General features: G+C 41.6%; 3 protein-coding genes across 3 annotated transcripts; 2 read left to right on the top strand and 1 right to left on the bottom strand.

Annotated features, from left to right (window-relative positions):
- Nucleotides 1-13628: 13628 nt before the first annotated feature.
- On the bottom strand, nucleotides 13629-19382 carry polr1g (RNA polymerase I subunit G). The gene is made up of 3 exons (XM_029518292.1): nucleotides 18067-19382; nucleotides 17605-17749; nucleotides 13629-17092 (listed from the first exon to the last, which is right to left on the bottom strand). Exons 1-3 carry the CDS (start codon nucleotides 18140-18142, stop codon nucleotides 16327-16329), a joined length of 987 nt encoding a protein of 328 aa, XP_029374152.1. The 5' UTR covers nucleotides 18143-19382; the 3' UTR covers nucleotides 13629-16326.
- On the top strand, nucleotides 18375-23488 carry irf2bp1 (interferon regulatory factor 2 binding protein 1). The gene is made up of 3 exons (XM_029518291.1): nucleotides 18375-19683; nucleotides 20027-20368; nucleotides 20711-23488. Exons 1-2 carry the CDS (start codon nucleotides 18671-18673, stop codon nucleotides 20331-20333), a joined length of 1320 nt encoding a protein of 439 aa, XP_029374151.1. The 5' UTR covers nucleotides 18375-18670; the 3' UTR covers nucleotides 20334-20368; nucleotides 20711-23488.
- A 3644-nt stretch (nucleotides 23489-27132) lies between these two features.
- On the top strand, nucleotides 27133-31115 carry foxa3 (forkhead box A3). Its single transcript, XM_029517414.1, has 2 exons — nucleotides 27133-27610; nucleotides 28838-31115. Exons 1-2 carry the CDS (start codon nucleotides 27536-27538, stop codon nucleotides 30164-30166), a joined length of 1404 nt encoding a protein of 467 aa, XP_029373274.1. The 5' UTR covers nucleotides 27133-27535; the 3' UTR covers nucleotides 30167-31115.
- The last annotated feature ends 29833 nt before the right edge of the window (nucleotides 31116-60948 follow it).

The raw sequence follows: 60948 nt of genomic DNA, 5'->3' as shown, positions 1-60948 counted from the left end.
TAACTGCTTCCAAGTACACTTCTCCCCTGATGGACTGCACCTAAATGAAAATCAGATTTTATTCCCATTTATATTTATAACTGTAAGCTATGATTTCTTACGGTTAAATGTAAAATCAAATGAAGAGTACATCCAAACTCGGGTAGTAATTTCTTCTCATGCTGTTTCTCCTTCGCTGCTGCAGTGGGGTTACATTTACAATGAAACATGTGCTCATCCTCTCCATAGGCCTGCATTAAGACCTCCAACTCCATTGGGTTGAACTAATTGGACCTTTTCCTTTTTTTTTTTTTTTTTTTTTCAGTTGTCATGGGGTGACTCGTGGTATCAAGGCTTGATTGATGATGGCTTTTTATAGGGGTTGTGCACACGCGCAACTCAAGGTGAACATACTCAGAGTTGATTGAACCAACTCCTAACAGCTACGCAGAGTTTCCCCATCTCAGAGTAAGTCAAATCAGAGTTCAGGGATAGACTCAGAGTGTGTTGAACCTCCTACCTGGGATACCCCCCTGGTGTTGCAGCTGGAGCTCTATCCTGGTGCCTCTAGATGATTGAAATGAATGAAATGACAGTTGCTTTCAGATGGCTGCTGAGCTGATGGTGATGGATTGTCTTGGATAAACTTCCTAAATCAGTAAATCCATCTCTTAAAGTGAAATTAGAACTGGTTACTTTTTGAATGATATTTTTGACTATTTTAGGCCGTCTCTGAAGGTCTAGAGAGTCCCGACACTTCCCTCTGAACAGGACAACTTCATTCAGCCACATTCAGCCTCAGCTTCACACAAATCACCTTACAGGTGTTCCCATCTATAACCCTTCCAATTGTTCTCAAGCTGGGGTCCATGCCCTCGGACAGGAAGGGGTTGATAGATAGAAACCTACTGATTCTGTGTTTCTTTTGTTGTTGGTGTAGTTTTTTTTTTTTTTGTGGTGTGATTGGAATTATATTTGTGCATGTTAAATAAACAATAATATTAATAGCTTCAAATGGATAATCAAAAGTTAGTTTGAATCCATATTATATTAAAAAAAATCATTATGTCTGCTAACTAATGCCAGATGAATCAGACATTATTTTATTTATGTATTCTTATCATGCTTCATTTATATTGAAAGTTTGTTTGTTTGGTTTGTTGTGTTTTTTTTTTTTTTTTTGATAATTTTGGATTTTTTCTAATGTCTAAAAGGCCATAATATTTCTCTGTAATTTATAGTTGCTCTAAAGAGAAGGTAATGGCTTGATCCAACCTTCAGGAGGAGAACGTGTTATTAATCCAGTCTGCCTGCCATCACAGTTTCCAAAGAACAATTATATTTTGCCAGACTCCAAGTCTTGAGGACTTGGGGCAGTGAGGCTGCTCTGCCTCTACCCACAGGCAGATGGTTGCCCAGCAGGACTTCAGGGTAAATGACTGCCCACCCCTGACAGCCAATTCGTCTCTCTGACAGCAACCTGAACTCTGACCCAAGTCTAAATGAGGGCTCACACATAGAACACACTCAGGGATGGCAGTCCTACAAGCCATCAGGAAATTGGCGAGGGAGTGCCTGAAAAACACACACTGTAACACACACTTCCATAAAAACCCACCTCCCTCTATTTCACAGGGACTTGGGCTCTGCTCAGGTTTTGCCAATATTGGACAATTCTGCAAAACTGAATTGGGGTACAAGCCATTTGACTTTCTTTCTTTTCCACAATGTCGGCATAACACCTCCTGTATAATTGCTACTGGACATGCATTATCTACCACTGCAATGCTGTAATTCTGTATCCACCACCGTGACATCCACATCCTCACTTTCCAGTGCCAATTTGGAGGCTGCAACACAAAACCATTTAGCATTGGACCCAATTAAAAATAGCCCCCTTCTTATTATGTCAAACGGCTGTGCGCACTGTGAAAGGGCTTTTGCGTGGCAACCTTGCTAACTAGCTGCTGTGTATGACCAGCAGAGCAAAACACACACCAAAAAAACCCAAATGGCTCCCTCTGACACAATGTGTCCATATTACCAGTCTGCATGGCAATTAGCACCTCACCGTAATTCAAAATGGTTTTATTTTCTGACGGAGTACCGGAGGAAGTGGCGAGGGACAGGGAGGTCAAGGCAGCCCTGTGGTCAAAGTGGGCCCAACACTGGAGACAGAAACAAACAACATCAAAATCTAATCTAATCTAATTTATTTATATAGCGCTGAATCACGACAAAGTTACCTAATGGCATTTTACACATGGAACTGGTCTAGACCAAACTCTTTATGGAGTTGTTGAGACCCAACATATCCCTCCAAGAGCACGAACTGGGTGACAGTGACAAAGAAAAACCTCCTTTAACTAACGGATGGATGGATGATGCCATACAAATGTTAATACTAACACACGAGTACGATTTGATGCAACAGACCCAGTTATTAGCTGAGTACAACACATCAGCTGCGCATGGAGAAATGTTTCATTTTCTACCGGCAGAAATCTCTAAATATAGGGGAAGAAATACTCCTGATATTCAAGGAGTAATGAGTGAACATGTCCTTGAACCAAAAAGCGATTCTTTTTTCACAAAATTGTTTCCTTCCCTGTACCAATCACAGCAGCATGCTTATTCTTAGTCTTATTTCTAAGAAATTATTTGACCTGGGAAATAACGCATTGCCAAAATATCAGTGTCTTTTTCCTCAGATGGTTCCTTCAGGTGGAAATCAAGCTTTGAATCTTGTCAACACATCAAATAGACATTTTTATTTAACACAAGACACATCCCGGGCCAGGGCCAGGTTCTGGTCCCCCACATCAGCGTGCACAACTCGCATTGCATTGAAAACACTACTCTCATGGTTTACGTTGATATTGTTGTTGCTGTTGTTGTCGTTTCTGTGTGCTCCAGTCTTCCCCATGTTAATAGTGTTGCTGTTGTTGTTGTTGTTGTTGCTTTTGTACCCCCACTCACCTCCTAGTAGTAAAAAAAAAATAATAATAATAAAAAATGACACAAGATACATCGTGAGCATCAAAGCCATAGGTGTATATTTCCACTGTATACTTCCACTGCCATTTCCACAAACAGATAAAACTCTGCTAACTGTTCTAATGCATCTGTTAGTCCGTGATTCAGAGAGCAACATACTCCTGAGTCTGTCAGTGTCCTCTAAATATCCTGACACTCTCTGTTCTTTCAGCCGTCAACCTAGAATGCGTTGGTGGTGGTGAACACAGCATAAGACTTGATCCTCCTTTTCTTAATGAGTAATTAAGAGGGGATGAAGCCCCAATTGTTATTATTATTTTTTTTTTGTTTTTATGTGGGTAAATCCGTGTTATTTAAAACTTTTGCCCATAGCAGAGTATTTTCACCAAAAAAAAAAAAAACATGTCTAGAAAAACTTGATTTAACCAACAGCAATACGACAAGAATAGTGTATATGGTATTTAGAAAAAAAGTAAAATTATTTATTTCTAAATATATGTCTTAAAATAAGTTTTTTATATCTCAAAATTCTTAAATCCTTTCCGTATATCCAATGCTAGCGTTTTCATTATTTTACTGTCATTCACATCGCAGGATCGAATTGGTGGATTTTATCATAGCTCTAATAGAAATGCTGTGTGTATGAAACCTCGTAGAGTAACCTGTCTGTATGTTCACACCACAAAAAAATTTGCAGGCCACACATGGCTAAATGTTTTCTATTTGAAATGTCAAGTCAGGAGCGAAAATGGACGATTATGGTATCACGTGTCATTTCCAAAGAGGATAAAGGTGTAAGTATTTACAGAAAAAAAAAAAAAAAAAAGATTTACCATTATATGATTTTTCCATCTCCATGAGATCCATCTCTGTTTTCCATGCGCTTTGGTAGAGCAGAACAGACTCAGTTCACAGCTGCGTCTGCTGTGAATGTCAGCTGAAGGTCATCTTGTCATCACCTCTGACTGTGGCTGAGCGTGCCCACATTCATGCGCAAACACACATACTCACATGCATCTTTGAGTGTGTTCACATATACAGCCGCAAATTCAGATGCCTTTATACATTTATCAAGTTGTGTATTTGCAGACACGCACAAACACACACATTAAATTATACATATATTTCAACAAAAATGTACACTTAAATATGAATATATGTGCACACTAACAAACTGTAGAGTGGCTCTTACAGTCTTTAATAAAACAGGACTCTGAGAAAGCTATTGGGATATCGAGAGGTCCAAACAATGTGGGGAAATGGCATTGGGGTTTCCATGGAAACTGCTGCAAGCTGCTAAGAGGGCTGCTTTGAAAACATATGTCAGACTTGACTGGTCTGTTCAGAGTGAGCCTAGCAACAGCTTCTCAGTGCAGCCTATCACACTGCCTTGCATTGCACTCACTCCTCTAACATTTGACTTGCTGTCAGCAAAATATGTTTGTGTGATCAAATCATTTAGTGAAAAGATCACGATTTCCTTATTTTCCAGGTTGTCTTTTTAAAATTTGTCATTGTTTTGGCTATAGTCCTATTATTTCTTGTGTGTCTCCCTCTCTTTAACCTCCTTTGTGTTTCTTGGATGTCTCTCTCTCTCTGCGGCTGTGCTGGTGTCTCTTCCTTGCCACTGCTGGAGGAATTTACCTGCCTACCTGTTGGACATCAGGTCCTCCCTCCACTCACAGTAGATCGCTCTATCAGTACACTTTGATATGCTCTGGCCTCCTAGTGTTTTTTCACAGTTGAATCTTCATACTGCATGTTTTAACTACTCTTAGGTAATCCAGATAAGCCCTGACTTTTTTTCCTCCTGCCTGCCCGCCTCCCTAGTCACAGTGTCGGACTACATTGCAGAGCAATGTTTCTTTCTGTTGAACCCTGCTTCTGCCCTCGTTGGCATATTTCAATTTCTTTTTAATAAAGAAACCATTTTTATACCTTAGCCTTGAGTCTGTATTGTGCCTTTAGGTCCTTGAGTTCACCTACGATTATAAAAAAGCTTTTATTCCAACAAAGAGATGGAAAGGAAGCGCAACAGACCTGCAAATCCTTGAATCGACAACAGCTAATCTCTGTCAAAGAAAAGCAAACATACAACAATCACTGAGCACCAAACACCATCTCTAACTTACCTTTTTAGAGTCGTAAGCATCTTACTTTAATCATGGTAAGATGATCCATCTCTCCCTTATCTCACAAATACAGAGGATTTAAAGGACGCAGAGATGATTAGTTGATTCACTGATCAGCACCTGTTTTAATAACTAATGAATCTTTAATTGCTTTTCTATGGAGTTACATTTGTTTGTCTATGAATCAATAAATAGAATAGGTTTATAACAAAAAAAAGAAATTTGATTGAAAAAGAGAATTGCTTGCAGATCTGGGAGATCTGGGTTAGGGATCACTCACTAGACAAGATTTCAGCAGCTTGGCCATTTGCATCAGAGTCAGGGTCAGTGTCAACGTCCATACATTCACACAGAGAAGTCTAACATAGCTTAGTTTTTGCAATAGTCTCAGTTTTATTGACCTTTGACCTTTCAGTCAAAGGTCAATAAAAACAGTCCTTTTTGGGACCACAGCTGACTTGGACACACTGCTAGCAGAAGGTAAGATAAATTTCACTTTTTAACATGTTTAAATTTAAATACCTTTGTATAAATAATATTTGTGATGTCCATGAATAAGTGAAAAAGCATATTTGGTTGAGTAAAGACACTTTCTGTCTTCATTTATATCCTAAAATGGCAGTTTTTCATTCGTTGCCTCAGGGCAACATTGTGCAGTTAGACCACTTTGGTGTGAACTATAACATGCTCATGGATGGAGATGTGTAGGGATGTATAGTTATCAACATAATCAATTTTGCTGTACTATCTACTATTACTAACAGGAAATGGATGCACGATAATTTTATGGGTGTAAGGAACAGGCTCATTCCTTCCGACAGTGAGGACAGTGAGCTTGAGGAGAGTGACAGTGAGGAAGAGTGGACTCCAGAATCAGGTTTGAGGGAGAGCTAGGAGATCAGGGTTCAGTCAGTAGAGTAACATACTGTATGGAATGAACATGTGTGTGCGTGTTTGTGTATGTGTGTGTGTCCGCGCGTGTGCGTGCTTGCATCAGTGGGTGAAAAGAAGTATATATGACCTATTCTAATTTTATGCTTACTGGTTTCTTTTGAAAACAGATGACCTGCCTGATGTAAATGAGTCTGTGGATGAAGAGGAAAATGAAGATGATGAAGTATCAGAGGAAGATGTTCCACGCTTATCCCGTTGGAGAACACCCCACAGTGCCAACATCACTGATTACCCAGAATGGCAGGCCAGCCTTCCAAAATCAGACAATATCAAGTCCCCCTACAAATACTTCAAGATGTTTTTTTCTGAAGACATTCTGGAAGTAGTTGTAGAGCAGTCAAATTTATATGCCATTCAGCGTGACACCAACAACCCCCTTAACCTCACTGCTAAAGAACTGGAGCAATTCATGGGTACAGCACATGGGTACCAGTCACCCGAGTGTTCCAGGTAGCTGACACCATGGCACTAAACAGATGGGAGTTCATCAAAAAATCCCTGCACTTCAACAACAATGAAGTGAGACAAGGAGAAAATGTTTATCCACTCCACAAAATCCGACCACTGGTCACTCATCTTACCTCAAAGCTGCAGACGATCCCAATGGGTCCCAAAGTTGGCTGTAGACAAACAGATGGTCCCTTTCAAGGGAAGAAATAGACTCAAGCAGTACCTGCCATCAAAACCAAAGAAATGTGGCTACAAGATACTTGTCTTGGCTGGCTCTGATGGTGTCCTGCACAATTTTGAGATTTACACAGGGAGAGTTGTGCAAACCCCTGAGCTGCCAGATGTAGGAGCAAGTGGCAATGTTGTCCTCCGACTGGCCCAGCCAATACCCAAACAGCAGAACTACAAGGTGTTCACGGACAACTGCTTCACGAGTGTCCCTCTCATACTCACACTTGCTCAGCAGGGAATTCACTGTACTGGTACTGTTCGTAGCAACAGACTACCAGGTGTCAACTTGATGTGTGATGCTGAGTTGAAGAGAACTGGACGTGGATCTTTTGAACAGAAGACGGCCATGGTTGCAGAAACCACTTTGCATGCTGTGAAGTGGTATGATAAGCGTTCAGTCAGTCTTGTCAGTAATTACATTGGAGCACACCCAGTCACCGACGTTGATAGGTGGGATGGCAAGCGAAAAAAAATCATCAAAGTTCCCTGTCCTGCTGTGGTGAGAGAGTACAATAAGGATATGGGTGGAGTGGATCTGCTGGACTCTCTCATTGCACTGTGCCGCAAACAAAATCAGGTCAAAGAAGTGGTACCACCGGCTGATGTTCCACTTTATCGACATGACCATCGTGACTGCCTGGCTGCTCTACAAGAGAGACTGCAGCAGCACTGGGATGAAAACAGAGGAACAGGTGAGGCTTTATACGTTCAAGTCGTATGTTGCAGAAAGCTTGTGCAAAAGTGGCAAGAATCTGGAGCGTAAGAGAGGTCGTACCAGTTCCGCAATTGCTGGGGAGTATGAAGAAAAGAGGAGAAGAGGACCCACTACATTTATTCCGGTCCCTGATGTGCATCTGGATGCCACAGCCCACTGGATGGTCACGGGTGAAAAGCAAGGGAGATGCAAGGTACCAGGACGCAAAGGTACACCTAAAACCAAGTGCCAAAAATGTGACGCCCACCTCTGTTTCACATCCACCAGCAACTGCTTCATGAGGTTCCATACAGAATAATACAGACTGTGAGACACATTTTCTGATTGATATATTATAAGGTACTCCCCAAGCTCCCAAAACTAGGGTGAAATATTTTTTTCCTCATAAAATAAAAATTCATGCCATATTCATGCTTAGATATGGAGCAGTGTTTTGGACCTGTTTTGAGGTAAATCGTTGTTGGGTCCCTTCAAAGGCCCTATATGAACAATAGTTACAAATCAATTTCCCATCTGAGAGTGTCATTGTTAAAAGCAGCAAAAAATTTTAGATTTTTTTTTTCCCTCCCCCATTTGTGGCACCCCGTATAGAAGATGGCACCCTTTGCATTCGCCTAGTCTGTACTGCAGGTCTGTGCTGCTCAGGCCACATTTGAGACCACATGGGCCCCATGTGGCCACATTCTTTTAACAGCGTGAAACCAAATGTGTTCTTAACGACATTAAATGAAGTCTGCTCTGCTGGCATTCCCTAGTAGTCTGTTTAACAGTTTAATCATGAACTGAAAATACTCTTAAATCCGGACTCACTCAAGTCTTCAGTGATCATCAGTGATGATAGATTATTTTTGACATGTTAGAACATTTGCGTCCTGACCTGAGTACAGATTTAGTTTCATGTGCGAACATGCAAATGACAATATCAATGTTGAACCTTGAACTTGAGCCTTGCAGTGCACAGCTGTGTTTGACTTTACTGACTGCTTGGAGGATGAACCGAGATTTACTGACCTTCTGTCAATGATTCAATACAGCCAGAGACTCTTCTTGGTGTCAGGAAGATGTCATATTCAGTTGACTTTCAGCTTTGGAGGCAACAGGTGGCCCACGTTGAATGCAGAAAAAAGCTCAAACTCCTCTGGTAGTTAAGTCTCCAAGGTGGGTTCAAATAGTATCATTCTTCCCAGTGGCCAGGACCTGATACTACACTTTATCTCATACAAGTGGTTACTTGGAACTATAAAACGTTTCTGAACCCTAATGGGCACGGCACGGGGGCATAGTGGTGAGCTCTGTTGCCCCACAACATTAAGGCCGTGGGTTAGGGTTAGGGTTGTGTTGGCCCTGTGATGGACTGGCAACTCGCCTGGAGTGAGCTGGGACGAGCTCCAGCACCCCCAGCGACCTGGGGATGGAAAGCAGTAGAAGATGGATGAATGAGTGAATAACTCTCATGGCCTCACTTTCTGGCTTTTCCTGAACTGATGTATCACTGGTTACAGATATAAAGGTTTTAGCTGTATCTCTATAGAGCTTTAATGCTTCTGCAAGTAAGTTACTTAGACTGACACTCCCTGGCTTTTTCAGACTCTCTAGGATGATTTCCTCTATTACATTGAACTTAGCAACAGTCCACTAACGCATTTCTGACTTTATAGCATGGGTGCATGAATTGCTGTTTTGCACTTTTGATTTCCACTAGTAACCTATTTCAGTCCGTCCTTCTGAAGGTATGTCTGTCCCTTAGCAGGTGTGATCTGGCCACATGTGTTTTTTGAGCCAGGACTCTTCTAGTATGTCCAATATCATGTGAGTCTTTACAACATTAAGATAACAGGGAAGCACGTATCTTTATATGTTTTGCTGCGCAATTTCCTATTCTTCCTCTGTGTTTGAATAGAGATGGGATATTAGCTAAAGTCATGATGTTGTGGTTGTTGGTTCTTGTTTGGTCACTGGTGGTCCCGCCACAATGGCGTTGTGTGTTTCCTGCTGGTTGGGTCTTTAGCTTTCAGTTATACATGGCTGGCATTTCCCTCTGATGGTGGACTTGGATGGTTGCCCTTGACCTATTGAGGTGACTTGGTGCAGCTGCAGTAACAGCCATAGGTGTGAGAGCCTTCTCTATATGTGTTGTTCACCTGGGCTTAATCTTAAATTTGAAGGACGCTGCTTCGAACTTCAGCTGGAGGATTTACTGTGTGTTGTCTGGTCCCTTGTCGTCTAGCACTGAATGTTAATGTTGTGGTTTTGTGTAACTTAGAGACATGCCTATCTTGCAACCTCGTCACTGTCTGTCATCATCTCCAAGAAATAATTATAAAGTGACACTTTTATTGGCACTGAGAGCTTTATGGTCTTGTCTTACCTGTACATACGTAATACTGAGAGGGTGCGTGAGGAAATGCTCCATGGAAAGGTTTGCCGTCAGACTGAATCTCTGATCTACCTTGCCGAGGAGCAAACAGTACTCTCTGCTGCTTCTGGACTCCCTTCAGTAGTTCTTATGGAGCAAACTTGGTTTTAGTTGCTAATTCCCCACGATTGTTGTCCCCCTGGCTGTCAGCGACAGCGTTGGGCAAGTTATTTCCAAAATGTAATGTATTGCAACTTTTTAATTACTTTCATTTCAAAGCAACTCCTTAATCTACAATATTGCTTTTTAGGTAGTTACGTTACTGACTGCATTCATTTTGTGTTACTTTTGCCAAAACAAATGCTGATTCAGTGCATTAAAATGGATGATGGCAATGTTCCTTTTTGTTAAATATTAATCTGGACTGGCAACAAGGGTTACACAGGCTAGTGAATGATGTGTGTGTGTGGATATTGTGTTTTATCTGTGGATCAACATAAGGCATGAGACACAGTTAGCATCTTGGCCAGGACTAAAGTTCTTTATTTTTAAAATGGCATGAGCTCAGTGGGTAGCTACAGTTGTCTAGTCAATCCACTGAACTACAGGAGACATATCTATTGGCACTCGAGGATATTACATTGGCGTGAAACGTATGAATGTGTGTTAATGCCTGTGTGAGAGGTCTTTAGAATCATTCAGGCATTTCTAAAAAAAAGTGAAGGGGGCTGTGCCTGTTTCCATTTAAACTACATTAATAGCATTTTCAACTTATTACATGAATAATAAGCACAGAAGCAGTAGTGGGCCATTGGCTTTCATGCTCATGAGGTGCACCTTACTGCAAGGTTCCTATTTTGCTTTATTCAGAGAAACTCAAAAATAGTATGAGCATAACCACTTGGAAACGATTGAGTCCTTCACTGTTGCCATTCTTTAGGTTTTTCTTTTTGTTGCTAGCGCATTGGCAAAAGTGGCTTTTCATTGATAAGATCTTAAAACAGCATTGACGAACATTTACTTTAAGATTGTAATGGATTATGGTGGCACAGCAGCATAGTGGATAGTGCTGTTATCCCACAACAAAAAGGGTGTGGTTTTGGTTCCCAGGCCTGGGTCCTTTCTGTGGGCATTTTGTATGCTCTTCCTGTGCCTGCGTGGAGATTCATTTGCATCATTCATTTTCAACCGCTTATCTGTTTCCGGATCGCGGGGGGTGCTGGAGCCAATCATAGGGCCACATGTTATTATTACATAAACATATAGTTCATGGCATTTTTCAGAATTTATATATTCTAGTCACATTTTTTTTTATTGAATGATCAGAGATGATCAATAATGAGACTTAATTAACTGTGCCCATGAATAGTAAGTATTAAAAAGGTTCGCTGTGATGCGTCCGCAAATTTGCTATTGCTTTGTTTCCCACCTATGTAATTCGTTCTCATGCGAATTCTTGATTTTCATTGGTGAGCAGGATGTTTTGTAGAAGCAGCTCTGTGCCATATCAATGCCACACAATGTGGAGAGCAAGGCGGGAGGGAGGCTCAGAAGAAAGAAAATGAATAGAAGAATGAAAATGCTCAAGCGAGGGAGGTAGAGAGCAGGGTATGGAAAGATGGGAGGATTTTGAAAACATGGAGGGAGGGGGCCTGGTTGGGGTGGATGGGGGTTTGGAGGGGTTGTCATACCAAAACATTAGTATGCAATCAAGTTACTGGTGCGGCAAGTCTGTCAACGGCTGCTGCTCCCTCTCAGATCTACACTGCAATGTCACATAGACATATGTACACAGACACACACACACACACACACACACACACACACACACATTCTCAATGAGACCAGACAAACAACACCACATCTACTCCCGCTATTGTTTGTGAGAAAATAGAGGGAAAGAAAACAATTAGTATTTCCATGTCAGTTTGTGCAGAGGAGCTTCACACAGCCAGTTATTGATCCATGTCACATTTCCAGTCCCAGCAGAGGAGTTTATTATAGGGCTGAATTAAACCTGGCTACAGACAAATACACACAGTCACACACAGATGTACTCTAACACGGAAACTTAACGGAAATTTAAATGTTTGTTTATTTGTATTTCCTTTCAGTTCTGGCAAGAAAAGAGTCTGCTGGGGTGTTTGAACTGCTGTTGCTGAATTAATAAGGAAAAGTAATGGAAAAAGTAAAAGCAGGGGAGGAAAGTGAGGAGCCACAGCAGTCTCTGTTTCTCTGCAGCAGAATTTAGACTCGAGCCCTTTGTAATGTTTGCTCTTTCAACATAAGAGTGAAGAGTGTGTGTGTGTGTGTGTGTGTGTGAGAGAGAGAGAGCGAGAGAGAGAGAGAGAGAGGGAGAGGAAAGGGGAAACTCTAAGACATTGATGAGCTGCACCCCTCCTTTTTCTCTTTTCTCTCTCTCTCTCTCCATCTCCATACTCCTTGGCAGGTCCACGTTGCCGTGGCAACGTTCAAATTGCCGCAGGCTGGCTGGAGCGAGGCGTGCTGGTTGAAAAAGAACGCAAGAGAGAGAAGAGAGTGGGAGACCAAAATCTTTGCAGAGGGAGGGCAAGGCAGACCATAAATGGTCCTCCAATTCACTACCCATAAAATAGTCACTCCCTTAACCCCCCCCCCCCCCCCATCACTAACCTCCTTCCACCCCAACCCATTCCCCCAAATCTTATCATTGGCATCGGCTCAGCTGGGCGGTAAAAGGCCTCTGCTCTGCTCAGTAGTCTGAACACGTTGGATCTAAACTTCAAGCTGCATTTATTATTCATCCTCTTCGGCAGACAGCACAGTGGCAACACACACACAGAGAACTTGCACTGAGCCCAGACAAGAAGAGAAGCTCACACCCAGTATTACACCGAATTGTATATTGCATCATTCCTTGCTTTCAATAGTATAATGCATTATAGTGGAGAGAGCTGGGAGTAAGATTACCATCTGTAAATGAAGTGAAGTGACTCGGATCACACCTGACCCCATGACCTTCAGGCTGATGACTGACAAGAACAGACTAAGGTGAGAATCCATGATCTGGTGAAATACTGAAGCCAGTGCAGTGGAAGTGCAAGAAAATCCCCCTCACTTTCTAAATTTTAAACTTGCTCTTAGTTTTGTAGACTTTCAGATTAAATGTTTTACAATGGAAGAATTTTAACCTGGATGTTATATCCTCACACATGAACATCGCACTATTTCATTCTTCTACAAATGGGCTTGAAAACAGGGAACATTTAAAGAAAAATGTATGTAAGTCTCTAAAGGTCATTTTTAAACAATATACAACAAAATCAGGGTTCTAATCAGGATATTGCTTTGCTAATGAATTCAAGATCGTGAAAACAGAAAACACTGAATGCTGTTTCTCCATAAACCCTTGACTCAGCAACATTGCTCTCACAGCTGCAGCTCCTTCAATCAAATGTCACTCTGAGCTGCTCAAACATAAACCTGTTCGTTGCTCTGACCTTTTCACCTCTGAGCTGCAGTGCTGAGCAGTGACAATGCTGCACTCAACAGAACTAGCATGCTCAGTTTGGGGGGTTGCTAAGAGATAGTTTGGCTGACCAGGTCTGAGTTTTAGTTTATAACAGTTAGTTGCCTGAGGCTGCTGTTTTTCAGCACAATATGAAGAGCAGTAGATCAATAATAGACTTACCCTGAGAGAAACTTGTCCTGCACCTGTAGAGCTTCTGCAGCAGACACATCAAGAGCGGTGAAGCACCAGAGCCTCTTACAACTTACATCATTCATGAAGACGTTTATTTATTGTGATCATAAACATCAAGATATTTTACGGTATGACATATGCTGAGTGTACAAATAGAATTGAGATCTCTGTTTGAAAGTGAAAAGTGGTTGAATGGCAGGATGGTTTGGTTGATTCAGTCTGCATTTGCATGAATTTGCTTAAGTTGGTAATGAGCTTGGCAGGTGTTTCATCTTATTTGATTTGACCATGCTAGTGGGCATTTAATGCAATGGAAATGCAATGGAAATGCAATGGAAATGCAATGAAAGAAAGAATTGTTTAAAATTATATGTATTTTATTTTCAATAGTTTTCTGGACACTGGTGTTTTCCATACCTCATTAAGTTGGCAAGCTAACCCTCACAAAAATGGCCCGCAAATAGAAATCACTGGAATGTTAAATGTGTGAGAAGGGGAGAAAGAGCCAACGAGGAGACACAAGAAGGGTCTGAGAGAGACAGCAAAAAGATAATATCAAGAGACCTACTTCGATTACGGTGTCAACAAGTGAGTCACACGCTCCACGCCCGCCTGTGTAACATGCGATGATTGCCTAGCTAATGGCTCAAACTGATGGTGCACTATGGTGAATTGATACCGGGGTGATAACCATTTCGTAGTTATTTAAGTGCATAAAATAAGGTGTAGTGGTTACATTTGCATTCCCTTTTCTTTTTTTACATTTTTAAATTACAGTAAACTCACCCCTGCTCCACGGACAATTTCTCCGGCATACAAGTGGTCTGCGACCTGAGGAAGGTTGGGGACCACTGATTTGATGTATATTTCAAAATATAAAAACTTTTGTTTGTAATTGTGCTCATTGGATTAAAATTGCATAAATGATATAGATAATAATATCCCATTACCAGTGAAGGAAACTAAATTGCCATGTTAAAAATTACAGGTAAAAAAAAATCCATTTCGAATTTTTGGTAAAATGAAATTAGTCCCACACAGTTCACCAACAATCTCAGGAAGCTGCACCACCCCACAGAAACTCTTTCAGTTTCAAAGGAATATGCACTCAAGCCTCTGGACTCCGGTTATCAAGCACAGACACTCAAATACATTTAACACACCTGTGAGGATTAACAGAAATCTGGCATTGGATGTGACTCACAGGGAAACACCTAATCCAACACCTGACATCTGTGGCTTTAATGGCTGCATGCTAAACCAAAAAACTATAGACACCGAGATTGTGAGCCAAGTACACTGAAATTATTTAAAAAATTACATTTGGTACGTTGAGGCTGAAGTCTAACACAGTTTGAATTATTTTGGGTCCAAGCTGATCCTCTGGAGAGAAAGCTTGTAAAAAAAAAATGTGAATGCACAAGTGAGGCTGGATCAATAAAGCCTTGCAGCATGTGCAGAGGGATATTACAGATGGTGAGAGTGTGATAGCACCAGAGGTGCCCGAGCTCATTAAGAAACAGGACCATACCCCAGTGCAGAGCAGGGAGAAGGGAGCAGTTATGGGAGGGTGAAGGGGAGGACGCAGAGCCTGGCCAAAGATTTTTCATCCTTGTGTCGCTGAGATCTGCCATCAGTAAATGAATAAATAAATAAAACATTCTCTCTTTGTGTATTCAGCCATCAGCAGATCATCTATGTTTGATCAGTGAAAAGAAATGGTTACACGTTAGTAATAAACTCTGAGGCTGTTAAAAAAGCAGCTGGCTGCTGCTTCTCACAGGAAACAGACTGGACTCTGGCGCCATCTTCCTGCCTGGACTTCTTCTATTGCTTCTGCATTTCATTGAATGGAAATTCTGCTGGCAGTGGAAATTTAGATTTATAGACTTGTACACATGGAGAGTTTCCTGAAGTTTGAGCAGCAGCCGAGGCCCAAAAACCATAGAAATGATGGCAAAGATCATCAGGATAGGTTGCAATAGACCAATTCAACTGAAGGTCAAAATACCTTACTGATTTTAATGCGCAAAGAATTTAGCTAGTTAAGAAAAAAACATTGATTGCATCTGAAGTGACTATTAGATCTATTTACTACAAGGATACATTTTTGCCACTTTAACAAAAGGCTTCTATTTAATTTTTTTTTCATACTTTTAAAGCTTTTTTCAATTATAAAACATCTGAGATGTCAATTCGGCACTTTCTTGTTGTTGCACACGCCAGAGTGAGTTATTACACAAATTCAACTTTCCTTCCTTGTGTGTATAGTCACTGCCCTGGCAAGACTCTAGAGGCAAATGTTGATTGCTTTGTTTTTTTTCCATTTATCACTTTTGGGGTTTATTTTCTGGTTATTTCTCCAACTGTTTACAAACAACCTTATATGAAACCAAGTCATTATTCTGTCATCACATAAGTTCTGCTTTTGTGAACATACTCGCATTCCAGTGACATTACATGCACAGTTATGTAAACATTTACACAAACAACGTAACAGTTTGAGCATAGTCCCATAAAACCCACCACAGCCTGACAAGCCCTTGGCAGTGACATGGATGCTGTCATTAAGCATGTGCTCATAGTTGTCTGCGATTGCACAGTGTGTGCGTAAAACTGTCACATCAATCTCAGCGTGAAAGGAACATTGGTCTGAAAGAAACTGTAGTCCACTTTATGATGTGTCTCTCAATCGATTCAGAATGTGTTTTTTTGTCCTGCCAAAACTATGCATTTTGCTGAATATCGATTATGTGAAAAATAGATTACCAGGTGAGTTTATAAAATCAAAAACAAGCAAACAAATACAGAAAAATAAGCAAAAAACAGACTAGTCATTATCAGTTTTGCTCTTCTTCTTCTTCTTCTTCTTTTTTCCAGACACCTCAACCGCATCACCAAACGAGCTGTCCATTGGTTCACATTTCACTACCACCTCTTCTACCTTCACTCCCTCTTCCACCTCCTCTTGCTTCCTGTGCTTCTTTTTCTTCCTCTTCTGTAAAATGTCACCCTCTTGGACGGGAAGTGCCATCGTCACATCATCTTGAATTTCATCCACGGGTTCCTCCTTCACTGATACTGTCTCCTCTCGCTCTATTTTTATGCTCTTTTCTTTTTTTCTCTTCTTCTTCTTTTTTCTCCCTTCCTGTTCCTCTTCATCGTACCCTGCTTTTTCTATTGATCTCTTGACTGCCAGTGGACAAAGGTTTGTGGATGTGTGACTAAAGGTTGCCCCTTCCACCTTGTCCTCGGCTACGCAGGTCAGCGTGGGAGTCTTACAGCCAAAGGGCTGGAATCTTTGTTTCAGGTCCAGCGGTATGGAGGGTGCTGGAGCAGTGGGAATGGCCTGAGGGGCCCAGTTAGCGCTGCTGCCTCCATAGTCCTCACAAACATTTAGCAAGCCAGAAAAGGTTGGACCAAAAACAGCACCTGATGAGTGCTTGTTGCTGGTGAGCAAGCGGAGCTCTGAATTAGTGTGGGAGGATGCCAGGATGCCATAGGTCTGCTTGCGACTTCCAGTCTTGTCGCCACCAGCAGCACTGGGAACCTTCATGGTTTGAAGACCTGAGAGGGGCACCTTGATACCACTGAAACTGAATGCGTTTGGAGAGGTAAGGTTAGTATAAAGTCTGGATAAACTAAATCATTGTCTCTGTGTTGTTAAATTTGGCCAAACTTTGTGAAGCCTGTGCAGACCAGCTCCACCTGCTGGTCTGCACAAACATTTTCCTGCAGCCTGTTACTACATGTCATCTGTTTGGTTAACCTATTGTGCTGCCACACACAGTTTTTTAAGAAAAATGAAATTCCACACTGCCCAGACTGGTCTCACACACATACATAAATACATACATTTATAAAGAGCATTCAGAAACGGTTCAGACTCAAGATTTTGCTGCATTCTTGTGCAAAAATAAAAAAGGCCCTATCTTATAGAGTAATCAATGAAGAAAGACCTTGATGATCATCTGAGACCTGCATTAAACGTTAACGGTGCAACATCACTAAATGTGGAAAAGGAAAAAAAAATTATATATATATATATATATATATATATATATATATATATATAATGTGTGTGAAAACAAGTGGACACTGCACCCACCATTCTGGATTGAAGTTGACAGGAGCTTTAATGAGCCATAACTCATTCTTCTTGTCCTTCAGGCTCTCTGCTAGAGTGCTGCTGCAAGGCTTATGGCAGAAAGACACAAAGTCAGCTGGACACCGGTACCTCGTAGCCTTCTCATCTGTGGATTCAAACAGCAAACCTCAATCATCTCATCAGTAGAGAGCATTAGAAATACACACTCGAAAATACTAAGTAACAGTTAATGTGGCCACTCTTCATACCAAACTGTTACTTTAAACGACAACCGACAGCTAAGATCATATCAAGTTATGTATTTATGAAAATCCAACATTGATCCTCGGTCAGTAATAGCTCACCATCATGTGTATTACTACTAGCCTGCAATGTAATTCTGGTTGAAATAGCTGGTCCGACGGAAATGAGAATTTCTGCCAAACAACGCAAATTGTGTGCATTCAATGCGAGTACACTTACCGGATTCTTTTTGCTTAGCAGGTAATGTTGTAGCAGGACTGTCGTCTTCGCTTGATGATGATATGTCTTTCAACATTTTTTACTTTTTATGTTCACATAAAAGTGGGTAAAAAGCGTCCTACCACAAAACGCATGGCGATGGACGACACACGTGTGTTGACACAAAATGAACTCTGACCTTTGATTATTTTACTTCCGTGTCAATTTTGGTTGTAGTTCCACGACGAGCTTCGCTCGAATTTTCGTATAGACAGAACCATAACAGAAAACTCCAGCACCCACAATGCCCTTCGGGGATTACGTAACGTCCCAGTGTACGTCGAAGAAGCAGTTGACAGCGGGAAGAGCAGGCCGAAGTGGGTAAACAAAACAAAACATATGGGAGAAAGAGCGAAAACAACCCATACGTTTGAGCTAATTTGACATCTGTAGAATGTGTGATATTGTTCTGAAACGATCTGAAGTCCGTCAAAGTCGTTAGTCGTTCGCAAACAGAGGGCGTGCACCTGCCAAAGCTTAATAGGTTAACGCAGCTAACGTGTGCTAGCACGTTAGCAAGCTATCAGGCTAGTTGAACCCGCACAGGATTTCTACCTGCCCCGCCATGTCGTCCCCCTCCTCTTCCAGGCGCCAGTGGTGCTACCTATGCGACTTGCCGAAGATGCCCTGGACTGTGGTGTGGGACTTCAGCGAGGTTGTGTGTCGTGGCTGTGTGAACTATGAGGGAGCTAATCAGATTGAATTCCTGATATCGAGCGCCCGACAGCTGAAACGGACTCACGGAATGCAGGACGGTAACGTCAGGTCACCTGGTCCCTCTCCCAATAAGCACGGCACATCTGGCCGTGGAGAAGCGGCGGTAGACGGAGGCAGGCCTCACACCGACCGCTACGAGAGGGCAGGGAGAGGGGAAGGCATCGGGTCGGCTATCCGCGTGCCGCCTAACGGGCTGCACCGTGACGGGCAACCATCGCAAGAAGTGAACCGCCAGAGCCCCAGCGGCAGCCGAAGACCCATGTTAGGAGCTGCCATACCCCCGAGTCTAGTAACTCAAAGCATCGCAGGGATTCCTCCTGGCTTACTTGCAGGCATGCCGGGGGGCCTGACCGCGAGGACGGCCCCCATGAGCAGCCCGATGATGTTCCCCGCCCCCGTTTTGGCGGAGATGAGCCGCAGACAGCTGGGTATAGGAATGGGGATCGCGCCGTTTATCACTCCGGAGCTGGAGCGAGAGCTCAGTTCCTCCCAGAACCAAGCCAAGACACAGACCCACACTGCTGTGGCTGGCAGCAACTCCGGCAAAAATACAGGCCTCCCTTCGTCGTCGTCGTCCTCCATGGCGGGAAGTGTGAGCCAGACCAGTCCCAAGCCCGCTTCATCCCCGGCCAGGCAGCCACGCCCCCTTGCCGCCAGGTCCGGAGGGGAACCTCTGGGGTCCAGTACCTCATCAGAGGCCGCCACCACTGCTGCAGCGTTACCCCACAGTGGCGCCTCTGAGCTGGGCTCAGCGTCCACCAGCAACACCCAATCAACCGGAAACACTCTGTCCTGCACCTTGTGTCATGAGAGGCTGGAAGACACACACTTTGTTCAGTGTCCGTCAGTGCCAGGGCATAGGTTTGTGTGTGTTTTTTTTTTGTTTTTGTTTTTGTTTTTGTTTTGTTTTGTTGTTTTTTTTGTTAAGGTTATTTTGTATAGTAAAGTAAACATCCTAAAACAGTATATAAATTTTTGTGTCCATAATAAAAATGCTCTGTTGTTTACATTTTTAGTAAGACCAAGTAAGCTCTATAAGCATGAGCTTTTGTTTCTGGTCAATTTTTGGTTTGTTTGTTGGTTTTTTGCTTTTTTGACATTTATTTTGGAATGTAAAAAGTGACCTGTATACAGTTGTGTAAATGTATAATTTGCTACTGTGATGTTTGCAATAACCTGTCCTGTCTACTTCCATCAAATATAGGTTCTGCTTCCCCTGCACCAGGGTGTACATCCAGAGCCGGCGGGGAGATGGGGAGGTGTACTGCCCCAGCGGAGAGCGCTGTCCATTGGACAACTCTCCCAACAGTCCCCCATGGGCCTTCATGCAGGGAGAGGTGTCAACCATACTGGGCACTGCCGGAGCAGGAGCTGCATCAGCTGCTGCATCTGGAGCTGGGTCCGGATCTGGTGCTGCAGCTGCATCTGCATCTGCATCTGGAGGTGGAGGTACAAGTGGAGCTGGATCTGGGAGTGGGGACATCACTGTCAAGAAAGAGAGAGAGACGTGATGGCGATTTCCATGGAAACCAAGACACAGCAACAGGCAAGTCTACAGACATCTAACAGATGCCGCTGTCTAACAGCATCAGACATCCTAAATTTAGATGATTGTGAATACTTAACTGTTAAGTAGACACTGTTGATACCAATCCGACAGGCATGTCTCTTATTATTTCCATATTTTTAGCATTATTTTGTGCAGAAATTGGAGGATCATTGAGGAGGCAGGCAGCAAATATATTTTTATGACATCTCTTCTGTATGAAGTAACCAGCCTTGTAAAACTAGATCTGTTTTAATGTCCTACTATTGTGTGTAATTGTTAATGAATATTAATTTGATATTGATGGGTTGCTTAAATGTAGTTATTTGTGTTTGATTCCAGCTTCGCATCACAAACCAAAAGGACATGTCTGCACTGGACCAATGAGATTTCAAGAACAAGAGAGACAACACAGCGACTGACAGTTCACTAAACCTCCATTTACAAAGGTCTCAATGCCACCTACTCACACCATCCAGTTTTATCAACATTATTGGGCCTTGACAAATATTTGACTTAAGTTGTAAAGCCTTCCTTCACAAATTGTCATTATGTATATCCACTTGATAACTTAATTCTTACTATTCTAATGTAATAACATTGTCAAATCTAATTTCAAATTCAAATAATACTTTAAATATCTCACAGCACTGTTTTCATTGCAAACTTACCTTCACAAACTCTGAAAAACAATCAAATCAAATACTCACTTCAGTTAACAAAAGATCTTTGTGAAAAAAGCCACAATTTCCAAAGAGTCGAGAGTTGAGAATAGAAATAAAAATAGCCACGTAATGTACTGTTTTAGAGCCAATCAGTAGCTGAACAGTGGTTACTTATATCAAGTTAGCATTTGCAGTTTACAGAACTGAACCTATATTAGCACTGGCACTCAGCTTCCATAAGCAGCTGGAAATAAACTGAGTGAAGCAGCACAGAATACATCAGCATTCAAACACATTTCACCAAACTAAATCTTAAACCATTACAACAATTTGCCATTGCACAGGGACTTTTCAATATGCACATCAAGAGATAAACATAGCAAATTGGACTGAAAAGTCCAAGTCCATGTCTTCACTTCTCTGTTTTGCCACCAGTGTATTAATCTATATTTGGGATTGATTTATTTGCTAAATGTAGGGATAATGAGATCTGTTGGTAACTGGTTAGGTGACCTAAAATGGGGACATCATTGAAACTCACAGAAAGTAGCCATGGTCCAGGTTTTTGTAATGGTGCACTGAAAGTTTGCGTGGAAAAGCACAAATGCTTGCTTCAACATTTTCAACACAAACATTGAAGTACAGTGTCCATGGTTCTTACGTCTTTTTCTTATCAATGAACAAACTGGCTTGCCCACGTGCAGCAGCTTGTCAGAGCTCAAACTTTTCACAGAAATATACTGTTTTGGGTCCAAACAAATTGGAAAAAAATCCACATCAGAAAAGTTACTTTTTTTCCTGACAATGCTTTGTCTAAATTATTTGTGTAAAAGTAAAACTTTAATTAGCAACTGAAAGAAAGAGAGAGCTAGTGAACCTTAAATTGGAAGTATTAATTTATTGTTCTACTATTTCATTACTGAATCTGTGCCCTGGCACATAATAAGATTTGTTTTCAGACAAATAAAAAAATCTGTCCATGAAAACACTTTCAAGTGCAAACAGAAAGATGTGGAAAGTATACCAGTAGTGATATCACTTGCACCTGTTCTTATATTTTTAGTTAGCTCAAAATGAAGTTTAAAGGAGAATATTTGCTGTGTAGAAATAACCAATCATCTGTTAGAGCATCAAGCAGCCACAGAGTACTCAGTATGACTATATTTAAGTATCCCATTCAGATAAGATCCAGCCCAGCCTACGCTTTACCCCGAATGTATATGAAAAGATATCTATTGATAGACCTAGGACTATATTTTATACTAGAATGTTAAATGTTACATACTGTATAAACCTATAATAGTATGTATGTGCAATTCTTAGTGATAGTATATGCAACAGTTTGGAATATGTAATGAATATAATTTCTTAAACCTTTTAGTTTAGTTTTGTTTTTGTTTTGTTTTTTTGGAAGGGAGAACCCACCTAAACGCAAAAAGATCCATCAGTAACATCACTCACAAATTAATTTCTTTTGAAACTAAGAACAAAACAACTGTATCACATGGGCCACTTTTCAAAATAAGTTTTTCAGTTTTGAAATCAACATATTTGCCATGTGATAAATCTCATCTAGATAGAAACAAAAACCCCGCACAAGTCTATTGAGCTTAGTTACTATTCATGATGAAGGGAACACATGCGCATGACTATGAAACTTTTCTGCCACATTCTCCCGATCCAATTAGATTTTTAATTTGTAGTTATGGAAACACATAAAGGGTTTAAATATTCCTATAATGAACAATCAAACAGTTAGACATTCGCATGTTTAAAACTTGTGGGTGGATTCTCTCTTTATGTGCAGTGCGTACTGATCAGTACAGAGCACAGACAAAACCAAAGGTAACATTGTGCCCAAGCTGATGTTTTTGGATGTAAATGTTTTATGGAAAAATAAATATATTGCTATAATATTTGACCAGGTCTTAACCAGTTTCCTTCATCAAGCCATTACAGCTTACTGGCCTGTGTGGTCGACTGTACTTTGAGAATTTTACATATAAACATATATAGTATTCAGCAGATGCTTATAAAGGCCTTTTATATTGAGAGTTTATCCCACAGATCAGGTCTGTAGTAGAGAAATGTTTTTGAAGAAGGGGAATTTAAGTTTAATATGCACTGATAGATCATGCAATCCCTTGTTAAGTGCCTTTTAAAAAAATGTTTACCGCTTGTTTTTGTGTCTGAGAACCTCAGGGGAAGTAGGAGTGCAATGGCTTTTTTATTGTCTAGTCAATGATTAACCTGAATCTGTTTCAATTGCCATCTGACAGCTTTTGCTTTCATCTGAAGCCTCTTTTTTTTTTTTTTTTTTTTTTGGGGGGGGGGCGTTTGCTTGGATATGGTCTTCGCCTCTCTCTCTGTCAAGTTTCTTTTCATTGATGTGTTATGTTTGTTAAATCAGTTTTATCGCAGCTTCATGTACAAAATAGAAACCAGGAATAAATTGTATGGAACTTGTACTTGTTTCTCCGTTTCTTGAGTTTTTCTCACTGAGATTTAAAGGGGGAACGTGTCAGACCGGCTTGTGTGTGACTTCAATTGAGGACATGTTGAGTTTACATTCAGAGATAAAGCCACATGGTGGGAGGCTGATACAGATTTGTGTTTAGAGTCAATAACTGTACATTTGACTGTGATTACACCTAAAACAAAACTGAGTGTTAGTGCTAGAATTTTCTTCATGGCTGAACACCAAGAACACCACCACACCGTTTTTTGTTTTTTTTTTGTTTGTTTTTTTATTCCTTTAGAGAAGTTGAACTCATGACTGCAGCATCTTTTAACTCAGTTCCCCCTGCAGGTGATGAAAGCATCTCAATACTGAGAAAATTATTTATCTCAAAAATATCTTGCGAAATCAATCTTTTTAATCTGTTTTACTAATGCAATTTGTACAATTGCCTCAATTATATTACAAATACGTAATTAAGATGAGTTCAAATACAATTGGAATACACCATAAGTTATATTTCTTATATTCACTCCCAAATCCAATCAAAGTGTGTTTGTCACCAGTGTATGTTAGATTTAATTTAATTTGTGTAATTGGTTCAAGCTTGTATTCTAGAAATGGTGGCAATTCAAAAACATATTTATGCTTTAACTCTAAGCTCTGTTTCTTTGAGCCCTTGTTTGTTTTGTTTTGTTTTTGTTGTTGTTGTTGTTGTTTGTTTCTCTGTTTTGTTTTGGTATTTTTTTTGGTTTTCTTTTTGTTTTTTTGAGATCCCAGCGACATGAACTACACCTTCAAGCCATTAAGCTGGTTTAAAAGAAGTGGGATTCTGGGCTCCTGCCCAATATCCACACTGAGTTATTTCCATCTCAGATGCCTTTTTATTGTTGATCACACAAGCCTTCCTTCCTCGTCAGGAGGTGCTGCAATCAGTTTGGGCAGCCACGTGATGACGCTCGTAGGCTGCTGACCTCACTGCGATGAAAGCGCAGAGCCTGCTGGGCAAAATCATCACTGGACCATCTCTGACTGCGGACAGGATGTTGAATTCCCGAGAGATAACAAACCTCTAACACAGAACTACATATAGACAGAAATTGCTTAAACAGTTCTTCAGCTGAAACTCTGAAAGGTGTCAATAGTTTGAGTTTTAGTTCACGTTTGTGACCTCTTTTTATTGTTTGTATTTCAAATGTGTTACCTCACAATCTTTTTTTTTTTTTTTTCCCAAGTAAGTTAGTCTTGATGAAGAAGCTGCAGGTGATGAAGAGGAGGAGGGCTGCCGTGCTCCTGGTAGGCAGATGAGTCGTTTCCTCCATTAGTGTCAGCTGGCTCCAGCTCCTGTTAAACCAATTACAAAGGTGTTAATGTGCGCCAGAGGAGCCATTGGCATGAAACGCGGCCCGCAGAGCGAGAGATGGATAAATGTGAGTTGAAGGAATACGAGTGGGTGGATCAAACCAACCACAGATGCGTATTAAGGCTTAAACTTGATCCGTCGGGGAAACTTAAAAGCAACTCCCAACAAGTATGCGCAAAATAAAAAAAAAAAACAAACATATCGATAAAGCAGGTATTTTGACATTTTGAATGTTGATTGTAATGAGCCTGCTCAGTGGACTGCTCTGGGCCACTCCCACTAAGGCATCAAGGCAGCAAATGCACGACTACTGTGTAAATAACTAAACAACAAACATGAATCAGCCATCATCATTTTAAGACTGCTCCCTCATTTATCTGAACCTGGTTTTCTTAATGGTGCGGTTGACGTCATCCTGGGCGTAGCAATAACGACAAGCTTAGATGCAGTCCTTCAATAATATGTCTACAACAAAATATATGAGTTTATAATCCCGCTACAAACTGACGACACTTTGTGCAGAGAGATAAAGTCTGCGAACGCTATAACGGAGCGAAGGTCAAAGTTTAGCAGTCCTTATATGTCCAACTCCATCACCGTGCAGATGAAATGAGCTCATTTCTTTCAGACTTAATTACATCATTACAGACACTGAGGTGTCAGATCACCCCACGTGCTAATCGACTTGACAGCCTTTTTGCAAATAGCCGATAATCGCCGAGACTTTACAGGTGATAGTCTGCAGAGAGTGTGATTGATATAAAGCCAATTTATGAAAAGATCTCGACGGGAACCACGAGGACCGACTCTGCTGTTGATGCGAAGAAAATGCTTCCTGGCAACATAGAAAATAAATCATGTCTCCAGACGACTGAGTTTCCATGAAGGCAACGCGCCAGGTGGATGCCGCGATAAATATCAAAGTCTCGGAATTTATCTTGAGGTTCGGAAATTAAGTTTCTAACAGAATTTTATGATGGAATGTTTCCACATGTTCCCAGTTCATATTCCTTCCTGTTATTCCCTTATTTCCTCTTGAATCTTTTTTTTTTTTAATCCCGTCGACCTCCCGCCTGCGCGTCAATTACATCTCCATTGACGCACCATTAGGCAGAGGCATTGACATTCACAGGCCTCCGTCTGCACCAAGGCCCGATGTGTATTCTGCGACACAGGAGTCCGGCTTCATGCATTACACCAGGATTACATTAGCTATTTATTGTATTTCTCTGTTGAGTCTTTGGAGGACAAAAGAAAAAGTCTCTGCTAAGATTTCAGAGGAAGGAGGACACTGATTTCTGACCGAACCGAATTTACGCACAGATTTTGCGCTTGATCTGATGAAAACTTTGCTCTTTGTGCGGCATTTAAAGGTTCAGAACAATTACTCTGTTAGTCTGTGGGTTTGTCGAAGAGCAATTACTAACGCACGCTGTAGGCCCGGCCAAACCCGATCTTATTTTAACCGACTGCTGTGGTGCCATAGCTTTTTTTTGTGGCAAAAGGCCGTTTTTCATTAGTCAGGATGGGTCGTTTGGAAGGGAGGGGGGTTGCTGATTCGGATCTCTGGTTATGTGATATTCTTCTTTAGACAGTCAAATTTACCGCCGGTGGTCGGGAGTTAATTTCCCTAATTTCCCTGAATTTCCCTGAAAATATTTCGCCACCAAAACCCAAAATCTGAAATCGGTTCCGCAGTTATTGGAATTTAGCCCCGAGAGAATGTGTTCAAGGGTGCACAGGCCTGGAGGAGTGATAACAACTATCCCCCCCAGCCCCTCACCACACTCAGACACACAAAACTGCTGCTCCGCCCAAATTAAACCCGTCGTTTTTTCTCTTGATCAATATAATTTCACATATCAATACCCAGACGTCTCAAGCGTATTTCACTAATGATTCTAAAAGAAATACGCAATTCAAGAGAGAAAAAAAGAATACGTTTTATAAGTAAAGATGCACAATGGGCCTGACAGCATTTGACCAACTGTTGTCATTAATTTCTGAAAGAATGTGTCACAGCTTCAGATGAACTCGACGGATACATTACAAAAATCCCCTCAACTCCTGAGAGGCGGCAGGACAATGGCCGGGTGGCCCCGGTGCAGCCGCCGGGCCAATATACAGCACGCCAGGGGGCCACATCGGCCTTTTTGCAGGGCCCTTCCTGGATCCTAACACAGCATTCACATGTCGGGATCGGGGCGGGACCCGTCGGCACCTTATAAGAAGAGCCCGTCTAAGTTTGTCTACTGTATTTGCGCGCTTCACATCAGCCTGCGTCCCCGAGGCCGACACGGGACAAAAAAAAAAAAGAAGAAGAAGGGAACATCTGCCGGGCTGTAACACGATTCAGGTTATGACAAAATGGATGACTGACAAATAAGAAATATTGACTTAGCGTTTCCCAGGAGCACGGCGTCACCGCACCGTCTGATTTTTTTTCTTTTTTTTTGGGGGGGGGGTCGATTTATTTTCTGCCTCTTTCTTGGCAAAAGGAAACGACTTTGTGTTTGGATTTCCCCCTGCAAAGTTTGAGAAGGATTTTATATAAATTTTTGAAACCCCCCCCAACCCGCAACAAACAAAAAAAAAAAAAAAAAGAAAAAGAAAAGAAAGAAGGAAGAAAGAAAAATTCAGGTCCGAGAAAAAGCTTTCTCCTCCAGATCATTGCGTTTGGGATGTTGAGCTCTGTGAAGATGGAAACCCACGAAATACCAGAGTGGAATACTGCTTTCTACAGCGAGGCCAGCGAGGTAAAGACTCATTCAACAGTGAAGGAGAAAAAAAAGTTGTATCATTTATTATATATTTTTGATTCAGTTTTCTGCAAGACTGGATAAAAAGCTGCAGTTTTTTACATACTTTATACAAAATACATCATCTATTACTAAACGAAAAGAATGCAGAAAGAAAGACCAAATACAATTTAGAAGTTAGTTAATTATATTAATTAAAATACTTTTCGGTAAACAGAGAAATATCAAACATTGGGCCGCAATGTCATGCATAGTAGGAATGCTATACAAGTGAAAAATACCAAAATGCAATAAATCCCTAATTTTTTCTTTCGTAAATGTACATGACATGTAAGAGTTGTATTAATTTTTAAGTCTTTTTCAAATTATTGTTTTCATAAAGCAGGAACTTTAAATGTTTTACTTTATTACTGAATTATTAAATACTGCTCAATAATGTTTTTATATGCTATTTATTAGATGTTTGCTCATCAATAGGCCTTCTTATTGTTGCAGTCTCCCTCAAGTGATTCGAAGATTCAGGTGTAAATTTGACAAGGCCGTTTTTCCCCCCTTCGCTAATTGAATTAGTGTTAATTCTATCAGCAGCTTCAGTTCTCACATTGACCTGATGAAATTACCGAGAAGAAAGAGTCTGATAATATTTAACTAGTGACCAGCCCGCCGTTCCAGATTCCTGCTCGACCCGTCTGCCCTATTACAAAAAAAAAAAAAAAACGAAACTTTTTTTGTTTTGCTAGAAGTCTTTCAAACCCCCAAAACAGAAACAACTTATCATGAATGTATTCTCTTTTTTCGTGTAGTCGGACTTAAATAGTAAGCAGCCTTTTTTTCCATGGAATAGTGGAGGAGGCCGTGTGAACGGAGGCACCGTGACGCGCTTTTTACGCATTTTCAGGTTAACATCGCTGTGTGAAATCCATGTCCCCTCTCTGCGCACTGAGAGCTTCATTGTGCATTGATAAGGAGTCACTTTTTTAAATGGAGCGTTACAGCGCTTTCCTTTCACGCCTACAGTCATTTTTTACTGAGAAAACCAAATCAAACTAAAAATTCACAACAGAGCTGTTCACATAAATTATTCAAAGGCATAAAGAAAAAGAAAGAAGAATATTTGACAGCTGATTGTACTTTGTAACAGCCACATAACCAGTGTAAACTGACATTTCCTAAGTGTTTTCCTCGTGAATGACCAGATGCCATCATGTTCCTTTTTGTCTCCAGATGTATTCCTCTCCCAGCACCATGAATTCTGGTCTGGGCTCCATGGGCTCCATGGGCAACAGCTACATCAACCTGAATCCATCCACCGCCTCTCCTGCAGGTATGAACATGGCTTACCCCAGCTCCAGCCTCAGCAGTTCCCCACTGGCCTCCATGGGCTCTGGGCCCAGCCACATGTCCCTCTCCCCAGTGGCTTCGTCCCTCAGCTCAACCTCTCTAACCCAGCTGGGGCCGGCTCCCAGTGCCCTGGGCTCCTTGTCACACTACCAGAACATGGGCCATGGGTCTATGAGCCCGCTGGGATATTCATCCACTGGGACCATAAGCCGGGCCGGGCCCAAGGAGATTCCCCCAAAGCCTTACCGACGCTCCCTGACCCATGCCAAGCCGCCATACTCATACATCTCCCTCATCACCATGGCAATCCAGCAGAGTGGCAGCAAGATGCTCACCCTGAACGAGATATACCAGTGGATCATGGACCTGTTCCCTTATTACCGTGAGAATCAGCAGCGCTGGCAAAATTCCATCCGCCACTCACTCTCCTTCAACGACTGCTTTGTGAAGGTGGCTCGCTCGCCAGACAAACCAGGCAAAGGTTCTTACTGGACTTTGCACCCACAGTCAGGCAACATGTTTGAGAACGGCTGCTACCTGCGGCGCCAGAAACGCTTCAAGATTGAGGACAAAATGACAAAGAAAGGAGGGAAGAATCAGGAGGTGGGCTCAGGGAAAGGGGGCCATGGTGGAGATCACCTGGCGGAAGATCGCAGCCCACCCGGAGGATCAGAGGGCGCTGACTCTGCCCACTCAGACAACTCCCACCCAGGTTCTTCAGATGACCAGGCGCATCCTGCAAATTCCTTGGTTCCACTAGACTGCCCTCAGCTGTCCTCCTCACACCTCCACAGCCCACCTGTCTCTATGCCTCCCTCTTCCTCCACCTCGTCCTCCATTCCTCCATCTTCCCTCTCTCTCTCTGCGACCTCCTCCTCCAACCCGCTCCTTCACTCCCAGTCTTTAGCAGGTAGCACCCACCTCCTGCCCAGCACCATGCAGCAGCACATGGATCTACAGAACGACGCCCTCAAGTCCCTTGACCCCCACTACAACTTCAATCACCCCTTCTCCATCACCAACCTCATGTCCAATGAGCAGAAGATGGACCTCAAGTCCATGTACCAGGACCAGGTGATGGTCTACAACAGCTATGCCAGTGGCTCTCCAGTGGGAGCCAAGCAGATCTATGACAGCCCTGGGCCAGCCGCTGTGGACTCAGGTGCTTATTACCAAACTCTGTACAGCCGCTCAGTGCTTAATGCCTCCTAATATGGACACTCATCCACCAACACACATGCACACACTAAGACACACACACACACACAAACAAACACAAACACACACACACACACACACACACACACACACACACCCCTTTCTCTAGTGGTGAGCCAAGATGGCGTCATCTGCTCCTCTCTGCATTTCCTAAAATGGACACCCAAGCTCTTTTCATCTTCAGTCTTCCCTTCTCCCCCTCTGGCTATCGTCCTTGGAAGAGTGTCACATCTAAAATGGCCGCTGTTGTCAAGAAAGAACGTTTTTCCTTTTCTTTCACCAGCTCTGCTGAATGTGGAGATTGGGTTGGTTATGCGGGGAGCGGAAAAGTACAGCTGGATGATTAGAAGTTTTATTTGATCGTGAAGACATTTGACTTGTCTGTGTGTGATCCAGTACAGATGTCTTTTCTGGTAGCAGGAGCACTGTGTGCGTGTGGCAAAATTGGCTTTGTACAAAATGTAAATAAAGCTAACATTGGGGGGTAAGGATATTTGACTTTATTTATGAAAGGAATAAATTTTAATATATCTTGTATAGCGCTCTGTTGACCAGTTACAGCATAAATGTGAGTTTTTTTTCTTGTTTTTAACCAAAGACAGGGAAGAGGCAAGTTTGTAAGGTTACTGTTTCAGGCAGGTGTTACTGCAGTGGGAGACAGTTAAGTACAATTTCTTTTGTTACAGCATTTCATTTCGTCATTTCTCTCCGATCAGGCATCAGTCATTGTAAATGTAGCTCATGAGTCTATACTTTCCGAAAAAATAATTATTTGTAGTTTTGTTTAATATGAAGAATATAAAAAATGGAGCAGAAAAAAAGAAAAAAGTCTTCTGTGGAAGGAAAGAGGCAAAGTAACTGTGGTAAAAAACAAAAAACCAAAAAAAAAAAAAAAAAAACAACCAAAAAAAAATATTGTTTCTGTTTTCATTGTCCCAAATAATTTCCTGTTGTTACCTATACTAGAGCATTAAACCTAAATGTTTTTTCAAAGGCTGTACTACGTTGCAGTCAGTGCATGAGGGATTTCAGTCAATAAGTTAAACAGTGGAAGGAGGAGAGCTGCACTATGGGAGAATTTACATACAGTACTTTGCACTATGGAGCTCCCATTGGTCAGGTGGGCTGATAGTGTGTGGATTTGTGTGTGTGTGTGTGTGTGTGTGTACCAACAATACTGAAGAACACACAAATACACACCTCCCACCCCTACACTGTCAATGCATTAGCTCAATGGAATCAGTGTATCAATGTCAAAGGGTGTGAATTAACCCTCGCTCCCTTTCTAACAACTGCTGATCTGATAGGAGATCAATGTATCAACAATCTATTGAAGGATTATTCTGACAAACAGCAGAGGATGCAAAAGTTTCAGGTCACACAACGTCCTCTGTGGAGCATGTTTTAGTTTCAATGAGAAATGTCTTTTATTTAAGTTGTGTTCCTTTTTCAACTTTGAAAGTGTGCTGATATAATATATTGGGTTTTTTTTCTTGTTGTTGTTATTGTTGTTGGTTTAAATGTGATTCAAATGATTCATGTTTCATTTTTCTTATTAAAAAGGATAAAAATGTGGGGAGAAATGACGCCGTCATCTTTCTTTTTTGTTCACCACCAAAGCAAGAAGTGTTCAGTGACACTCTGGGGACAAGAAAAAAAAGGAAAAAAAGTAACTCAAACACTGAAAACGGTTCAACATTCAGTCCAAAAATCACTTGTTTTTCAGGGTCACTGGTTATAGCTCTATTTCACTGGCTCAGAGTTTTTCAACAGATTTTCACAAAATCATTCAAACTTAAGGATTTAACATAGAATGAGCAGCACGGCGGCGTAGTGGGCGTAGTCACCCCCACAATAAGAAGGTTGCGGGTACGGTTCTCGGCCTGAGGCCTTTCTGTGCGGAGTTTGCATGTTCTCCCCGTGTCTGCGTGGGTTTCCTCCCACCATCCAAAGACATGCATGTGTAGGTTAACTGGCGACATTAAATTGACCGTAGGTGTGAATGCGAGTGTGAGTGGTTGTTTGTCTCTGTTTGTCCTTGTGTGTTGGCCCTGCGATGGACTGGCAACCTGTACAGGGTGTACCCTGCCCCTCGCCCAATGTGAGCTGGGATTGGCTCCAGCAATCCCAGATACAGATAAAGCGGATGGAGATGAGTGAGTGAGTGAGATTTAACATAGAAATGAAATACAAAACAAATATTAGCCATCAAAGAAATTTGAGCCATTTTCCAAATGTTTGACCAAATGTGTTTTTGATTGAGGTCTTGAAAACTGCAATAGAAAGCGATTCTGGTTGAAACCAAAACGATGAGTATTTCTATGTGTTATTGGCAGAACCTGGGCAGCTCCTCCTGGTCAATCAGTCAGTCCCCGGCTGGTGAAGCAGCACTGCAGGAATAGCAGGGCCTTGTTGAAACAGCTCCTGACCAAATGACTGTGGTGTGTGACATGTAGGACTGGTAGACTAAACACGGCTGGATCACACTGAGAGCCTCAAAGCAGACCTCAGCACAGGCCATCAGCCTGGGCGGTATCACACACACACACACACACACACACACACACACGCGCACACAGCGGGACCAGGACCACTCCAAAATCTACTGACCTGCCTCCGACCCTGAACTAGGAAAACCATCAGCAGGCCAACAAAACAAAAACAGGGAGAGAGTAGAAGCAGAATATTTATTCTTTCATCTAATTACTGAGTCTGCTCGACCTTAAACTAACTATAAGCACATTGGAGAAGGCTCTCTGCTGAAGTATTGAAACCCGCTGTCCCACTGTCTTAAAAAAAAATGAAGAAAAGAAGAAAGGCCACTGATACATATAATTAAAATGCTGTTCAGTGACACTGATGCTTCTTTGTCTCGTTCCTTCTGCAGAGACAGAAGATAGTTTATTGACCTTGGTTCCTGTTGTCATGCTTCCCCGTCCTATTTGTCTGTTTTTGCAGGTCTATCTGTTTGTCCACGGCTGTACTTGTCTGCTGGTCTACATGTCTGTCTGTCACAGTTGCACAACCCAGCCATGTGTTGTCGGAGTTGTCACTTATTTGTCGCTGTCTTTTCTTATTCGTCACATCAATCCAGGAGCCATTAAACACACAGTATCCAGCATATAGTTTGCAGCGACGCACAAATTACTGCAAAGCATATGTTAGCCTGATTTCAGTTTTGGTTAATGAGCTATATTACTAAAGAATACACAGTGGTGCTGTCCCTACAGATAATGAGCTACCACTTTTTATGATACAAGATCAATATATTGGTTTTGGGTAAAAGCCACCCCCACACACACACACACACACACACAGACACAGAGACCTTTAAAAAATGGGAACTGGCTTATAGTGAGTGGGAATATAAGGCAGTTCGTCACCTTGCATACACAATAGTCCCTTCGGAGCAGTTGGCTTGATAAGATACGCAAGCACTCGTCTGATATGGTCTCCGTAGGTACAAAGACATAGTCTCTCTCTTTCTCTCTCTCTCTCACACACACACACACACACACACTGGCTCCAGGTATGACTAACCTGGCTGACTCCAAAATGTCACTCTGATATGTTCCCTTGCAATAATCAGGTGACCACATTGATAGTGGTCCCATTTAATCCAGACTTCATGAGGGAAAACCGATTAGTCTGTGTTCTGATAATGTGCCATTCCTCTGCAACAATTTCTGGTAGAAAAACTGAAGTGAGACCCTTACATTTGTAAGATGTCAGTTCTCAATCTGTGACCCTTGACTCATGCAGTTGGACCAAATGTGAGACGCTCAGAAAATGACACTAGGTTATAGCAGCCTGGATATCACAGTAAAATGACTTCCTTTCAAAACTCCGTTTTTGGTATTTTACCTGTTTTGTTGTAATTTTTTATGCAGATTTTTTATGCAAATTTTTTATGCAGATTTTTTTAAATGCAGATTTCTTCTAAAGTGATGCAACGCAGCGTCTTAGCATGGGAAAGAAAATTCCAAACAATGTCGGGCAGATCACAACATGATGATGCAGGTTTGCTCTACCTTACTGTACTCATAGGAACAAACTGTAAAGATGGAAAGTCCAAATTATATACCTGAAATATAATGAAAGAGCCAATAGCAAAAAACAATGCTTTACTTCCCCTCAGCTGTATAACAGTAAAATACAGAGATAGAGCAAAACATGGACAGTGAATGCGCACCTTTGTGTGCATCATTTATGGCCACACCAACATCACTGCTGCTTAAAAACACAGACACAGAAAGAAGGTCTGGCAGCTGGTGGCACAGAGGTCTTGAAGAGAGTGGGATTGTACGAGATCGGCTCACAGCACGTGAAACCAATTTGTCCCTCTGCTTGTCTGCAGTTGCTAGATGATACGTTTACAATTTTATCTGATCAAAAATTACTTGAGGGGGTCAAAGAGAGATCGCAGTTTCTCCTCTTTTCATCAACCTGAAGAACCTGTTTGTTACAGGTAGACGTTTGCTCTTTGTGGTTTGCCTTTTTTGGATTCGCCCCAATTTTTTTTTTTTTTTTTTTTTTTTGTGGAAGAACAAGAATAAAAAAAAATTGTTACCAGTTTTGCTGCAGCTGTTGATGAATGTGTCATTCTCTTTTGTTTGGCTTTTTTTTTTCTTTTTTTAAATACTAAAATCTGATAATGGAAACCACATTGTGGTTATTGATATGGAAAGTTGTGGTTTTACAGCAAATAAACTGTGGATACACTGTGGATGTTAGTTAGGGAATCTCTGGTGAGATGCAAGCTCCAAACTTCTGTGTGAAAGTCAGATTATCTGGCCTCACCACATAAAGGGCACACAATCTACTACAGTGGCATTGAGCTTTGGACATACTGTACATTTCAAGGTGCAAAATCGTTAAAAATGGACACCATCCATCAGACACTGCAGCGAATCACTAGAAATCAAAAATCTCCATGGTCAAACTGAGGGCAAAGTTCACCAGTAAACAATATACATATGATTAACTACAGCTTTAGTTAACTCAAATAGTTTCCTCAGACTTTATTAAGTTGATTTGTTTGGAATCTAACATAATGACAGAAGAAGGCGTTTGACTTCCTGAAGATATGATCCGATGCATGTCCAGTTTTGCATGATTAGCTGCTAGCTTCGGAGGCCTATCAATTAGCCCTACAGACTTGTGTCAGCAATCTTCACTCAAAAAAGAAATAAATAAATAAATAATACAAATTCTCCTCAGGTGCAACAGTCACTTGGTTCACCCTGTTGAAAACTTGATGACAACTGCCCTCAGGCTTCACCGCGCACCCATCCAATGTGTAGGCCAGAGAGCATGACACCTGCACAAAGAGCTTCTGTGCTGAAACTAAAGCACTTCGTGGAAAAATAAGAAGCATTTTCTGCTGCCACAGTAATTCATATATAAACTTCATGTCAGCATATTAAAGCTGTTGGAGTCCAAGTGATGCTGAACACACATTTAAATGACATTTTGCAAATGACAAATATTAGAGGCGTTGATGATGCACTGACCTCGATGAAAGAAAGAAAGAAAAAAGAAAGGAAAGAAAAAAGAATGAGAATGAAAGAAAGGGTGGTGCATGTTTCAAGATGTGCAATGCAAATGAGGCAGTGCATCCTGGATCCTGTTAGTTGGATGTACTGTTTACATTTGTTATTGCCTGAGGAGAGGGAGGGAGAAAGAAAAGGAGAGAGGGTGAGGGAGAAGAGTGAGGGTTTGAATGGAGCACTTACAGTTCCCCCTCAGGTGATACTCTCCCTTTTTGGAAAATAAATGGTTTTGATGAAAGACAGAGGCAGACAGGCAGACAGACAAACAGAGAGACAGACAGTTCAGTCAAGATCTAATCCCCACAGCAAATGTCTAATTATTTTTCCACATATGTCTTCACATTCACAGAACAGTGCACCAGTGGCTCCAAAGTAATGAGGATCATAAAGAATTCATTCATTCATTCATCTTCTGCTGTTTACCTGTTTCCAGGTCGTGGGGGATGCTGGAGCTAATCCCAACTCACATTTGGGCAAGGCAGGGTACAACCAAGATAGGTTGTCAGTCCATCGCAGGGCCAGCATACAGAAACAGACAGAGACCAACAACCACTCACACTCAGACCTACAGTTAATTTAGGGTCACCTGTTAACCCAAACATGATGTCTTTGGACGGTGGGAGGACACCCACACAGGCACAGGGAGAACATGCAAACTCCACACAGAAAGGCCCCAGGAACCTAACCCGCAACTTAAATGTTATGAGGCAACAGCGCTAACCACTACCTGCTGCTTCATCATGAAGAGTTATTTATGTTAAATTTGAAATAATTGCAGTCTTCTCTCAGAAACGCACTACCCATGCTGAGAGACAGTTTGGCTTTTAACCAGGCAGTCACAGTTAGAGGTTCGGGAAGACAGGGAGACTGACAGGTAAAGTGGAAAGAGAAGGAGATAAGCAGGTGATCAGAAAGAGCTCTTGTTAATGTAATGTCACATTGATACTGATTTTCCCAAGCTGCTACAGGGGTTTTTAAATAAGTAGGACTAAATGTTATCATGGCCAGTTTGAAACAAAGAGCAGATTATTTCTGTTACTTTTCCAACAAAAAAAGAGAAAAACACACACACACACATATATATTTACTTATTCTTTCAGATTTAACAGGAGGGAAGTTCAATTAATAAAAAATGTAGTAGAAGATTAATTGATAAAGAAAATGAGTGCCCCTTAAATATTAAGTTGATAATCATAATTATTTAATATTTTGGAAGCTGATGTAAATATGTGACCCAAAATCATATGGAACAAGACTTAACTGTTAAGAATGGAAACAAATCAACTACAATTACAATATTGTCAAAATAAAATAAGGTAAGATGGAAGATATGGAAAAATGACATTCAGAGGAAGTCAGCAAGAGGTTAAAGTATCAAAAGGCCGATAGAAAGTCAGATGGACAAAAAGTCAGTGGGTAAGATATTAGGACACACTTTCAAAGCAACCAGAGCTGCAATTAGTTAAAAAAGTGGGCGACAGTCAGCTAGTGTGTCACTCAGACCTACAGACTGAGCGCCACTGGATAGATAAGCGACTGGACTTTGCTCTGTCCGCCATGGGTGTTGCAAAGAGGCCAGAGATAAAAGCGCTGGCCAGAGAGAGGAACACACAGGCGGCTGATTACATTTAACCTGATGGTGGCTTTGTGTGTGTGTGTGTGTGTGTGTGTGTGTTTGTGGGGTAGTGGGATGGACAGGGAGGACAGTATCGATCAAACTGATGACCATCGACACATGGACAGATGCAATCCAGAAAAAAAAAAAAAAAACAACAAGTTGCTCCTCTGCTGTTGAATAAAAGCAGCAGCAGGGGAGCAGGTTTGGATTAAAACGTTGCTGGTTCGAATCTCAGAGCCTCAGAAGATGCCATACCAATGATTACAGCTAATGTGCAGAGTAAAGGCAGCGTATGAACATTGTTTTGTTATAAAAGATGTTGTAAATGTCTTAAATTTAGAGGAAAGGCTATAGATATTAAAATAAATGTGTTTACGTTTGTACACATCTGCACATCTGTAGGATCTTTATATTTATTTATAAGTCCTAGCTGTCATTTGTGTCATACAGTATTTCTGGCCTCTGTTTCTGAGTTAGTCGCCACAATTCCTGTGTCTGTTTGCGCTGACCCAGTTTCTCTTCAGGTATCGTTAAAGTTCCATCTTATCTGAATTTCTCTGTTATGATTACACATAGAGCAGCTGCTGGTGTTGTCAAGTTCACTCTGAAACATGACACACTCAACATTTCAAAATAAATGGCATGTAGAGTAGAAAGTTATTACATTGTTGAATATGGTGTCAGCTTACACGGAGCCAGCTGTGGTCAGACTCTTTGTGTCATATCAGAGCTGGAAATACTGCCAGGTTATTGCTTCTTCTTCTCTTTGCTTTTAGGATATTTGGATATGCGTAGCAGGCGGTCTGAAGCACAATATCCTCAGGCCTTTGTACTGCTGTCTCCTTCCTGTGTCCCCAGAGCAGTCCCGGGTTGGATCATGACGTCAGATGTTGGTGCTCAGTTCAGGGACAGTGATGCTTGGGAGACCCCAGAGCAGCATGCTTGGATCACTTCACTAAACCTTGATCAACAAAATCGCCATCAATTCTGACACCTGTGGGAGAAAATGCAGTCTTATCAAAATGATAAATCCACTCACGGATGCAAACTAACTCTTATCACAGTGTCATTTCACCCCAGGCACAGTTACCACTGCTGTCATCCAATCGCCACTCACTCACTGCCACACCATCACCGCCCAAAAGTGCCCTCAATCAGTGCATCCCAAGATGTGGATACACAGGAAGGGAGAAAAAAAAGGTGAACTGCCAGAGGCAAAAAATAAAAAGGTAAGGTAACGTACATTTCAGAATTATACAAAAAGGCCCTTTTCAGGAAACACGAAATAAGGCTGTTCTACAGCAATGGAGGCTGATCAAGCCTTGAAAGCTGGTGCTACTAATTTCCACAGGTCTTCCAACTTCTGGATTACTTCCAAACCCCTCTGTCTGCATAAAAGCAGTGTCGGAACACACTGTGGTACCATAGCCTCATGAGCATCAGCTGAACAGTATTGTACTGCAGAAAGTAATGCGTTGCTACAAAAATGGCGAGAAAAAGGCAATTAACAATGGAAGAGAGAGAGACCAGCATAACGCTTAAAAACAGAAAAAACAGAAAAAAGTCAAGGTGTCAGTGAGTACCACCATCAGAAGGCACTCAGAAACTGACCCATTGTCAGCTGCGATGCCCCCTGGGATGCCCCCCAACTGCCACAACCATGTTTGACAAGTAAAATAGACACTGATATGAGAAGAAATGAGATCAGTATTGTATTAATACGATGCGAATAAAGCCTCTGAAATTTCTCCAGCTTCGATCTTGGCCTCTTATGGAGGAGCTCTAAACATCTGTGTTATTAAGTGAATCTTCAAGAACCTCTGAATAAAATGGACTGAAATTAATCTATGTTTGAAATCAAGTGCAAACAGCATTTTTTTCTGACACAGTTGGCAGCGGAAACAAAGACACTTTTGGCAGCCTGCTTGTTATACTACAGGTCCTCATCTCCAAATGTCCTGCTCAGCCAATCCAAAGTGTCCTGGGCCCAGTGTGTGTGTGTGTGTGTGTGTGTGTGTGTGTGTGTGTGCACCCTGGAGCAGAGAGGGCATTCTGTTGCTTCATAGCTGCTTTAAATTGGAACAAACCCAGAAGTGGACTGTGACAGTTTCAGGACGGTGTGAGGAGACATAAAATGTCGACAACTGTGATGAGACCTCCAGGAATGTTGAGTAACATCTGGAGAGCATGTGTTGAGTCAAACTCACACTGAAAGTGTGTGTGTGTGTGTGTGTGTGTGTGAGCCGCTGGCTAGACTTTAAGACAACACTACTTGAATTGACATGACAACTACCACTGTCCGCTGCCTTGTAAATCACAGACATTAAGACATACACCGGCAGGCGCACGGCTGTACACACACAAACACATAAACTGAGCATGTCAGAGGCTGTGTTTGTCTCCGGCTCACAGATGGATGAAGACAGGTCCATCCTTTGCCAAGTGAGAGAATCTGATGGAGTGACGTGTTGATTGCTCTGTTGAACCTGGCTTCAGTCCAACATCCTATACATTTAATGTTTGGGGCTGACTGGGTGGAAAGCAGTTTTGATTCTCAGCTTGCTACCAATTTGGATGCAAGTTCTGACCTCTCTATTTGAGGCAGGTTTCAGCTTTATGTATTCAGCTTTCATGTTTGTACTGCTTTATCTATTGTAACAGAGCTGCTGCCGTCATCTAACAGGCATTTTTGGGATTGGCCAGGTTTGCCCTGGTTTGTAAAATGGATTTAGATGAAGAAAGTCTGAGGTTTACCACAATTTTTTTCTCACACCTTTAATTTAACTTTTCATCACTCAGAACCTGCAAGACTTTGAAGCTTTCTAATGCATAATGTGTCCCTGAAAACTGAGCTTATCATCAATACCTGATGATAAAAACCCAGTTTCTGTCTTTCTGGAACCGCGGGTCCCCCAATCGTCCCAATCATCTGATATCATCGGAAATACTGCCTTGAACGCAGCAGGTTGGCCTTTCAGTGTTATGGATACTTACCCTAACAAACACATCTAAAACATTTGGAATAGTTCAAGATGAAAAATGACTAGGTTCAGTGTGTTGGATCAAAATAAGTACTTAGTTAAAATTATAGGACCTTCACCATAATGGTTACATTAACAAGCATGTGGTTACTCCTTAGATAGTCATTCAGGACACTTGCCACTGATGTTAAGTGAAAGATATTTTAAGTGTTATCGTCAATTTCCCAAAGCGTTCAGTGACAACTCTTCTTCTCAAATTATGTTGATTAAATATAAATGAAGGTGTTAAAGACAGCCATGTCTTGGCAAATATCCTTATGACAATGATTATTTGCTGCAAATATTTGCATCAAATCAGAGAATTAATCTTTGTTTACAGCAGCAACAATCTCTGATTGTTTAATATTCTTCCAGTTGAAAATCAAATTTACTTTGAATGACTTTTACATATGTGCGTTTAGTTGCAGAGCGATGATACTCTGATTGCAAATGTCACCCCTCGCTTTATACAGGAAAGAAAAAAATTAATTTTCAGTCGCAAGCAAAACACTCACACGTACATACACAGATTATGTAGTATGCAGGTGCATAACAAGGTACACACGCATATGACTACACAAACACAGCCACACACACACAGACATGATCCCCTGCAGTTATCTTATCAGCCATCACAGGTGTGCATGTAGGTGCACACCACCCGATACTGGTTTCCTGCTAAGAATGGATGCATATGTATGTCTATGTGTGTGTCTGTATGCACATCTGTGTGTGTGTGTGTGTGTGTGTGTGTGTATGTATGTGTGCATTTGTATCTGCTTGGGCATCAGTCACTCGGAAGTCCATTTTAACAGAGATAAAAACAAATTAAATTGCATCGGTATAAGTGTATATTAAGAGAGTGAAATGGAGGATTTCTAATTTCTAATAATAAATATTATGTGTCGATTTCGGGAAGATAGAGAGTTGGTAATGTTAATTTTAGGAATGTGTGATGAAACCTGCACCAAGGCTCGAACACGCAAAAAAAAAATGTGGAAAACCAAGTGGAGAGGTGGCATTCATGTTTGTTTTATGTCTTAGTTTGAGGAACTTAACAGGTTCCTCCGCACTCTGCATCGATTTGATGTTTCCGCCTGCCACCAGGTATTTGTCTCTTCAGTGCAGGAGAAGCCTCAGTGAGTCGCTGAGACAGTCGCACCACTCTGACAACTGCAGCCGGGCACTTAGAGTTCATTAGCTGTGTGTGTGTACAGCTGGACACACAAACGCACACACATGTAAGTAGGGACAATATAACAGCTGGGGCTGTGACCTGGGGTTAAGGAAGCAGGTTACAGTCCACAGAGATGAAGCAGGGAGCCTTTTGCCTTTGACCAGCAGAAATAACAGGATGAACGGCTGGGTGAGAACAAAAAATGTAACTATTAATGTTAAAGTTTCTGTTACTACAAATGTATATAAGAAGTGATGAACTCAAGAAGATAGTCATGTACATTAACACAGGTGTCCCTTTGCACCTGACTATTAGTGACTGTCTGTCTGTGAAAGTGTTGACTACAGGTCCACAAATTCAAGTCCAAAAAGGAGTGCTGAAAAAAGCAAATTCTTCGAACGACTACTTGAGTACAGCTCCAAAAGCAGGTTCATTCCCCGTAGACTGACATCAACTTTACAACAGGAGTAACTACGCCAGGTACAAAAAAACAAAATGGCAAAAGCGACGCAGTTAACTTAAAAATAGATCTTTTAAAAACCCAACGGAGGCCACGATTTGTACATACAATGTTTTGTTGGGGGCTTCTGTGTTAGGAGCAGATAGTCAAGTTTGATATCAAGAAATCTGAAACTGAATCTGAAAGGAAATGAAGACACTGTAGTGGATGGATCATGTATATAATTTAAGCTTTGCCTTCAGTAGAATATAACCATTCAGGCTTCATTTCTGCTGGAGCCTGCCGGATCACTTTACAGTAACCATTTAAACAGAGTTGTTTTTTTTTTTAACGGCATTTTTTAAGTTTGGTAATAATTAATGGGAGAACGAGACCCTTTTTTTTTATTTATATTTGTTGGTCAAAATAAATTTTCATCCGTGGAAATGTTATGATACAAATGCATACACATTCATGAATTCGAAACAACAGGCCTGCAAAACAAAGAGTTAGAGGTTAATAAATGCATCTTCAGAAATGCAGCTTTGTGTGTTTAGAGTGGTTGAGGGCCCTCACACTTTCACTGACCTGTTATTGCAGCTGATTTGTTTTTTCACCATCTCCAATCAGAGGCCCCCTGGTTAGGACCAATCAACAGCAACACACACACACAAACAGAATCCAACATGGCCCCCAGCTGTGCCAGATTAGTGGCCCTCCACCCGCCTATTGTGCTGTCATGGTAATCAGTTGGTCAAAGTTAACACCTACCCATGAGAGGCAGAGAGAAGAATAGCCCCTTCAGTCCAACTGATGGGATTCCTTGTTTTCCCGGGCTACATTTAAATCAGAAGGTGGTGGTCATGAACCTGGAGCTGGAAGTATTCACCTCTCTGGATGTTTGCCCTTGTAAATGGAATTTAGGTCAAAATAATGTATCTTTTTGTGAGAAGAAGAATTTACAGAGAATCACAGCAATAAGTCTGTGTGAATTGGTCTCAGTCAGGCTTTCTCACATGTGTGATGCATTTTTATTACATCGTTCTCTGCAAAGCTGCACACACTGTGAGGCTTCACGACGATTGGATGTGTCAAGCCACGAATTCTCTGCGAAGTTTTGACTTTGACTTAGCTACTCAACGTTTTTCACCTCGCTGTCTTTAAACCATTTATGTGTATCTTTCACCGTCATTGTTGCGCTGGAAAATCTTCTCCTAAGTCATAACTCTTTGGCAGACTGAATCAAATGCTCCTCTGGGGTTTTGCTGCATTAATTCTACCTTTAAGCCTCCCAGGGCCTGCTGCTGAGAAGCCTCACAATAGCCTTACGCTGCCGCAACCACGCTTCAAGGCTGGGGAAGATCCTTGGCAACATTTGTTATTTGGAAAGTCTCTCCCATCTCAGCTGCTGAAGCTTTTATCCTTCAGCATAGTCATTTTTTTTCTCCATGCAACAACCTTACATATGGAGATCTCTGAGTGATTAAACTGAATAGGGGGACAGCAAAGTGCAACCTCTAGAACGGATATAAGTGAAAATCACTCAAGCTGTTGTTCCTTCCAATGTAACAGAGAGAAGTTCATGTCAAACGCCTTTTTAATACCTTTGAGTTCAGCTACTTTGATATCTGACAACCACGCTGGCTATTATGACCTGCTTTTTGGAGGGGGGAATGCGTGTTTGGATAATACATAGAGAGGGAGCTTTCCATTTAAACTTTAGCCGTAAATCATTATAGACATTCCTTTAATTTAGTTGTTGTTGGCTGTGAATATGTTATCCATGTAAAAGTGATCTCTTATGTTAATGCATGAATGTAGAATCATGCACAGTTTTGCTTTTCAACTAAACCCTGGTAGCCACAGAGACCGCAGCCAATCTGTCTCAGCACCATATTTCTTCATGCACGTTATATTTTTGTTGCCAATGCTCATTTCCAACATGTTCACCTCCTCTCCATGTAACTCTGGAGTTTTCAGGCCTTGAAAACAGAGTTTTTCAGAAATGCTGCTGACCCATTTTACTTGGCAGTCTGGACAGAGGCCTTTGGAAATGATGACGTAGCCTCACACAGTCGATCCCTGATTGGGTTTTGTGAGCAACAGATTACAACTTTCACTGGCCTTATGATCTCTGTTAGCAGCTGCTACATTCTGACACAGATCTGAAAAGGACGGCTTGATGAAGATCATTTGCCACACGAAACCATAGTAGTGTTGGCATCTTAAATTGTAATTTCCATCTTTTCTAATGTCTCAATCACAGTCAGTAAAAGGGAGGTTTGTTTCATTTTGTTTTGCAGACCTCCACACCACACCTTGAATTGGTGTCACAAACACATCCTGCCTCCAGAGCTTTTGTGTGCGTTGCCACAGCCTCTCCAAGGCAGGGCCGTGGAGACAGATCACCACTGGACACAGTTTAGTATGGTTTGGCATGCACTGGCGTCTCTAATGGCCTAGGCTGTTTTATTGATCTATATCCCATCTGTTCATTTGTCAGACTGTTTTTTTTTTTTTTTTGTTTTACCTTCCCAAACCCCAAAATGTACGTGGTCTGACCAGAAGGGTGATGGAGAGGAGGACGGAAGAAAAAAGAAAGGGGAAGGACTGAAGGCTATTGGCGGGGCGTGGCGGCGGGGGGAGATGGGTGAAGCCAGGGGATGAATGAGTGCTACTATGTCTGCTGACTCTGGACTCTGCACATGTCTCTCTCCCTCTCTCTCTCTCTCTCTCTCTCTCTCTCCCTCTCTCTCTCTGCTGTGTATGTGTGTATGTGCAGCTGAACAGGGCTCCTTGAGCAGAGCCTGACAGCCTCTCACGCTCAGGTAGACAAGCTCCACTTATTTTCACAGTTCAGGCTGAGAACACCATCACATGTTTGGGCCACTGCAGACACAGGATGATGGGGTTTGTGTTTCAGCACTGTTTTAATGGACAATGGGAATTCCTCTCGATAGTGTTTTTCAATATTTGCATGTCTAATTTTAATGCTATTGCAGAGTCAATGCAAAGAAATTTCGTATACTGTACACTGTGCCTGTGTACCTGAATGACAATAAGTTTATCTGTCTATCTCTCTCTCTATCTATCTATCTATCTATCTTACAGCTTTACATATGTCCAGCCTTGAAACCAAAACCAACCAGGTTTTACACGCTCATAACTGAACGCTCTAGTGTGGCAAACATGACAGCATCATGTGAGTTATTCGGCTACGAAAACTGAACTGAAGCTTTCTGGAAGTGTCGCTTTGATGTTTGTCATAGTACCAGTTTTACAATTTTGGCGCTACTAATATCGCTTTTGAGATTTGTAGGACATATTTCTCCCTGAACATGTTGGGATTAAAGACCAAGCCTTGCATGAATCCGTACCAATACCTGGAAACGGACAGGTGATAGAAGATGAGTGAATGAATGAATGACTGTTTGGTTCTGGGTGCAGAAAAGAGAATCAAAAAGCAGTTTTGTAAAATCTAAAAGCCCAAGTCCTCCGATGTATGCAACCTCAATATTCAATTCAGCAACACTCACGTGGCGAACTGAGACAACAGTCAAAACTAACACAAACGGTATTTCCGACAGCTTATGATAGATTCGTGTTGCCTGTAGAGTTAATTAAATGGTCTGCTTCAGTTTAGTGGTGTGTGATGCACTCATTAAGTTCATCAACATCAGGACTCATGCAGCAGAGCTTTTGACCTGCAGAGCAGCGTCAGTTACACCCTGGGCCATCCTACAGTCTATTTGAATAGTCACCAGGGCCTCGAGCCATATTTAGTCTCCCGTACTTCCTCCACTCCCCCCCACTGAAACGATGAGCCACCTCAGTGACTGACTGAGACACAAGCCATCTGAGCCACTTATCCCTGCAGGTCAAAATATTTGCATATTGACACTGAAATCTTACATTGAAAAAAGGGGAAAGCGTAGGGCAGGGGGTCTGGTTTTCTCACTGAGAATCTAGGATGTAGATGTAAAGGAATTCTGCATTCGCTTGGCCCTCTTTCTGATCCCTCCATTTCTTTCTCCCTCTGTTTCCCCCTCACCCCCTCCACTCTCAGTCAAGCCTATCAAAATAAACACATTGAGAGTGACCCTTCTTTTCATTCGGACGCTGTGAGCTGACATTCTGTGTGTCCTGTGTCCCTTGAAGGTTTCTCTTAAGTGCTCATATATTTATCACACACATTTTTCTTTTTCCTTTCTTTTCTTTCCTTTTTTTTTTTTTTTACACCTGCCCTCGGCCTCCTCCTCCTGCCCAAGCATGTATCTAACCAGCAATGGGTTTCTCTCCGCAGCCCTGCGTTCTTGTCAGGTAGAGGGGCCGCCGACCACCACTCGACAACTTTCCTGGCTCAGGGAAGCCGTGGGACAATTGCACCTTTCATGGGCCGGAGAGAACGCCGCCTGTCCAGCGGCTCCTCAGCCAGAGCACAGGGAATTTCACTCCCTCCATGGACCCTCCCTCTCTCCTTTTCTGTTTCTGTCTCCAACTTGTAGTCTGTGCCACTTGTTAATTTCTGCCATCAGCAGGCATGGCTATCTGAAGTAGCAGTTTCAACACAAGCAGTTTTTCTGTTTTCCCATTTTTGTTTTTGTTGCTGCATTTTGTCGCGCTGTGTTGTAGCAGTAAAATTTTATTTTAATGAATATTAGGGCTTTTGGAGGAGTGAGCAGCACAAATAGAAGGGAATAACATGATGGAAAACTGCAGTATAAATGTGCACAACCACTTATTTCCTCGAAAGACTGTTATTTTCATTCTTAATGTACTTTTATTATGGTGTCCTTTGAGCCATTAACTTTACAACTCTATTACACCATTCTGCAAAACCACTAAGTGAGAGAGTTTGGGGCTCAAACGGCAATTTCAGCTTTTCTACACAGTAGAAGTATAGTCACATGTCAGCACAAACTATGATCACTGGAGTTCCTCTTGTATACCAGAGTTTAACAACTTCAATTGTAAATGTATTAGGAAATGTATGATTGTATCGTGACTATTATCCATCCATTCATGTACACTGGATATCCATGTGCCAATGTTAACAGGAAGTAGATTAATTGTGCAGATGTGTTGTTTGATAAAATACAGTCAAGCAACAGCATTAGTAGATGCTACCAAAGATAACAACCAAAACAACATGTTGTGAAACAACATTCACAACCAATAATCGTGAGAATTTACACCTGCATCATTTCGAACAAGCTCAGTTTACGCTCATCCTGACAAAAACTCCAAAAACAACCAAGCCTGCATCATATGCATCAAGTGTGGTCAGTTTACTCACTATGTTATTTTGAACTTTGATCCTGTTCTTCCTGATCTTTGCCAACTTCCCACTCTCCTCCCCCCTTTCCATTATAAACAATTCCTGACACTGCCTGAAAATGATGAAAGAAATGGCACTGCTTTAAACAGTTGGATATCCATAAAGTAATTGAGAGGAAAAAAATCATCTTAACATCAGTGATTCATTCAGAGATAATAAAGATTTGTTTCTCTTCAACCCAGTTTTTCTTTCTTTATCTATCAGCAACTTCTCTCCCCATCCCCTCTACCTCCAAATCTTTCTCTCCCTCTGAAGCCAGGGTGGGGTTTACAAAGCTACCTTTTTGCAGGTTTAAATATAGAATCACCTTCTTTGGGGCCACGACTCGTACTGAAGGTTGAGAGAGAGAGAGGAGATTTTCTAAACTCGTCCCTGTAAATTGGCAGGTTTTGTGAAAACCAATTTAGAGAGGCTCGGTTTGGAAGCATGAGGAGACCAGTTGTGATGTTGCGCTGTGCGCTTCCCGTAAACGCACTGAGTAGCTTTATTCAAAGAGCTGCGGTAAAAAGGCCAAATAAAGATCAAATCAACACGGAGGAAACGCACAGGGAGGGGTGGTGTTCTATGCAGCAGAGGGGGCAACCTGGGACATGGAAAACGCAATGAAAACAAAGAGGAGGAGCAAAAAAAGTGAAAAGTTCCCGATGTATATGATGCATGAGAGTACATCATCTGAAGCCCAATCACCAGGAAGATAAATAAACCAATGTGTATGCCCAGCATCTATAAGTGCGTTTTCAGGACACGTTTCTGATATGGACCTAAAACACTTGTCTGGACAGAGATTGTTCTCATTTCAGAGCTCTTTCACCTGAACAAAAATGTTCTATTGGTATCAAAGAGCAACAGTAACGACATGTTGATGAGTTCTTTTCCACTGGAGGATGCTGACTCTACTGGACTCTACCAACCTTTATGAGAGGCAAGCCAATAGCATGGCCACTGCGGAAAAACACTGAAAATGGGCATCATGTAGAACTTGCAGTATAAATCACACACCTGCAGCAGTGTACACGTGGAAAATGAGAGGCGTGAAAGATTACCGATGGTTGTGATTGTTTTATGTTATGCTATCGGCATGTCATTGGCTTTTTTAAAATGCGACTCTCCAATTCATCTAACGTGCAGGACTCTTCTTCCACCACTGTGGAAGTGTTACAGAGCTGCAGAATGAAAGTGCACCCTGTCACACACACACACACACACACCCTGACATGGATCACCAGAGGGAGAGGGGTGTGGGACCTGTAGCCAGTCTTGCATCCTGGTGTCACGTCAGCCTTTATAATACCTTCCAGGAACCTTTTCACTGTGCTAACAATGTGTACTCATGAATGACTCACTCACACACACACACACACACACTTTCTCAATACATCACTCTTGCTCCCCATTCCCTTCTTACTTTTTCTACTTCTCTTTCTCTAGGTCTTGAGTAGAGAACCCTGTGTGTGTTTATACTATATGTATATATATATATATAATTTGCTTTTGTGCTCAATTCCATATTTGCATAAGTGTACCTGAGAGGCTGTCGTCTTCTAACAGACTTATCCAAAGTGAGCTGCCATGACTCCGCTCTCTGTCCACGCTCCATCATCTCAGGCAATAAAGTGCAGTCAATGTGTCTTTCATAAAGGCTGCATTTCGCCTCATCGTAATTTCTCCTCAACCTCAGTTTGGCCAGAAGCCCCTGTATCTATAGGCTCATTCAGGACAGGCCATGCAGTCGCTAAGCGTATCACTGTCGCCACAGTGAAACCAGGCATCTGCAGAAAATGTGAGCATTTCAGAGATGAAGAAAAGAATGCTGTTTCGCTCAGGCGCAGAGGTGAATTTGTATAATTACTGAAAATAGAGGATTTCGACGGGGTTTACAAGTCGTGATATCTACACTCTGAGCACAAACTCAGCCTTTTACATCATACACACACAAAGACTCTGTATGCTGACTTTTATGGTTTCCTGTTTCCACAATTAGTCTACAAAGCATCAACAAGTTTGATAATTTTTCCTCTATTCTCTTCTATTTTTTAATGGGACACTGAACTGCGTTCATGCAAGGAAATAAAAACCACAACTTTAGCTCATGGCTAATTAAAAGACAAAATAAAATCACTACCATCCACCACTTGTGAACAGCACCATAATAAACATAAAAAATCAGTTGTTTTTTTTTTTTGTTTGTTTGTTTTTTTTTTGTTAGCTTTTTCAGCCTGGTTAGACTCAATTTCAAGAGAATTAGTTGACAGCATAGATTTGAAACCAAAAGTAAACTTCTCAAAGGTGATGACAGATATAGTGGAGATTAAACAAAGACATTTAGTCATTAAAGTGACTTTGGCTGTAATTCATAACCAGTTAATAAATGTGCTTAATTTTTAACAATTTAACTCGTGCCTATACTTTTGCAGATGTGAAACAAAACGTTTTGCAGCTCAGTATGACAATTTTGAGCCTTTGCAGATATCACTCATATCCTGATCCATCAAGCACTAAATTTAGATAATCTGTGGTTATGGATAAACTACTGAACAATTGACAAAACTGAACTTTTCAACAGTTCAATTAAACTAAGAGAGTCGTGCCGAGCGGTGAGCCCAATTCTGGTCCAGAGCAAACAGCAGCGCTGGGACAAAACAGGTCGGACTGGTTTCTTTCTTCTTTTTTTTTTTTTTGACTTGTGATGCTTGAGGAAAAGTTAAGGTATATCTAGGACTCCCTCACCACCATCAGAAATTTTCCATCCAAGAGGGTTTTTTCCTCTGTCATTGATACACAGGTGAGGAATTAAAACCAATCAACACTCCAGAGAAGGAAAAATTACGAATTCCTATGTAGACACAGTACACACAGTACACATCAAGACAAGTATGTGTCTACTGAAGATGTAATGATATAGCAGTCAAATATGTTTCACTCTGTTTTACAAGTGTACTCAACTTCAATTATTTTGACGGTGTGTTTTACATTTTCAAATGGTTGCTGTACAATATTTCAGCCCATAAATGAGGCATTGTTCATTAACTTATTCACATGCTGCCTACATGTTTTCCACAGGACAAACTAAATAGACACCAACATTACTTTGTCAGATTGAATTGTGCGAGCATTTTAAAGTTTGTGAAACTGTTTTATGTTGATGTATGCCATGCTGTCTTGCCCAGGACTCTGTGGAAGAAGAGATCAAGTATCAATGGAACCTCTGCGTTTTTTGTTTTTTTTTTTTTTGTTTGTTTTTTTTAGTAAATAATGGTTTAAATGGAAATAAATAAATAAAGGCTCCGCTCGGGAAAAATGTGCGGCTGTTTTTAAGTGACATTTTGAGATGAAGCATTTATCACCTGACAATTGCCCGCCTTCCTCCACCTAGGCTTTGTCTGAAGTTGAATGTGGCCAACCGAAGCCAAATAAATCCCTCAGGGCTTGTTTGCTTGGTGAGACAGTTAATTAAAACTTGACGTCCATTTGGTAAAAATTACATGACTTATGAGAAGGCTGAATAACAGATTAAATGAACTCTAATACATAGGAGCAGCTAGTTAAAATGGGTGAGGCCCTGAGGGAGGGGTATTATGTGTTATTATCATGTGGACTTTAGGAGATGATCTATTCACAATATGTTCTATACTATAAGTATAAACCTATTTCATTTTGTTTTGGAAATAAAAGTAATAAGCTAAGGATGAGCCTCTCAATGTATGTTATGTATGTATGTTAAGAGATGAGAAGGGAACTTTGTCTCAATTAAGCGGCCACATTCTTCCAGCGCCGTATTTGAAGATAGACAGCATCACATCAGCGCAAGTCCAATTCCGAAAACCGTCAGGAAACAGGCCCATCTTTTCCTGGCTGAATGGGAGGGGTCATCACCAGTCCAACCTATCCCAAAATATATCCCCTGTAATAAAACCTTACATTGAAAGAGCAACACTTTTTTCTCCCTTTTCCATGTTCTTCAGATTTTATTCTGCACAAATCAGCTTTATGGTAACAACTGACCGTAATCTGTTATGTGCAGTGTTATGTATGCTTAAAAGGGCTCGAAAACCTGAAGTTGTGGGGAAAAAAAGTTCCATGTTGTCAAAGTTTTGATGTGACAGCTTTGTGACAGGCCCAGTGTTTGTGCAAAGTGAATGCATTCTGCAGACCTCACATTTTTATTTCAATTCAGCCTTTAAGGATAGCTGCAAATGGGCAGGTCGAAATGGACCAGCGGAACAGACTACGTTCAACTAACACTAAACAACATAATCAGTATCAATACACTTTTTACCATCAAAAGCACTTGTTGAAAGTCATGGATGATGAATCTATGGGCTACATTTTCATTATCTCTAAAGTAGATAGTTGTTTTTCAATACTTAATAAGATATTTGAGAAAACAAAGTTACTTTTTAAATGTTAACTAAATGTTAATGTTAATGTTAACTAAAACGGATGTGTATGGCATTCTTTTAACCAACAAGGTGCTCATGAGTGCCTATCTTACTTATAAGATCTATCTTATGGTAACAAAACCTGTAACTAGACAGACCTGGAACTAGTCGGAGGAAGGGGTTGCCTTTTCAATGAAATACCAATCTAATAATACTAATTATGTTGCGGTGGCGGCAGGCACATGTTGTAGTGATCCAGAAGGTTATCAGATAGGTAGTTCATGGTTGAGCTAGTTGAGAAGTTTGCAGCAAGGAAGGAGGGTCACAAAGAAACTCCATCAATAACTCAGACAATTGCACTGAGGGGCTGAGAGAGTCTACAAGCTGGCGAGGAGGAGCAGGAAAGCTGTAGAACTTGTAATCCGCCATTGATTGCTTGACGAGACAAAGGTTTGGTGAAAAGCCAGCTGCAGTTGATCAGACCACACCTCCAACAGTGAGGGGGGAGGGGTGGTGCAGGGAGGACAGGTGATGGAGAAAGTACCACTGGAGAGGACCAGAGTCTAATTAGGACCGCAATACAAAAACAAACGGTGATGACTGATACTCAAAACGGGACTCGAAAATCTTTAGTCCATGTTATTTCTTTTGAGTTTGTGATCTTCAACAAATGCTGGGCCCGCTGGTCTCAGGTAAGATCTGGATAACAACAAGAGTTGTCTAAAGCCTGTTAAGTCAGTCTAAACAAATGGACTGGATATAAATTTAATAACTCAAATGACTGAATTTCATATAACCATATTAGTGAGATACTATAAGCAACATCTAAAATTTATGATGTCGCATTGTAAACCTTTCATGTATAAACTTTATTTTCTTTAGCATTTTAAACCTCTGAGAAATCATTAGGTCGGGAAAAAGACACACAAGACACAACACACAAGCAAATACATGTCAGAAACATATGTAGACACACACCCCAAGCTATGAAGAGATACTGTGCACTGAATACACAATTGCAGATACAGTGAAAAACACAGTCCTTCTCCACACTTGGCCATATACAACAGGATAAATAGAGGAGCAAGAGTCCGCTTTTAAAATGATCCGGTTGAAGTGAAAAATTCAGATCAGTTCTCAAATGCCTTGGAAGACACACATAACACATTACGACAAAACGGCAGTGATTGTGCCTGTTACACTACAAGCTGAGGGAACTCTTTTGTTGCATGCACTAACAGGAAGTGAAAACAAGAAAAGATGTGAGAGCAAAATTAAGCGAGGATGATTCTAGTGTGTGGCTGTTATTCAGGAGTGAGACTGTCAGTGAAGGGTTAGGGATAGAATGGAAAGGAAAGACCACTTCACCAATGGGGAGACAGAGGAGGTGAGTTTTTCCTTGTTCTCTCTATTAATAGTTTGTATAAATATTGAAGTAAACAGCAAAACAGGAAATAGAGTAAACATAAAGTATGTGAATGCGCGGCTTCTTCTGTTCATTGTGTGTTTCTAAAATCTGTCTCGTTTTTCCATATTCATGATTCTATTAATAGTTTGCACACAAAGCTTCTTATAAGCAACCTATTGATTCTCAAGACTAGTGAAGTATTTTAATCCAATACTCGTAAAAAAAAAAATGGTGTGAAATTCTACTGTAATACAGATGTTTGACCTGAATTTATTGAAAAAAAATCATCTTAAAATCTGCGTAACACCGTTCAGGTAAAACAGAAGTGAAATAAAAGGCATGCTGGGTTGTACCGGGAAGATTCTGCTCATCATTTTCACCTCCCATGGCGTCACACATCAAGGTAATGGGTGAAAATATTTGAATGAACTAAGAAATTAACATCATTTTCTGCTGAATTAAAGGGAGCGTTTTTTAAAGCGTAAAGCTGAATCAGAGATGTCACATTAACTCCACATAAATAAAATGTTCTGTTATTGTATGGTTAGGCACCTCATTATGGCACACTGGACGAAATTGTCTCACAACGTGTTTCAGTGCTCACTCGGGTTTTAACAAACAAACACATATGAGGTGACCCTTGAAAGTTAAATCCTCCCCTCATCTCTCATGTTAACGATATTTCTGTCTCACAGAGATGAGAGCTGGCCGCAGCTCTGGGTCTGGAGATGGCAAAGCAAGAGTAATGAGTGGGACATTTTAGAAGTCAGCTCACTGTTACTCTGCCAGTGAGGTTAATATGGAGACAGAAGGAAATGAACTCTATCAATGGAGAAAGTGTCCCGTTCCAGGTACAGGTGAGGTTCCAGTGGAAGCCAAACAGAACAGGTCCAGTTCAGTTCATTCATTTCCACAGTAAAAACAGAGCGAGGGAGAGAGACCGAGAGGGTACAGTTAGTGCAGCTACATCCTCAGTCTGTTTCCTTCAAAACATCCGCTCCATGAATTGGACATCTTATTTACAGAGTGGCCCCCACCTCCGTCTCAGTCTCCATCCCACTCCCTGTGCTCCTCTCCTCCTCTGGCCTAACACTGGCACCCCACCCATCTCACCCCTCCAGTCGCCGCCCCTGTCCCTTCTCACATGCCCACAAAGACGAAGGTTCTGTGAAAGTCTTTCGTTACCATGGTGGTTCTCTATGAAACCACTATGACTCAAAGAGCCCTCTGATTTCTTAACAGGGGAAAAAAACTGCACATCAGAATAAATAAGCCGCTGTGGTTCCTACGTTTATTTTTAGTCCACTGACTTCAGTGGTTCTTAAAGGACTTACATGTATCATTTTAAAATAAATGAACACTTGTTTATTATGATTACTATTCTTATATTTACTGTGCACCAGCACTTTCAAAATATTTTTATGCAATACCAGCTTCAGTGAGGAAACATCATCCAACATTCATTTATGAGGTGCTCACAGTGAAACAACTGAACTGTAAAGTCACACTATACGGATAAGTTTGTGTGTGGATGATACTCCACAGATTCCAAGTCAATACTTTCACATTACGCCACTGATGGGTGGAATGTGACCAATGTGTACACACAGCCGAACGTCAACGTTACGTACGTAATGTATGAACGTAAAGACCATTTCAATTAATCAGTCAGTCGATCTAACTATCCATCTATCATCTATCTAAGTTGTGTAATTGCACCTTGAATTGTGTGTTAGCTTTGTTTAATATCTAACTCTTATATGTGAAAGTTTAGACTTCCGTCTACCTTGTTTATTTTGTGATTTTAACGTACATTGGAAGTGTGGTGACTGCTAACTGTAACATGTTGATGATTATAGTTCAGCATGGGATGGTTGGAAGAGTTAATAATGAGATAAAAACCCACGAATAATGATCACTGAAAAATATAGGCAAGTAGTATCAAAGACCTATAGATTGTTTATATTTCAATAAGAAATGTGTTTCCATAAGAGCAGCAAAATAAACACATCTAAAGATCTCAGTTTTAATATAAAGAGACTGATAACATCCTTCCTAAGGGGATTTAGAAATCAAAATGTGTGTTTGATTGTAATTTGCAGACTATAAACTGCTGACTACTTTTAAATTATATAAAAGCATGAAAACAAATCAGAATATGAATCGGTTTTCAGTAAAAAAGAAGCATGGAGCTATTCCTGATCTCAGGTCTGCTGTGATCCTTAGATGGGAGGCCATCTTGATGATTTTTGTAATTAAACCGTAACAAGTCCCCGTCACCGAATCCCAGCCTAAAATATCATTTCCTCCCAGTAAATCCTCCTCACCTCTTGCACATAGTAGGGCACAAGCTGCAATTAAAGTGCATTTAATTTTAGTCTCATCTGGCATGTAAACTGGACAAAGGTACCAGTGTTAGCTACAGGCTGGAGAGGGAGAGAGAAACAGAGAGAGGGAACACACGGAGGTATTTATAGTGAAAGAAGTGGAGAGCAGAGTTGGAGGTAGGGGCCAGCGTCTGACGAAGGAGTCAGAGTCACAGAGCAGCATAGATGTGGGAGAGTAGAGAGCTGAATCTTGATATTAGCTGTTTTCATTATTCTAACAGCAGCAACGTGAAGCCGTTGGTGTAATGTCTGTCGGTGCAGCTGTCAGTTCACAGGCTGGAAACAGAAAAAAAGCCAAAAAGACACAAAAGACTGATGAAAATCAAGTGATCAACTTCGATGCCATATGATGTTTCTTTTATATGTACTGATACATAAAATCTTATTCGGACTGCCGGCAGGTCAGATGTCGCACACGAGACCAATCCTCGTCTTTTGTGTCTCTCCCGGATCACTTGTGTTCCTGCAAGTCATGTGTAAGACACCCGGTGGCAAGGCAAGGCAAAAAAAAGCTTGTCAGTACAGAGAGTGAGAGTTGCTTTTCTACTTCTGGGAGTCCCTCCCAGAAGACTGAGTATCTCTCCCTAACTCTAAGGAAGACACCAGCCACACTGTGGAGAAAACCAATTTCAGTCGCTTATATCTGCAATCTTATTCTTTCGGTCATGACCCGTTGCTCATGGCAATAGGTGAGGGTAGGAACGAAGACTGAACGAAGACTTTGCAGTAGATCTAGAGCTTTTCCTTCAGGCTCAGCTCCCTTTTCGTGACAACAGTACAGCAAATTCAGCACCGCACCAGCTTCTCTGGTCAATCTCACGCTCCAGAGTTCCTTCACTCGTAAACAAGATCCTGTGATTGCCCCCTTCCACTTGGAGCAAAGACTTGGGGCAAAGACTCATTCCCCACCTGGAGTAGGCAACACATTGGTATCCTACTGAGAGTCATGGCCTCAGATTTAGAGGTGCTGATCCTCATCCCTGCCACTTTATATTGAACTGCTGACTGATCCAGTGAGCGTTTCAGATCTAAGGCAGATGGTGCCAAAGGGACCACATCATCCGTAAAAAGCAATAATGTCATACAAACTACCAATCTGTGACCCCTACACACCACGGTTTCGCCTCGGAATCCTGTCCATGAGTATCACTAATAGAATCTGAGACAAGGCTGTCCGACTTACTGTCAAGTATTTGCACACAGATCTTGCTTTGGGCATATAGGGATCGGATGGCTCTATAAAAGTGACCCCCTCACCCCATACTCCTGCAGCACCTCCCACAGAAGATCCCTGGGAACCTAATCATGCGCCTTCTCTAGATACGCAAAGTACATGTGGACTGGGAGATTGTTTTCTCAGCCCCCATCAAGGATCCCTGCAGGGGTCCATTGTTCCACAACCAGGACAGAATCCGCATTGTCCCTCTACAATCTGGGGTTCAACAATCGGAGGGACCCTCCTTTCCAGTACCTTAAAGTAGACTTTTCCAGGGAGGCTGAGCAGTGTGATGGCCCTGTAATTGGCACACACTATCTGCTCTCCCTTCTTGAAGAGGGGGACCACCACCCCAGTCTTCCACTCCTTCTGCACTGTTCCCCACTTCCATGCAATGTTGAAAAGGCATGTTATCCAAGACAGCCCCTCAATATAATTCGGGAAACCAGGGACAAAATGTCCCTAAAGGACTCCTTCTTCAGCTGGACAGCTTCCCTGACCACACAGTGTCCACCACTTCATCCCTCCTATATCTTTCATGGGGTCTTTTGAACCATTCTTTGTCTGGCCGCTCACCTGAGACCACTTTGCCTTGGGAGACCATACCAGGAGCACATGGCTCTTGGTATGGTCCAGCTCCAGGGTTCATTGGGGCACACCAATGAACATCATCTCTACCATGTAATGGTTCCCAGAGAGAATTTTGGACCCAATAGTGCGAGATTGAAACCTCCAGAGCACATACACCAAGGATCTACAAAATGTCCAGGTGTTTAACTTTAGAAATGAATAATCATATATTCCTTGTTTTTTTGATTAATTTAATTTTGAGTAATGTTGAGTAAACGCAAGATTATCTTTGGTATCTTTTGTTATTTTGTTTTGTTCTTTCCAGGATAAAGATGCACATCCTTAAGTAAGACAAACAACTGAGGCCTCTAAATGCTTCACTATGTCGATGATTGTATTTCTAACCGTCTCCCCCTACCATTTGTCTCTGAGTGGATAGAGGACAGTGAATGTATATCTGCTGCCTGAAGTTGTGGAAAATGACACTGTGAGGCTGGTGAGTGTGAAACAGTCCAATGAAGTTGTGGCTGGACATATAAATATTCAGCTGAAGCTCAATAAAGCTGAAAGGGGAAATTGTGAAGGTTCATCAGTAACACTTTTCTCACGTATTGATTTTACTTTTTCTTTAGAGGAATAGATTACAATGGAAAACAAAGAGAGTGATTTACCTTTTTTTTAATTAAATAATCATTTTTAAATAAAATGTAACAGAGGCAAGATCCATCGGTATTTTAATCACCGGAAATCCCACGTAAAGAAACAAGAATTAGTCAAAAACCAGTTAATTAAAGCTTCGATATATGTCCCACTAACCCCGCTTATCTAATGTGTGTTTCACTAAACATCACAGTCTTTCTAAAGAATCCTGATACCTGACCACAATGGGGCACATCTGTCTGCCACAATCAGACTTTCAGCACTTTTTCAGTGTTTAATCATTTCTGGCTCACAGTTTTATTCTTCCTCTTCCTACCCTACCTGCTCTCTGTATGTTCATTGTTCCAGCTTCAGGTGCTACAGCGACTGGTTAATGGTTAACGTCGGGCTCAGCCCTGACGGGGAATGAGGGGAAGAGGTGGAAGCCATGAAGAAATGGTGACATTTCACTGCCATTATTCATCCGTGCTTTGTTCCCACAACACTGAGGAGTGTTTGCACTGGGACGAAGCACAGGGCTGGAATAGAGGGATGAATGGGGTAGGGTGTGGATAGAAGAAGAGGTGGAAGCAACTGAAGGTTTTTGAGAGGTGAGGAAGTCACAGTGTTCAAGTGAGAGACACTATGCGGAGAGGACAGAGAGACAGAGAGCTCTGCCTCAATCTCTGACTTTAATCCGTACAATTTTTCTTTTTCATCTTTTTTCTTCAGTCCTATCATTCTCTCTCTCTCTCTCTCTCTCTCTCTCTCTCTCTCTCTCTCTCTCTCTCTCACTTGCTCTCTATTCATCTATCCCAAACCCACACACACTGATATATGTACACGCTGTTCCCGGCTGTTTACACGGTGTGTTTGCACAATATGATGGCTCGGAAGAGGAGGAGAGTGACGGAGGGGCAGGGTTGTTTTCTCCCCTCCGCTACAGAAAACCTCATCAGCTGCCATAGTTTCACCGCTCCAGGATTGTCCCATCCCACCTGGGTATACCTCTGATGAGCCTACTATTGTTGATAAGAAAGGATGTGGTTCAATCCAGGATGTGATAAAAACTGCATGTCTGAAATTTTTTTTGGTGATATTTGTGAACAAATGGACTCAAGCAAAGTTGGACTCTGTTATTTGTTGGACTTTATGAAATGCTGCGGACAATGAAACTAGTATCCTTTATCCAAGACAATTTATTTTTTAACCTGAATAAGTACATTTCTCTGTGCACTCTGGGTAAAAGAAGTCAACGAGTGCAATGTGTGGCCTTTGTAGTTTGTGATTTGTCCAAATCATGTGCTTCTTCCCCATGTTTTTGGTAAACCTGTCTGAGAGCGCATAAGGCTCAGAGCCAACTGCACCTTAGTCGGCTTGTGACTCATTGCATGTAAATTGCATGTGTGTCGCTGTGCACATGTGGCTGTATCTGTATACAGTGGGGTATATTCTCAGATCACACACACACACAGTCAGGTGTGCAGAACAATAGCTGGCTTTGACAGAGCTGGGCTGACAAGAGGAGATGGGCTGGACCTATTGTGTGCTCTGTTTACCCTCAGACTCACCTGGTACTGAGCTAATAGCACCAGCTCTATCTGGAACTGCAGGGCGCAGGGGGTCTCAGCCAGCCCACACACACACCCACACACATAAGGATATAACTCGGACATAAACATGAATAATTCTTCACGAGTCAGTGAGGTATTTTTTTTTTTTTTCTGTGTCAGGTCTGTTTATGTGTTGTTGTTGTTGTTGGATGTCTGGTCTTCCAGGACACCTGGGTGTCCTGGGAGGGTTTCTGGAGTGGGGGGGGGGTTTAGTAGTCAGGTTTTAACTACTGTGCAAACACAAAAAAACACACACACCAGCCACAGTTGATGGGTTTTGATGGGATCAGTTGGAAGCCTCAGAGTGACCCTGCCCCAACCCCACCCTTGTTTGATCGACTAGGCGAAGAAAGGAGATGTATGAGTGTGTGTGTGAGTGGGGAGGAGGGGTCCTAAATTGAGACAGGGTCAGAGTTTGACTTAACTTGAACAGATATATGCACATACAGAAACAACGACACTCACACACAGTAGCAAATGCAAAAAAAATTTGAACCCCAAAAAAGCCCTCTACATAGTCTCTCAGTGACTCCAGCTGTACATTTCACAATCTCTTAGAGGCTCAGTGAATGAAACATGACTGACTTCTGTCAGGGGGTTTCATGGATCACAATTGACGCACATTCATGCAATGTTCTATTCACAAAATAAGGACGAAGCAGCAGCTGAGGTGCTTAACTCATCAACTTGATATTGCAGTTTTAGTTTCAGCCTGCTTCAAGGTTGGCATGATTTCTTCAAAATTTGCGGTCACCGGTCTAGAGTCTCAACATAATTAAAATAAATGAATAAATAAATGTTTTTGTGCATGTCACAGCATAAGCACAACTTGTTGATTTCATGTAATTGCTGTGACTGAACTGTATGTGCATCTGTCGATCTAGCCCTCTCTTACTTGAGTATTGAAGGTTTGTGTAACTCATCTTAGTGGTGACAGAGACCATTACCTTTAATGTAAGTGGCTCAGACCCATGTTGGAATTTCCCTGGTTCACTCTCGGGTCTCAAGGCCTGGGCAGTCAAAAGCAGGGCCAATCTCAACTGATAAGCAATTTTTTTTTGTTGTTTTTCTGCTTAGAGATTGGCTCCCTGCCAGCTGATAACAACATGGGGCATACCTGCTGCATTAATGATTGGTCAGCCCTGCCTCCTGCCTTCGCTCAGGTTCGTTCTTTGAACACAACACTTTATCGTTTAGGATTTTGCGCAGAAACGTATTCTTATCAAGTAGAGGCATGAGACCTCTTGTTCCATTAACTGTTCCAATTCCTGCTATAGCAATAGATTGCATTTAACACAGAGTTCACTGGAGCACTTAGTTAAGCCTTATTCACAGTGGCAATGACAGGCAGTAATGGAGGAGGGATATTTGCCCACAGTGGCATCTGTTCACAGCCAGTGCACACCTAACTACAACAATA

This window comes from Echeneis naucrates, chromosome 13, assembly GCF_900963305.1.
Source record: "Echeneis naucrates chromosome 13, fEcheNa1.1, whole genome shotgun sequence".
Classification (NCBI taxonomy): domain Eukaryota; kingdom Metazoa; phylum Chordata; class Actinopteri; order Carangiformes; family Echeneidae; genus Echeneis; species Echeneis naucrates.
This window is presented reverse-complemented; position numbering and strand designations above follow the sequence as displayed.

Bases quoted from the DNA above. Each gene is read 5' to 3' on its own strand.
- polr1g (XM_029518292.1), bottom strand. From the start codon at position 18,142: ATGTTGAAAGACATATCATCATCAAGCGAAGACGACAGTCCTGCTACA. The intron at 17,750-18,066 runs GTAAGTGTACTC...TTGAATCCACAG, and splicing joins TGCTAAGCAAAAAGAATCCG to ATGAGAAGGCTACGAGGTAC. The intron at 17,093-17,604 runs GTGGGTGCAGTG...AAACGCATTCAG, and splicing joins GTCAACTTCAATCCAGAATG to TTTCAGTGGTATCAAGGTGC.
- irf2bp1 (XM_029518291.1), top strand. From the start codon at position 18,671: ATGTCGTCCCCCTCCTCTTCCAGGCGCCAGTGGTGCTACCTATGCGAC. The intron at 19,684-20,026 runs GTTTGTGTGTGT...CATCAAATATAG, and splicing joins CCGTCAGTGCCAGGGCATAG to GTTCTGCTTCCCCTGCACCA.
- foxa3 (XM_029517414.1), top strand. From the start codon at position 27,536: ATGTTGAGCTCTGTGAAGATGGAAACCCACGAAATACCAGAGTGGAAT. The intron at 27,611-28,837 runs GTAAAGACTCAT...TTTTGTCTCCAG, and splicing joins TCTACAGCGAGGCCAGCGAG to ATGTATTCCTCTCCCAGCAC.